At 50.9% G+C, this 70,596-nt stretch overlaps 2 protein-coding genes across 4 annotated transcripts; both read left to right on the top strand.

Annotated features, from left to right (window-relative positions):
* The first annotated feature begins 27,615 nt into the window (after window positions 1–27,615).
* Window positions 27,616–30,581, top strand: LOC112635382. Of its 2 annotated transcripts, XR_003121902.1 has the most exons (3): window positions 27,616–27,665; window positions 28,178–28,295; window positions 28,416–30,581. XR_003121902.1 is itself a non-coding variant. In XM_025403490.1 (2 exons), exons 1-2 carry the CDS (start codon window positions 28,276–28,278, stop codon window positions 28,909–28,911), a joined length of 516 nt encoding a protein of 171 aa, XP_025259275.1. In that variant the 5' UTR covers window positions 28,181–28,275; the 3' UTR covers window positions 28,912–29,023. The 2 variants fall into 2 exon arrangements, 1 of the variants encoding a protein (XP_025259275.1); XM_025403490.1 differs by lacking the exon at window positions 27,616–27,665 and having other exon boundaries at window positions 28,181–28,295; window positions 28,416–29,023.
* Window positions 30,582–35,237: 4,656 nt separating this feature from the next.
* FAIM2 (Fas apoptotic inhibitory molecule 2) lies at window positions 35,238–66,577 on the top strand. Of its 2 annotated transcripts, XM_025402792.1 has the most exons (13): window positions 35,238–35,277; window positions 35,471–35,671; window positions 38,103–38,295; window positions 41,307–41,410; window positions 41,812–41,876; window positions 42,322–42,375; window positions 48,277–48,327; window positions 48,656–48,695; window positions 49,225–49,262; window positions 49,816–49,903; window positions 50,234–50,329; window positions 51,982–52,035; window positions 66,323–66,577. In XM_025402792.1, the coding sequence occupies exons 2-13, from the start codon at window positions 35,657–35,659 to the stop codon at window positions 66,470–66,472; spliced, it is 948 nt and encodes a 315-aa protein (XP_025258577.1). In that variant the 5' UTR covers window positions 35,238–35,277; window positions 35,471–35,656; the 3' UTR covers window positions 66,473–66,577. The 2 variants fall into 2 exon arrangements, with proteins under 2 accessions (XP_025258577.1, XP_025258578.1); XM_025402793.1 differs by lacking the exons at window positions 35,238–35,277; window positions 35,471–35,671; window positions 38,103–38,295 and adding an exon at window positions 39,111–39,222.
* The last annotated feature ends 4,019 nt before the right edge of the window (window positions 66,578–70,596 follow it).

The following is a 70,596-nucleotide window of genomic DNA, read 5'->3' as shown; positions in this document are numbered from 1 at the left end:
GTAAGTGCCAAAAGAGTCCATACTATATGATTCCATTTGTATAAAGTACAAAACCAGAAGAAATTGATCTATGCTGTTACAAGCCAGGGCAGTGGTCACCCTTGGAGAAGGTGGCACCCAGGCCGGGCGCGGTGGCTCAAGCCTGTAATCCCAGCACTTTGGGAGGCCGAGACGGGTGGATCACGAGGTCAGGAGATCGAGACCATCCTGGCTAACACGGTGAAACCCCGTCTCTATTAAGAAATACAAAAAACTAGCCGGGCGAGGTGGCGGGCGCCTGTAGTCCCAGCTACTCGGGAGGCTGAGGCCGAAGAATGGCGTGAACCCGGGAGGCGGAGCTTGCAGTGAGCTGAGATCCGGCCACTGCACTCCAGCCTGGGTGACAGAGTGAGACTCCGTCTCAAAAAAAAAAAAAAAAAAAAGAGAAGGTGGCACCGGGACGGGGAAGGAGAGTGTGGGTGTTGGCCATGCTCTGTTTCTGGACCAGGGTTCTGGTTACACAGATGTGTTCAGTGGGTGGAAATGCATCAGGTTGCACACTAATGACATGTGCATTTTAAAGTACGTTTGTATACTGCAATTAAAATTTTTAAAAAGTTAAATTTAAATGATCAATAAATATTCATCTTAAATGATGGAAGACAGCAGCTTGGGCCTGTTTCTAAGCAATGTGTTGACTTTTGGACAGAATTACACCACCATCAGCTATCCGCAGTGCCGTGGAGGCCCTCCCTCCCCACAGCTGCAGCTTGGCTGGTCAGTCAAAGGCCCCAGCACAGGGAGGTGGAAAATTCTGCATCTTGCAATACCCAAGCCTTATCAGGACCAGTAATCTCTGGCCCAGTCACACGGAGCCTCCTGGGATTTGAGCCCCAGTTGCAGTGAGTAAGAACCCTGAGGGGAATGTCCAACCTGGTGACAGGGAGAAGGCCTGCACTGGTAGTAAGGCGGGCAAGAGACAGCAGATATTAAATGCCCTCCTGGGCAAAGGACAGCTGCAACCCAGGGCCTGGTGGACCTTGGAACTGTGAGCTGACTCAGGTGGACACAATGACATCTTTCAGACAGTTTCGTCCTGGCCCAGTTCTTGGGTGAAGAATGCAGCTGAGTGTATGAGTGTGTATTGGTATATGTGCCTGTGAACATGCCTTCATTCTAGCTGTTCCTTCTGCCTGGAACACTTTATCCAACTGCCTGAAACCCTCCAGCCTTGTCTCTACCTGGTCAAATCCTAGGCATGCTTCAAGGCTCAGTTCAAATGTGTGATGTGGCCTGAGGCCTGACACCTCCTTGCCTCCCAGGCAGAATGAATCCTTTACTCCTTCTCTGGACCCACCATATGACCTAGCACTCGCCCCACCAATCAGAATAGTAGGGTGTGCTGCCTCCAATTCTGGACTGTGCCGTCCCTGAGGACAGGGGTTATGACACTCCAGCTCTCTTGTCGGGTTTGTTTAAGGGAATATATAAGTGCATATATCTCTGGGAGCATATATTAGAATCAATTAGGACTATCCCTCTAAACAAAGAAAATCATTAGCAGATTAATTAAGAGTCCTGTTCAGAGTGCTAATTCAAAGGCTAAATATCTTTTAACTTAAGCAGGATCCAATGTTTGATAAGACCTGTTACTGGGTTACAGTATTGATTGAGGCTGAGCCTTGGCTGTGGAATGCCTGAGTATGCAATTCACACATAATTCCTCAAGTGATTTGGGCACATTTTTCTCTTATTGACGAGCATTATAATGACTATAATAAACCAAAGAAACCTCCGGTGAAACAACACATGACTATGCTTGTCAATAAAGGTGTAACCATTAGTTTAATGAATGCATTTCCCAAGTGCTTCTTTGTTAAGGATGTTTGCCTAGGTTCTGACCAGAATAGAAATGGTGTGAATGACGCAATAGCATTCATTTAGTTATCCACTCATTCATTCATTTACCAAATCCTCAGCCCCACCATAGTCCTAGGCTCCATGCCAGGGGCCATAGGAAATTCTTTCTCTCTCTTTCTTTCTTTCTTTCTTTCTCTCTCTCTCTCTCTCTCTCTTTCTTTCTTTCTTTCTTTCTTTCTTTCTTTCTTTCTTTCTTTCTTTCTTTCTTTCTTTCTTTCTTTCTCTTTCTTCTCCTCCCTCCCTCTCTTCCTTCCTTCCTTCCTTCCTTCCTTCCTTCCTTCCTTCCTTTCTTTGGTGGAGTTTCGCTCTTGTTGCTCAGGCTGTCCCCCAGAGTAGAGTGCAATGGTGTGATCTTGGCTCACTGCAACCTCCACCTCCCGGGTTCAGGTGATTCTCCTGCCTCAGCCTCCTGAGTAGCTGGGACTACAGGTATGCACCACCATGCCTGGCTAATTTTGTATTTTTAGTAGAGATGGGGTTTCACCATGTTGGCCAGGCTAGTCTCGAACCCCTGACCTCAGGTGATCCGCCCACTTCAGCCTCCCAAAGTGCTGGGGTTACAGGTGTGAGCCACCGCACCTGGCCTGGGGAATACTTTCAAGTGAACAAGACCCCTGCCCTCAACGAACTTACTTTCCAATAAGATTGGAGATCCCAGCAGCCTCATTTGAATACAAGACACTATAAGAGGAATACTAACAAAATGTCCAGAGGAAGGCATATTCCAAATGGTGAGCCTGGGGAAAGTTCCCTAGAGGACATAGCAATTGGCTTGGAATGACTTGAATATGCAGGATTTTGTTAATAGCAACATATTTTTTCCCTTCTATGAAAGGAATTCATGCTTTAGAATGGCCAAACCAATCTTGAAAAAGGAGAATGAAGTTGTAGGAATCACACTTTTTGATTTTAAAACTTTTTTTATAGCAGGGTCCTGGGGTCACACCTGGTTCTGCCACTTTCCAACTATGTGAATTTATTTTTATTTTTAATTTAATTTTTTTGAGACAGGGTCTTGCTATGTTGCTCAGGCTGGTCTCAAACTCCTGGGCTCAAGAGATCCTCCCACCTCAGCCTCCTAAGTAGCTGAGATTAGAGATGTGCACCACTACACTGGCTCCTGATTTTAAAACTTACTACAAAGCTACATTTGTACTCTGTATCAAGCATCAAGACTGTGTGTAACTGGCATAAGGATAGATATCATAGATCAATGGAATAGAATTGATAGTCTAGAAATAAACCCATATATTTATGGGCAATTGATTTTCAACAAAGGTGCCAGGGCAATGGGAGAAAAGAGAAATAGTAGTCTTTTCAACAAATGATCCTGGAAAACTGCATATCTACATGACAGTGAATCTGGACCCCTAAACAAAAATTAACTGAAAATGATCAAAGACCTAAATGTAAGAGGCAAAACTTAAAACTCTCTGAAAACACAGCCAAACTTGCTGACTCATGCCTGTAATCCCTACGCTTTGGGAGGCTGAGGCAGGAGGATCACTTGAGGCCAGGAGTTCAGGACCAACCTGGGCAACATAGTGAGACGCCATCTCTACAAAAATTAAATAAATAAAAATAATAAAACTCTCAGAAAACATAGAGGTAAGTCTATTTTACCTTTAATTAGGCAAATTAGGCAATTCAGACATCCAAAGCACAAGTTAAAAAAGATAAATTGGACTTCGTCAAAATTTAAAACTTTTGTGCTTCAGAAGATACCATCAAGAAAATGAAAAAACAACTGATAGAATGGGAGACAATATTAGCAAATCATATGTCTGATAAAGATCTAGTTTCCAAAATATCTAAGGAACTCATACAACTCAAAAATAAAAGGCAACTCAATTTAAAAATGGGCAAAAGATGTGAATAGACATTTTTCCAAAATATAGATACAAACAGCTAATAATAATAAGCATGTAAAAATATGTTCAACATCATTAGTCATTAGGAAAATGCAAATAAGAACCACAATAGGATACTACTTCACACCCACTATCATGGCTATAACAAAAACAGACACTAACAAATGTTGACAGGGATGTGAAGAAATCGCAACCCTCATATATTGCTGGTGGAGATGTAAAATTGTGCAGCTGCTGTGGAAAGCAATGTGGTATTTTCTCAAAAAGCTAAATATAGAATTGCTGTACTGCACTTCCAGTACTAGGGTACGCACCCCGAAGAACTGAAAACAGATGCCCAAGCAGATCACTGTATGCCAGTTTTCATAGCAGCACTATTCACAGTGGCCAAAAGGGAGAAACAACTCAAGTGTCCACCAACAGAAAAATGGATAAACACTGTGGTATGTCCATACAATGGAATATTATTTAGCTTTAAGAAGGAGGAAATTCTGACACATGTTATAACGTAGAAGAACCTTGAAGACATTATGCTAAGTGAAATAAGCCAATCACAAAAGGTCACATATTTCATGTTTCCGTTTATATGAAATATCCTGAGTAAGGCAAATACACAGAGATAGTAAGTAGAGTTATGGTTGCAGGGGCCAGGGAGAGGAACAACAGGAAATAATTGCTAATGGGTGTGGGGTTTGTTTTGGAGGTGATGAAAATATTCTGGAATTAGGTAGTGGTGATGGTTGCACAATTTTGTGAATATACTAAAGACCACTGAATTACATTTTAAAAGGGTACATTTGTGGTCGGGCGTGGCGGCTCATGCCTGTAATCCCAGCACTTTGGGAGACTGAGGTGGGTGGATCACCTGAGGTCAGGAGTTCGAGACCAGCCTGGCCAACACGGTGAAACCCCGTCCCTATCAAAAATACAAAAATTAGCCAGGCGTGGTGACACACACCTGTAAATCCCAGCTACTCAGGAGGCTAAGGCAGGAAAATCACTTGAACCCAGGAGGCGGAGGTTGCAGTGAGCCAAGATCGTGCCACTGCACTTCAGCCTGGGTGACAAGAGTAAGACTGTCTCAAAAAAAAAAAAAAAGAAAAAGGAGTAAATTTTACATTATATGAATCTTGTCCCAGTGCGATGGTTTGGATATTTGACCCTTCCAAATCTCATGCTGAAATTCGATCCCCTCTGGTCTGAAGAAAAGATACTAAAAAGAAAAAAAAAAATTTTTTTTTTAAAATAAATTTGATCTCCAGTGTTGGAGGTGAGGCCTAATGGGAGATGTTTGAGTCATGGTGGCAGATCCCTCATGAATGGCTTGGTGCGGTAAAGTGGGGAGTTCTTCCTCTATCAGTTCCTCGGAGAGCTGCTTGTTAAAAAGGGCCTGGTTCTCTCCTCTCAGTTGCTCTCTCCCCATGCGATCTCCAGATACACCAGCTCCCGTTTGCCTTCCCGCATGACTGGAAGCAGGCTGAGGCCCTCACCAGAAGTAGATGCTGGCGCCATGATTCTTGTTACACCTGCAGAACCATGAGCCAGATTAACCTCTTTTCTTTATAAATTACCCAGCCTCAGGTATTCGTTTATAGCAACACAAAATGGACTAAGACAGTCAATAAAAAAGTAATTCATGGTTACCATGGTAAATTTGGAAACAAATATTTTTAAAAAGAAGAGAAATTGGCTGGGCGCGGTGGCTCACACCTGTAATTGCAGCACTTTGGGAGGCTGAGGCAGCTGGTACACTCGAACTCAGGAGTTCAAGACCATCCTGGGCAACATGGCGAAAGCCCTGTCTCTACCAAACAAAAAAAAATTAGAAAAATTAGCTGGGCATGGTGGTGTGGGCCGATAGTCCCAGCTACTCAGGAGGCTGAGGCTGGAGGATCACTTGAGCTCGGGGGGCAGAAGTTGCAGGGAGCCAAGATAGTGCCACTGCACTCCAGCCTGGGCAACAGAGCAGGACTCTGTTTCAAAAAAAAAAAAAACGAAGTTGGGCAAGACAGTCCTTGCCCTTGCCATTGCCCTTGCCATGGCCAAGTTAGGAGGAGGTGATTTATAATAAATCTGTCTGTCCAAAAGTGAAGTTGCCTGCCTAGTAAGTAATAGTTATCATGTGTTAAATACTTTCTATCTGTCATGTGTTAGGTGCTTTAGGTAGATTACCTATTGCATCCTCCGAACAGTCTTAGGAGGTAGTTACCAACATTATTACTCCCTTATACATGTTAGCAACTTACCCAGGTTTCTAGATTTGGAAATGGTAGAGATTCTGACCCCAGAAGAAAAGACCTTCAAGCTCATACTACTAAGCTGCCAGCCTCCAAAGTGCACATAATGACTGCCTTTGTCAGCACGGCCATGAGGCACTTGCATACCTCCTCGACATCACTTAGTTGTGGGCCAGACGCTGGGCTGGGCGATGGGGACACAGTGGTGACTAAGGCAGGGCCCACCCTCAGGTCATGCACAGAACTGAGGTGGGAAATACACATGGATGCTGTTCTTTTCATTGCACAAAAGAGAAAACTGACACTTTGAGAGGTTGAGAGGCATTTCTGAATTTTACACGCAATGAAGCATGCAAAAGCTTAGCACAGTGCCTGACATGTAGTAAAGCTTGATAAATGTCAGCTGTTGTTATTATTTCCAAAGTCACACAGCTAGTCTGTACAAAGCTGTGGCTCAAATCCAGCTCTTCTGGTTCAAAACTCAATGTTCCTTCAAGAGAAGTGCCCGGCAAGGAAGAGCCTGGCTATGCAGAGGTGAGTTCTGGTTGTGTGGTTCCTGAAGCTTACACAACTTGTGGCAAGCTCTTTAAGAAAAATAAAAATTATAAAATATACAAAAATATATAGCCATATGAATGCATGGCTAGGGCCTGTTCCAAAGTCCTAGAAGAGCCCATACAAGCCGGGCCCTGAAGCTTAAGCTTTCTTACCTCCGTGGCAAGACCACTTCTGTGGAAGTGGAAGATTTGCTACCTGCGTGGCGGGCTGCTGGCTGGCCACCGAGGTCCCTTCGGAGACTGAGATTTTGTGATTCTGTGTCCTAAAGTCTATGCAGGAGCACTGCACTCAGAAGCAGGCCAGGGGGCTCCTGCTCTGGCCCAGTGCTTTAGAGGGTTCTGCCATATCACGTATATCCACAGCAGAGACATCTGAAGGACCAGTGACTCTCAGGACACAGCACTGCCTGGAACCCAAACATCCACTCTCATGACCGACACCAGTCAGGCCCCAGGGAAATGCTTCTTCACACCTTTTACCTCATGTTCTCGAAGCCAAAAGTTGTGGAACCCTAATGCTGGGGAGGTTTGTAGGTTGTACAACTGCCACATGGGAGACAACTCTGCTTTCAGGGCAGGGCACAGGAAGCATTCAGGATTAGCTCATCCAAGCTTTCTTCTCAAATCCAATGAATGTAATAGACTCCTACCTAACAAAGTATCCTTTCCCAGAAATGCTGAGTGTCCCTATTCTTGTATGTCTTCCTGTTCCAGTTCATGGTCCTGGACATACTCATGAGTTAGTTGCAGTATTCACAAAACTTACATGTGGCATTTGAGGAATGCTTTGTAAGACTGATTCTCATAACTCTTATATATTTGCACATTTATAGGTCTAGACATAACCTGTAGCAGCATGCTACCAATTCTTTCCATCACTCTATAGCAGCAGTGCTCAAAGTATGGTCTAAGGATTCCTGGGAGTTCTTGAGCTCTTCTAAGGAGTCTGTGGGGGTCAAAATCATTTTCCTAATACAGGTTGTGCAGCCCTCACCGGAGAATCCAAAATCTGAAATGCTCCAAATTCTGAAACTGTTTGAGACTCAACATGACCCTACAAGTAGAAAATTCTACACAGGACCCCCTGTGACAGGTCATAGTCACAATCCAGACAAAACTGTTTCATGCTCCAAATTATCAAAAATATTTTATAAAATTACCTTTGGGCCATGTGTATTAGGTGTATAAGAAGCCTAAGTGAATTCTGTGTTTAGACTTGGGTCCCATCCCAAGATATCTCGTGATATATATGCACATATTTTTTAAAAATCTGAAAACCAAAACATTTCTGGTCCCAAGCATTTTGGATAAGGGATACTTAATCTGTAATGCTAAGATATCATTTGCCCTTTTCAGGCTAATTCTTTCATGAGTATACAGTGGAGTTTTCCAGAAGCTACTCAGTGTGTGATGTCATCGTCACTCTGATGACTAATGGGATGTGTGCTTGTGTGCTGGGTTTTAAAAGTTATCAGTTTTAATTTCTAATTTGGCAAAAATTGATAATTATAATTTATATAAACAAAAGGGGTCCTCAACAGGGGTCTTTGGGGTCCTCAATTACTTTTAAGAGCATAAAGGAGTTCCAACCTCAGAAAACTCGAGACTTGCTTGATATTGCTTTAAGAAATTTTCCTGATGTACAGGATAGCACTTTATAAGATGAAATAAAAACGTTTTTGTAATTTTGTTGTGACAGTGATAATTTAACATACATCATCCCATTATTTAGTTTGTACGTGGCATATAAAATCCATGGTTTAGTTCTGTATCCAAGTATTGCTTTGAGAATTATATTGATAATTTCCAGCCTTAGAAGAGTGTAATTCACAATTTTTCCAGTGTGAAATTGATAAAAAACTAAAAACGATAATGACTCAAGAAAAGTTATCTAATTCAGTATGACTCTCAACAGAACACAAATTATATAAAATTGTGTTTATAACTGCATAATTGGTGGCTTTGCTATGACAAAGGCAAGAAAAATAAATTTTGTTAAATAAACATGTACAAATTTATGAAGAATGTATATATGTATTACTCAACCAAACATAGCCCGCCCATCATGTGCAAAATAACTAAATTTAGTCTTCTGATGTTTTGTCAATTTTCAGCTATATAAAAACCATAGCTTTATACATTTTTAAGTTTTGTCATTATGAAAGTATGTTGTCAAAGTACAGCCAGGGCATATTTTATTTAACACTTTATTAGCCCAGTGGATCATTTTTCAATATTTAGTCACATGGTATGACAACCTGCCTGGGTCCTATGACAGTTAAGGTGTGCCTACTACTATGGATCGGGTCATTTCTCCCAGAAGTGGGCAAGAGTTTCCAGAATGTTCAGATCCTGGATCAACCACTTCTTACTCTAGCTGGTAGTTCTGCCACTGAGAAAGAGACAAGAAGGTGTGAATCCACACTGATTAGCTTGAATCATGGTGCTTGCTGCCTTTTCTGTAGCTCTGGAATTCCCATCTATATACATGGAATCTCTTGAGTGTGCAGCGTAAGGCAAACATTTGGCATATGCAGAAGCCCAGATAGGGAGACCACACTGGGACCACGCCTCCTATCCAACAGTGTCCCCACATGGATTGCAAGCGTGAATGTGAAGTCCTGGATGAGAAGGAAGAGCAAGGCGAGTCACTTGGGCAGGATTGTCCTTCAGGGTGGCTGACCCAACACCTTCCAGAGGGCTGAAGTCTAGGGTTGTAACTGGCTCCGGGATGCTCCAAGCCTGAGGCACCCTGTGGCTTGGCAGGTTCGGCCAACAAAGCTCGACTTGCCCAGTCATGGTTTCTCAGCACAGGCTGCCTGTCAGGCCAGGATATCTGGTCCTTCTCCCTCCCACCATTCATCCCCTGCCCCAACTCCCCTGCCCAAGAAAACCTGTCAGCAGGCTTTGCCCAGACCTCAGCTGTCTTTCTAGAGGCTGCTCAGGTGAAGAGCAACCTAGAGAGCCGTGGGTAGAGGATGCAGGGTGGCAGCCAATAGGAAGGCGGCGCAGGGTTGCCTTTGCAGAAGGAGATGTGGCAGAGGAAGCCCGGTTCCCTGCACCTCATCTGTGTGGTGGAGCTTGACCTCCCTGTCTATGTCATATGCTTTTCTCTCCCAGCACAGAAGGAAGGATGGAAAACTGAGGGAAATGTGACCTGTCAACCTCTGCTTTCCCCTCTGCCCAACCAGGAGTATGGGACATACATCAGTTGAGGGTTATAAGGACAGAAAGAGCCCTGGCCATGGGTCCTCCTTTTCCGGTTCTTCCTCTCCAGTTCCCACTGATCAGCTCACACTGGGTGCTGCACAGGGTTAGAAAGGTGATGCCATTCTCCACTCTGCAGGCATCTCATGGCAGGATACCTCAAGGATATAGGTGCCTGCCGGTCTTCACCCGGGTGAAATCAGAAATATTTGGAAACTCGGCTGGGCACGGTGGCTCACACTTCTAATCCCAGCACTTTCAGAGGCCAAGGCGGGCAGATCATGAGGTCAGGAGATCGAGACCATCCTGGTTAACACGGTGAAACCCCCCTCTACTAAAAATACCAAAAAAATTAGCCGGGCGTGGTGGCGGGTGCCTGTAGTCCCAGCTACTCAGGAGGCTGAGGCAGGAGAATGGCGTGAACCCGGGAGGCGGAGCTTGCAGTGAGCCGAGATCGCGCCACTGTACTCCAGCCTGGGCGATAGAGCGAGACTCCGTCTCAAAAAAAAAAAAAAAAAAAAAGAAAAGGAAAGGAAAGAGAAATATTTGGAAACTCACTGGACAAGGCAAGAGGGCCAAGGTGGAATAGTGGAGGCAAAGGCAGAGGTAAGGGTGCAGGGCAGATGGGTTGCACAAGGCCCAGCCCTGAGAGTCCTGGGTGGTGGAGATACTAGGGTGTGGTGGGGTGAGGTCAGAGGCTCAGGCCATGCCCTGTTGTGAGTTCTCATGAGCACCTACTACGACCTTATTCCCTGCAAAAATGTCCCTTTCCTCACAGCACTTACAATTTTTTCAACCAATATATATGCATTGACAATTTGCCATGTACTTGGCTCAAAGCTGGCCACCAGAGTCTCAGAGATAAATATAATTCTAAGACACTTACCGTAAAGTGAGAGTCACGTGTGCACACAGATACGAACTGATTAACACTGGAATAAGTCATTTAACTTCCAAAGAACTTGAGTTTTCTCATCTATAAACTAAGGGAGTTCGACTATTTGTAACATATCCTATCTACTTCCAAAAGATTTTGAAATAGCTTCCAAAAACACACATTTATAATAATTTTGTTAAACTAGAATTAGAAAACTAAACAGCAAGTGGAAGAAGAGATACCAATGGAAGGGGAGAGGAGACAAAAGAAAAAAGCTAATATGAGGTCAGGTTGGGTTGAGAAGTCAGATGCCAACCGCCCTGGCTACGTTGTCACTATAGTGGATCATCAGATGTGATTTTTGAGCTTCTTGGCAGCCAAGGAGAAAAGAGAAACAGAGGGTTTATATGATTACCATTGTATGGCAAAATAAAACATCAGGTCTTCAGGAGAAAATAAATCTTTCCTAGTAGTAAACACTGAAGATAATTTACTGTGTGGGCCTTTCCTTATATATTTAATGTAGATTATAATGCTTTTAGTGGTGGTTTATCCAGGACAAAAAAATGCAGGTTTTCATGTGGTCATTTCTTCTGCCAACCATCAAGAGATGCCAAGCATATAACATTAAAATGAAACTTGGCTGAAGGCATTTTTCCTGGGCAGCTAAGCTAAGGTGGTTCTAATGTGTAGTTTTTTAGTGACATGAACTGTTACTAGGATAGAACTCAGAATCTACAGAGGAACAGTTATATAAGTAGTTTTTCTCACACCATCACCATCCCTGAGTATTGGCAAATGTTTTCATTTTTGCCAAGCAGAAAGGTGAAAAGTAATGTTTAATTTTAGTTTTATTTTGCATTTCTTGAATTATGAGTGGTATTAAACATCTTTCTATATGTTTATGGGCCATTGATATTTCTCTTTTTGTAAACTACTTGTATTGGCAAAAACACTTTTGCACCAACCTAATATATATTCTTTGACTTTTTTTTTTGAGGGGGGTGAAGTCTTGCTCTGTCACTCAGGCTGGAGTGCAGTGGTGCAATCGCAATCTTGGCTCACTGCAACCTATGCCTCCCAGGTTCAAGCGATTCTTCTGCCTCAGCCCCTCAAGTAGCTGGGATTACAGGTGTCCACAACCATGCCTGGCTAATTTTTGTATCTTTTTCCCCCCTGAGATGGAGTCTTGCTCTGTTGCTCAGGCTGGAGTGCAGTAGCATGCTCCTGACTCACTGCAACCTCCGCCTCTGGGTTCAAGCAATTCTCCTGCCTCAGCCTCCTGAGTAGTTGGGATTACAGGTGTGTGCCACCATGCCCAGCTAATTTTTGTATTTTTAGTAGGGATGGGGTTTTACCATGTTGGCCATGCTGGTCTTGAACTCTTGGCCTCAAGTGATCCTCCTGCCTTGGCCTCCCAAAGTTCTGGGACTACAGATGTACGCCACCGCGCCCGGCAGCTATTTTTTTAAAAACTGCTTAGGTGTCCTCATCTATAAAATGGAGATGGTAATAATAGCACCTACCTTATAGGGTTACCTACTGTAAGAATTAAATGAAATAATCCATATACTTAAAATAGTGTCTAGCACATAGTAAATGATCATTAAGTATTAGCAATTAAAACAATTTTTTTTGTATTCATTAGTATGAGTTTCTTTGTAAATTAAGGAAATATCCCCATGTCATACTTTTCTCAGTTATTGGAAAAACATTTCTATGGTGGTTTTCCATACAGAAGTTAAAAATTTTTTTATGTGGTTGAATGTATCAGTCTTTTCCTGTATGACTCTGGGTTTTCCATTCTGATTAGAAAAGCCTTCCCACTATGCTATGTGGGTGATGGGTTTGATAGTACCCCAAACCTCAGCATCCTGCAATATATCCTTATAACAAATCTGCACATATACCCCCCAAATCTAAAGTAAAAGTTGGGAAAAAAGAAAGGCTTTCCTATTCCAAAATGTAAATCAATTTACCCATACTTCCTTATAGAATTTACAAGGCTTTATGACACTTAAATCTTTGATCCAAATGGAATTGTTTTGGTTCCATTTTTATGATTCCTCTCCAACAATAATCCAGGCATCCCAACACCATCGATTGAATATTCTATTTTCTCCATTGAGTTGAATGGACATGTTTGAATCTTTCACTAAAGTTCCGGAGCACTTTCCCTAGCTTAAGGTTCCTTTTGGCTATAATGTGTCAGGATGGATGCCGACCCATGGGAAGAGACAGGCATGGATGTGGAGTAAGGGAAAGAGGTAGAGCAGGGAGCAGAGGCTCCAACCCTTCTGTACCATCAGCTTGATGAGTGATCTTAACACATCATTTCTGCTTCCTAGGCCTCTGTTTCTCTCTCTGTAGAATGAGGAGAGAAGACTGGTTGTTTTCTAAGGCCTCTTCCAGTTTGAATACTGTTTGATTCTAGAGATTGCAGAGAGCAAGTGTGCGGGAGTGAGAGAGCAGGAACTGAAAATCAAGGCATCCGTGGTATTTGTCGGTCTCTTCTTTGCCGGTCCTACCCTCTCCCACCATCCACCACCCCTCACCCCCCAGCTCCCCTGTCCAAGGCTCAGGGGCCTGGGAACCAACCAGACCTTAGCCCTGGCAGGGGAGGGCAAGACCTAAGAGAAGCTACTGATTGGGGGACAGCAGGCAGAGGACACAGGCCCCTGAAAAAGGCTGAGAAAGCCAGTGCTGTACCAGCACCACTAGGGTCTAACCACCTCCAAGGCCCTAGACCCATCCCAAGAGAGGAAGGGCTGGGTAGGACCAGAAAGCGCCACTCTCAAGGTGGGATGTGACTGTAGGAACATACACATGCATGCACACATGCACACACACACACGCATGCATACACACACATGCACGCATACACACACGCATGCATACACGCACATGCACACACATGCATGCATGCACACACATGCATGCATACATGCACACAAACACACACGGACACATGCATACACACACACACACACATATGCACACATCATCCCAGGATGCATACACACAAAGGGGGGCAAAATTAGTTAGGCTTTGTGGTGAGACAGACCTCAGTTCAAATCCCTGCTCCACCACTTAATCTGTGTGACCCTGGCAAGGTATTTAACTTCCAGAGCGTCCTTGCGAATGAACTTCGCAGGATTTTTGTGACAACTCAATGAATCCTAACAGTGCCTGGGACACAGTAGGAGGCCACTTCAGGATACCCCACGTCCACTTCTGCTCCCTCTTTCTATGTCTTAGATGCTTACGTCTTTGATCAGGCCATAGCATGGTCCAATAGAAAGATATCTTGGCTTTGGGGTCAGACCACCCTGCATTCGAATCCCACCCATGCAGCTTCATTAGCTCACATCCATAGAGCAATCGGGCCGGGCCCACAGTGGGCACACAATAAGTGGTGTAAATACTGCTGCTAGGTTCATTTTCAAATGATGAGGCCAGCATCCAGGCAGGATCAGGTAGGACAGGGTGTTCAGGCCTGGAGGGAGGAAGGCCTGAGTCTGAGGGATTCACTAACAAATAAAGGCTTAAGACGATCACGCAGTAATGATCCGACGGCCTCACTGGGAGCCTTGACACTGACTCATCCTCATGTTCAATTCAGTTCTAGGCAGCCTTCACAGAGCCATTTCCTGGCCTACACCCCTGTCATTCCCAGCCAGTCGATAAGCCGCCATCAATAAGGCCGCCAGATAAAATCTAGGACACACAGTTACATTTGAATTTCAGATAAATATCAAATGATTTTTTTAGTATAAAATGTGTCCCAAATATTGCATAGGGCATACTTATACTAAGAAATTCTTATCTGAAATTCAAATTTAACTGTGTGTCCTGTATTTTTATTTGCTAAAGATGGCACCCCAGCCACTCGATCATCCACTACTTATAATAGTAGCGACTTACATTTGTGAACACTTAAGCGACCATTACATCAGCTGCATGCCGCCCTTTGCAGTCAAGGTTACATTCACCAGCTGGTACATCCCTCCTTTGAAGAGGTGGCACATGACATTGTGGCCAGGGGACAGCAGGCGCTGCTGAGGAGGGCGGGGGGCAGCGGGCTCACTGGGAGTGGATGGGAGCTCTTACAGCAATATCATTATTACCTGCATTCAACAAGCAAAAAAACTGAAGTGCATTCATTTAACAAACATGTACTAAGACTGGTGCTTTTCAAGGTCTGAGAGGAGAGGTTAACTGATGTGCCCAGAGTCCCCTGGCTGGTGGATGGTGGCCAGCCCAACTCTGCAATCCTAGGGGGAGGCAGTCAAATGCTTCTCTGCCCTCTCCATCATGCCAATGCTGGAGAATCCCCAACAATACATTGCAGGTGTGTCTGAATCTTCTGTGTATGTGTTCGTCTCCCTCTGCAGTTGGCTCCACTCCTCTCACCTCACTCCAGGCTGGGAGCCCCAATGGCTAGAGACAGTCTTATTAACCTCTGGATTCCACTGAGGAGCTCAGAGTGGGTGCCCAGTAATCACAAGGAGTTACTGACGGGGGTCCCATCTTTACTAAGCCACTACTTCCTTGGGAACAGGGGCGTGACACTGGTTACATATTTTCCACAGCCCTGCTCTTCTTCCTTCAGGTCACAAATGCCAAGGGCCTCTGGAAGGAGTCAAGAAGGGAAGGGCAGATACTTGGGTGGGACAGAAGAGGAGAGGTTGAAGACAGGATTAAGGCGGTAAAATACAAAACGCATACCTACACAAATAACATGGTTTTGGCATCAGCAGTGCTGGCATTTACTGTGATGGGTGGATCCCTAAAATTAAAGTTGATTGGGGAAGGGGTCAGGGCAGGGACAGGTTCAGAGTCAAGATACTCAGGGCAGTACTGAATGAGTCTTAGAACACTAGCACGTAGGAGCAGCATTCCACAGCTGGCCCCTGTCCCTCACCCCACCCCAGCCCTTGGCCACTCCACTCCAGTCACACTGGCCACCTTGTCTGCGTGCTCCCCATCAGGGCCTTTGCTCTTGCCGTTAACTGCTTGGAACGCTCTTCCCCCAGATGTCGCTCAGTTGGCTCCCTTGCTCTTTCCAGTCCCCTTCTCAACAAAGCCAGTCCTGCTTTGTTGAGCCCTGTCTCAACAAAGACATCCTGCTGAGTCCTGGAACTGCCCCATCCCTGCCCTCCTCACCCCCTTGCCTAGCACTGCTTTCCCCTGTCCATAGCATCTCTAACTTCTAGAAGTTATTTGTTATTTTGCTCACTGATGTATCCTGACACTGCAGAATGGCACCTGGATGGTGGGTGCTCAGTAAACATGTGTTGTGTTAAATTTGTTGAACTGAATCTGGAAGGACCTTGATCATCTAGTTATTTCTAACCAGGTGTGCTTTCCGAGCTGCCGGTGGAACTTCTCAAAACACCCCAACCAGAGTTCCTACCCCAGACCTCCCAAGTCAGCTTGAGGAGCTCCCCAAGGTTTCAGATATTAAAGATCCCTTCTCTGGTGCAGTCTCCCCTCTTAGCAACTGGCTTGCCGAGGCTCCCAGAGGGCCCGTTCTCTCCAAGGCCACTGCGTAGTTGGGGGCTGAGCCAGCAATCCCACAGTTCTCTCCACTTGGAGCCCATTCCAGCTCTTCAGGCGGATTGGACAGCACCTCCTAGGCCAGTCTGGGGGACCCTCAGTCCAGAACACTCATTGTCAGAGACAGTGCCTGGTGCTATTGTTCTGTGTCTAGTTTTCTCCCAGCCCAGTGCCTAGCACATAGCTGCAGCTCCTGGAATGTTTGCTTTTATTGTTTTCTGTCTTACTCTTGGTGAGCAGATATGCTTGGGTCTCAGTCCAGTTGATCTTCATCTCACGTTCTCCAGTGAGCTGAGTAGGCACAGGGCTGGAGAAGTGAAGAATGGAAGGATGCCCCTGCCTCTCTCACTATGACCTGAGTTTCGAAGCAAGGTCCTGTGACAGTGAGAGAACTGGCTTGGGGCCAGTTGTCTATTGCTATGTGGCCTGAGCCGGTCTCATAACCATTCTGTTTCCCAGCCTGTAAAATGGGGCTGGCACCCGGGGTGGACATGAGGATCCCACCTGCTAAGGTATTGCTGGAGGCTCATCATACAAACCCAAGGTTGCACTCTTGGTCAATGCCTCCTGTGGCATCCCCACTCCCCACCCAAGGACAAAGTTCATTTCCTTGGCCTGGAACCTGAAGTTCTTTCACCTTGGCCCCAGTCCCCAGCCCCTTGCCTCATCTGCTGCCACTCCTCTCTACACACCCTTCACTCCGGCCACAGTTAGTCACCACCCTGAACAGGCCACACCGTATCACACCTCCACACCTTTACACAAACCGTTCCTTCTGCTGGGAATGTCCCCTCCCTTTGCTACCCAGAGAATCACAGCATCACCAACCTCTGCAACACCTTCTTCCTGGTCTGTCTGTATCTGATGTGGAGGCCCGCAGCCTGGGTTACACCCCTGGCTCCACCACCTACCTGCTGAGTGACCTCAGGCAAAGTTCTCTACCCTCTTAGCCTCAGTTTCCTCAACTGCAAAATGGAGAAGATAACAAGACCATCCTTCAGGACGTTGTGAGGATGAACTGAGATCATGTGGGACCTGGCCCCTTCCTGGCACACACAAGGTGTAAATGATAACTGTTAGTGCTGCCCTGTTCCTATCAGTACCTCACTCTGCCCAGCTGCACTCAGGATCTCTGCCCTCTAAGATGACCCAAAGACCACCCAGGCTAGCTGATTCTGCAGAAGCATGGGGATGGGGAGCTTTCCTGCAGTCAGCCCTTTCTCTCTCTCTTTCGCTCCCTCCCTCCCTCCTTTCTTTCTTTCTTTCCTTCCTTCCTTCCTTCCTTCCTTCCTTCCTTCCTTCCTTCCTTCCTTCCTTCCTTCCTTCCTTCCTTCCTTCCTTCCTTCCTTCCTTCCTTCCTTCCTTCCTTCTCTCTCTCTTTCCCTGCATCCTGCCCCCACGCCCCCACCCCCAACCACAACAGGATTTTGCTCTGTCACCCAGGCTGGAGTGCAGTGGTGTGAATACAGCTCACTGCAGCTCTGACCTCCTGGGCTCAAACAATCCTCCCACCTCAGCATCCTGGGTAGCTGGGACCATAGGCACGTGCCACCATGCCCAGCTAATTGTATTTATTTAATTTTTTGTAGAGGCGGCGAGAGGAGTGAGGTGTCTCACTATGTTGCCCAGGCTGAACTCCTGGCCTCAAGCGATCCTCCCACCTTGGCCTCCCAGCATCAATCAGCCCTTTCTGATTAATGAAACAATTAGGAGGAGAACCATAATGGCAACGGAAACAGAACTCACCAAGAACAGCTGTGTTCTTATGCAAGGGTGTGGGTCACAGCAGGTGAGGGGGGAGTCTGGGGAAGGGGAGAGACTGCAGCTGCAGTAGGGGTTGCACCCTCCACACGCGAGGCTTGACTGTACTCCATTCCTGAGAGGAGGTGCCAGCGAGGGCCCTGCTCGCCTTCTGGCATGGTCTTCCCATCTGTCAGGGCCTGCAGGAGGGCATCATCATCACCCTCTCTCTTCTCCACAACAACCGCTAGAGGACAGTGGGCTGCGGAGTCAGACGCCCCTGGTTCAGGTCCCTGCCGCGCCCCTTTCTAGGTGTGTGACCTTGGACAAATTGCTCAACCGCCTGTGCTTCAGTTTCTTCCTCATCTCTAAAGTGGGGACAATAGTAACAACTCCCGCTTCACTGAACTGATAGGAGGATTAAATTGCCATCATGTCTTTAAGACGCTGAGCACAATGCCTGGAAGATAATAAGCACTCAGGAAATGTTAGCTATTATTAATCATTTCCCTATTTGGGGGGTGGGGAAATAGAAGGAAACAGAAGTTAAGTAACTTGACCAAAGCCATCCAGCTTGTAAGTGGTGGAGCCAGGATTCCACCCACGGCTTGTTTGCCTCCAAAGTCAGAGTTCTGTCCATTTTTCTATGTTGTCCCTTGAAATCACCCTCACTCCCTAAATTTAAGCTGGAAAAGCAATTTTTAAAAAATGCCCTAACTGGCTGGGCGCAGTGGCTCACACCTGTAATCCCAGCACTCCAGGAGGCCGAGGCGGACAGATTATGAGGTCAGGAGTTCGAGACTAGCCTGGGCAACATGGTGAAACCCCGTCTTTACTAAAAATACAAAAAGTTAGCCGGGCGTGGTGGCAGGCGCCTGTAGTCTCAGCTACTCAGGAGGCTGAGGCAGGAGAATCGCTTGAACCCAGGAGGCGGAGGTTGCAGTGAGCCAAGATCACACCATCGCCATCCAGCCTGGATGACAGAGCAAGACACCATCTAGAGAAAAAAGAAAAACAAAATACCCTAACTATAATGGCAATGGGTTGAAACATTTCAAATATATGTAAATCCATGAGTTCATGATAAAAATTAATGATCACTTTCAGAGATGCTAGGGAACTCGCTCATTATTTTGAAAACTACAGGATTTTCAAGCCTCTAGATCTAGGGATGCAATCAAACTCCAGACTGTGGGAAATTCTACAGCAGAAATGACCTGGTTTCCTCAACAAATAAATTGTAAGGATGGAAAAAGAGAAAAAGGGAGACTTAAGGCCATGCGTGGTGGCTCACGCCTGTGATCCCAGCACTTTGGGAGCCTGAGGCAGGCAGATCACATGATGTCAGGAGTTTGAGACCAACCTGGCAAACATGATGAAACCCCGTCTCTACTAAATATACAAAAATTAGCTGGACTTGGTGGTGCGCATCCGTGATCCCAGCTACTCAGGAGGCTGAGGCGCAAGAATTGCTTGAACCTGGGAGGCAGAGGTTGCAGTGAGCCAAGATTACGCCACTGCACTCCAGCCTAGGTGACAGAGTGAGATCCTATCTCAAAAATAAATAAATAAATAAATAAATAAATAAATAAATAAATAAATATGACTTAAGGCACAGTGGCTCGTGCCTGTAATCCCAGTGCTTTGGGAGGCCAAGGTGGGAGGATCGCTTGAGGCCAGGGGTTTGAGACCAGCCTGGGCAACATAGCAAGACCTCGTCTCTATAAAAAATTAAAAAATTTAGCTAGGCATGAAAAGAAATAAAAGAGAGAGAGAGACACTGAAGAAACATTAATCATTTGCAATACAGTGTATGGACTTTATCTGGATCCTAATTTGAACAATTTTTTAAATGAGAAAACTGGACAATTGGAACAGTGACTAAGTATTTAATATTAAATTATTGTTAGTTTTTTAGGCATAATAATAGTAGTGTAGCTATTTGTTAAAGTCCTCTTCTCTTAGAGACACATCTGAAATAGTTACAGATGAGATGGTGCGATGTCTGAGATTTTCTTCAAAAGAACCCGGGGGTATGGCTGGGCTAGAGATGAAGCTCAACTGGCCGTGAGTTGGTAATCATTGAAGTGGGGTGATGAGCGCATGGGGTTATTATATTACTCTCTCCACTTTTGTATATGTTGGAAAACTTCCATAATAAAAAGTTAAAGAAAAATCTGAATGATGTAAAGCCGTTTTGTCTTTATAACTGCTTCTAGGAATTGATCCTCTTAGAGCCTCGTTTCCCCAACTGCAAAGGGAACTAAACTGTCTCATGGTGATCGCCAATGCCCAATGCTCACTGGGTGCCAGGCACTGTTTCAAGAACTTGATTTGCTTTCAGTCAATCTCTGAACCACACTATGGGCAGGGGACTTGTATTGTGCCCATTTTTGAGGAAACCAAGGTCTAAAGAAGTTAGTGGCGGGCTGGGTGTGGTGGCTCACACCTGTAATCCTAGCACTTTGGGAGGCCCAGGTGGGAAGATCCCTTGAACCCATGAGTTTGAGACCAGCCTGGCCCATGTAGAGAGACCTGCTCTTTACAAAAAATTAAAATAAAAATAACTAGCTAGGTGTAGTGGTGCATACTGTGGTCCCAGCTACTTGGGAAGCTGAGGTGGGAGGATTGTTTGAGGCCGGTTGGTCAAGACTGCAGTGAGTCATGATCATGCCACTGCATTCCAGCCTGGGCAACAAAGCAAGACCCCATCTCTTAAAAAAAAAAAAGAAGCTGATTAACTTGCCCAGGGTCACACATAGCAGGTGGAGGAACTCCAGAGCCCTGGTGCTTATGTTGTACAATAGGCTGCCTCTTGGAGTGCAGAGCTAACCGTGCATCCATATGAGCCACTGTGGTGTCTTTTTTGCATTCACAGGTCCTCTCCCTCCTGCCACATCCCTACCTTGCCCACTGCTGGGCCAGAAGAGGCTTGCTAAGGGTGAGGACTGTGGGAGCTTGCTTGTAGTACCTCACCTTGAGTCAACGTGTGTGAGGAAGGTTTCCTGAGAGTTGCTGACCCATGACTTAGGCAAGGGTAGGGCCCCAGCTTGACGTGCGGGCAGAACCAGGCCAGGTGGAGGCAGCTGCATGTTTTACCTCCTTCCCGGGGCTGCCTGGGCAGCCTTTACCATCCTGGCCCGAGTATGGAGAGACCCACTGAACTTTCTCCTCGGGGGTGTGTGTGTGTGCTGGGGAAGGAGCAGGCTGAAGCTCCAAGGCTGTTTGTAGGAGGGAGAAGAATCTACTCCTTTGAAGGGGCTCAGAGGGGCAGGAGCCTGGATGTGATGACCCCAGGTGTCCTCACTGCCTCTTCCCAGCTGTCTCTAGCTACTGGGAAGTGCACATGTGGGTAAAGAGTGTGGCCACCCTGCTCTCTGGGAGATTATAGCCTAAAGGATTTAAGGATTAAAATCTCCAGCCGGGCGTGGTGGTTTATGCCTGTAATCCCAGCACTTTGGGAGGCCAAGGCGGGCAGATCACAGGTCAGGAGATCGAGACCATCCTGGCTAACACGGTGAAACCCCATCTCTACTAAAAAAAAAAAAAAAATACAAAAAATTAGCCGAGTATGGTGGCAGGCGCCTGTAGTCCCAGCTACTTGGGAGGCTGAGGCACGAGAATGGGAGGTGGAGCTTGCAGTGAGCCGAGATCGTGCCACTGCACTCCAGCCTGGGCGACAGAGCCAGACTCTGTCTCAACAACAGCAACAAAAAGTCTCCAAACCCCCTGCGCCCTGGAACCATCCAGGCAGGCCTGGCACCATCTCAGCAGTTCTTTGCTGTCTGGATTCTGTCCCCTTTATATCCCTCACTCACTCATTAATTCAGTGCATGTTCGCAAGCACTCGCTCTGTGGCAGGCCCTGCGCTTGGCCCTGAGGGCGTGGCAATGAATAAAGCACAGTCTCATTTCCCTTACGTTGCTCACAGTGGATTAACAGGGAAATATGAGGGTGAAGGAGAAAATATCTGCTTCACGCGCCCCTCTTCCCAGGAGCCTGGTCAGGCTTAGTTGTGCAGCCCCCTCACATTCCTTCTGTCTGCAGCCTGGTCTGGATCGATCCTTCTCCCACATGTCACAATCTCTCCCCATCTGAGTCTCCCCATAACATCTTCCTGTGGGTTTGCCCTCTGGAGAGTGGGGAATGGTTCAGTCTAGATCAGCATAGTTCAACAGAAAGAAAAATAACATGAGACATAAATGTGAGTTACACACATAATTTAAATTGTTCTGGGCTGCGTGTGGTGGCTGAGGCCTGTAATCCTAGTAATTTGGGAGGCTGAGGTGGGCAGGTCACTTGAGCCCAGGAGTTCGAGACCAGCCTGGGCAACATGGAGAGATCCTGCTTCTACAAAAAATACAAAAAAAAAAAAAAAAAAAATTAGCTGGACATGGTGGCATATGCCTGTAGTCCCAACTACTCACTCGGGAGACTGTAGTAGGAGGATCACTGGAGCCAGAGAGGTCAAGGCTGCAGTGAGCCGTGACCATGCCAGTGCACTCCAGCGTAGGTGACAGAGCAAGGCCATCTCCATAAATAAATAAATAAATAAATAATTTTAATTGTCACATAAGAAAATACATAAAGAACAGGTAAAGTTAATTTTAATAACATTTTATTTAACCCGATATACCTAAAATGTGATCACTTCAACATGTAATCAATATAAAAATTATAAATAAGATATTTCGTGTCTGCTTTTCATACTGTCTTTGAAATCCAGTGTGCATTTCACATTGATGGCACATCTCAACTTGGACTAGCTGAATATTAAGTGCTAACTAACCACACCTGGCTAGTGGCTACCGCATTGGACAGAACAGATCTGGATTATCAATTCTGGGATCTGGTCCTCTTTACCTAGTTTCGGAGCTGGAAACGCAACTCCATTATCCAAGCAACAGGCTCCACCTCCCTGGGAGAATTTGCCAGGAGGAAGGGAGGCTGCGGCTTTGTGTCCCTGCCCATAACTCCAGCCTGGGGTGCTAGGCAGGAAAATGGGCTGAGGCTGGGCCAAGGGTGTGGCCCATTTACCAATCAGAGAGCTAAGAGGTGGGGGGTCTGGGAAACTCAAGGGTCCCACCTGAGCTTCGTCCAGAAGTGAGTTCCGTCACTTCTGATTTGGGTGCATAAAGAGCTTGCAGACCCCACACCCTTGCTCTGCTGTCTCCTCCATTCTGAATGCCTTTCCTCCCCTTTCTTCAACTGCATCTGCCAAAATGTTATCCTTCAAAATGCTTAAGCTACAAAATTTAGTGAACAAAGAAAGAAGTGTAACACAGAGAAAGCCGGGCGCGGTGGCTCAAGCCTGTAATCCCAGCACTTTGGGAGGCCGAGACGGGCGGATCACGAGGTCAGGAGATCGAGACCATCCTGGCTAACAGGGTGAAACCCCATCTCTACTAAAAAATACAAAAAACTAGCCGGGTGAGTTGGCGCGCGCCTGTAGTCCCAGCTACTCGGGAGGCTGAGGCAGGAGAATGGCGTAAATCCGGGAGGCGGAGCTTGCAGTGAGCCGAGATTCGGCCACTGCACTCCAGCCCCGGCGACAGAGCGAGACTCCGTCTCAAAACAAAACAAAACAAAAAAACAAAACAAAACAAAACAAAACAAAAACACAGAGAAAAGACCGGAAGAAAACACCTACGTTTTCGCCATGGTTTTCTCCGGGTTTTGGAACTAGATAACTATTTTCTTTTTACTTTTTCTTTTCCTTCCTTCCTTCTTTCTTTTCTTTTCTTTTTCTTTTCTTTCTTTCTTTTTTTTTTTGGAGAAAGGATCTCCCTCTGTCACCCAGGCTGGAGTGCAGTGGCACAATAATAGCTCACTGCTGCCTCGACCTCCTGGGCTCAAGCAATCTTCCCACCTCAGCCTCCTGAGTAACTAGGACTACAGGCGTGTACCACCACACCTAGCTAATTTTTTGTTTTATTTTTTGTACAGACAGGGATCTATCTGTGTTGTCTAGGCTGGTCTCAAACTCCTGGGCTCCAGTGATCCTCCTGTCCTGGCCTCCCAAAGTGCTGGGATTACAGGCTTAAGCCACTGTACCCAGTCCCTCTTCTTTTTACTTTTCTACATTTTCTTAAAAAAAAAATGTTTTTTTGAGACAGAGTCTTGTTCTGTTGCCCAGGCTGGAGTGCAGTGGTGTGATCTTGGCTCATCACAACCTCTGCCTCCTGGGTTCAAATGATTCTCCTGCCTCAGCCTCCCAAGTAGCTGGGATTACAGGTGCATGCCACCACACCCAGCTAATTTTTGTATTTTTAGTAGAGATGGGGTTTCACTATGTTGACCAGGCTGGTCTCGAACTCCTGACCTCGTGATCTGCCCACCTCAGCCTCCCAAAGTGCTGGGATTACAGGCTTGAGCCACCGCGCCCGGCCAGCTTAAGCATTTTGAAGGATAACATTTTGGCAGATGCAGTTGAAGAAAGGGGAGGAAAGGCATTCAGAATGGAGGAGACAGCAGAGCAAGGGTGTGGTGTCTACAAGCTCTTTACCAACCCAAATCAGAAGTGACGGAACTCACTTCTGGACGAAGCTCAGGCGGGACCCTTGAGCTTCCCAGACCCCCCACCTCTTAGCTCTCTGATTGGTTAATGGGCCACACCCTTGGCCCAGCCTCAGCCCATATATAATTGGAAAAATTAATTTGTTTAATACATATTTTTAAAAGCCTTACGTGGTCTTCAAAGACCAGTTAAAATGCCAACTCCCCTGAGGGTTTCTGGGACCTCGGTCTGCATTGCTTTACTCTGCTGTGGTCCTTCTTTACTCCACAGCCTGCCTGGTACTGAGTTTAACCTGGGCCTGTCCTATCTCTTCTCCAGTGTCTTGAGGGTGGGGCCCGGCACAGTGTCAGCAACCCAGTAGGGGCTCTCTCTGTGTTGTGGACTGAATGACTGAGGCCAGCTACAGCCAAAAGGCTCCAACTGGGCCCCTGGGCCGGCTCATGCTCTGGCCTCTCTCCAGAAAAAGTCTGCAAATCTCTCTCACCCCAGAGACTGTCAGCTGCTCAGGGAAAGATCTTTTTGAAAATGCAACTGATCAAACACTTGCAACAGGCGCTGAGACATCTCCCAGATCTCGCTGTCACAAGTGCTGCAGAGGACAGGCTTCACAGCCTCGACTACACAGACACCGCTGAAATATTTACGAGGCTGCTGGCTTGTGAAACAGCTTTGGCTGGGGAGAAAGGGAAGCAATGTGGCGCTTGTTAAGTACCTGGACGTGTCACACCTCACACCGTGCAGGGAGACTCCCGGCTCAGTGAAGGAGCTGCCATTAACCTCATCTAACCTCACTGGCAGGCTGAGACCCCAAGTCCCTGAAGCCGGACGGCATAGAGGCTGAGAGCTGGGCTCTGGGGGCTGACTGCAGGGCTGGGCAGCTGGCCCTATCACCTGCCAGTTGTGGGCAACCTTGGGCAAGTTACTTAACCTCTCTAAGTCCCAGTTTCCTGTCTATAAAATGGAGATGAGAAAGAGAACCTGCCACTGTTGGGAGGATTAAACAAAACAATCCATGTAGCATTCTTAGCTTGGGACCTAGCACATGTTAAATGCTCCATAAATGTCAGCAATTCTTATCATTATCAGCCCAGTCAAACAAGAGTGAGAGGGCTTGGGAAGGAGCCAAGGCCACTCACTAGCAGTGGCAACCCTCCAGGAATGGGCTGGACCCTCCTCTGTCTTCCTCATGTCCACTCAAGCTGGAAACCTCTTCCTCTCTCTCACCTTCTACCGCCACACAGCCCTTCACCAGATCCCCCCTTAAATAGCCCCTGAATCTGTGAATTTTCTCCACCTTCACTGCCCAGCGTAAGCCCAGGCCACCGTCACCTCTCCCACAATGGCAGCGATAGCTTCCTCATGTCTCTTCTCTGTCCTGCAGCCAGGGGGGATTCTAAAATGGCCAATCTGGGCTGGACATGGTGGCTCACACCTGTAATCTCAGCACTTTGGGAGGCTGAGGCAGGTGGATCACTTAAGGTCAGGAGTTCAACACCAGCCTGGGCAACATGGTGAAACTCTGTCTTTACTAAAAATACAAAAATTAGCTGGGCATGGTGGTGAATGCCTGTAATCCTAGGTACTCAGGAGCAGGAGGCACAAGAATCGCTTGAACCCAGGAGGCAGAGATTGCACGGAGCTGAGATCGTACCACTGCACTCCAGCTCCAGCATGGGTGACAGAGTGAGGCTGTCTCAAAATAAATAAATAAAAATAAATAAATAAATTAATTAAATGGCCAATCGGAGTGGGTGCCCACCCTTTCAACCTCCCTTATTCTGTGACTTCCCAAAGCTCTCCCCTGTCCACAAGGCTGGCATGATCTGCCTGATGCTCCAGGTACTTCCCCATCTCACAGCCTTTGCACAGGGGTTCCCTCTGTTTAGAACACTCATCCCCTCACCAACCCCACCTCATCATTCAGGGCTCCTGGAGGCCTCCCCCGGACGTGCTTCTCCACCCATCTACATTACTGCTCTGTTATTCTTCCACAAGGCAGCTTAAGCTTTTGCTTTGAGGGACTCACCATGTGGGATTCTGCATTCCAGCATGTGGCTATTTACTTAAGACCTGCTTCCCCCTCTAGAACGTGAGCTCCTGGAGGGTGGGGAGGGGATCTCTTGCTTGCTTCTGCTCTCCTAGCTCACTGCATGACTCTCAGGCTGGGCTGGAAACACTTTGTTGAATAAATGCATTCTGGTCCCCACCCAAGCACACAAAGAGTGACCCACACTGCTGCTGGGCCAAACTGCACTGAAAAATGGCATTGCTCTGTGGACGTGGCCCTGCCCACCTCCAACAGGCACAGCAGGAAGGGCTGAGGAGCCCTGGCCAGGCAAGGCGAGTTCATGGACACAGCACCGACACCTGCCCACCCCTTCCCAGTGACCCAGTCCTGCCTCCCACAGCCGAGCAGTGCTCCGTCAGTATGGATAGCCTGGACAGCTGGGGTCAAGCAAGAGGCCTGGCATGTCAAGGGCTCTGGCCCCTGGCCCCGCCTGGCTCTCCACTGTTCCCAAGTGTCTTTTCCCCATCACTCCCTTCTTGGGCCAGACCCATCCTTTCATGTTATTCCTCTGGGGATGGTCTGTATCCTACCAGAGGCTTACCCAAGGAAATGAATTTTTAGTGGTGGAATATTGAGCCTGTTATAGTCTCGGCCAAGGGTAGACAGCTGGGAAGGGGGTCCCTCAAACCTCACCTCTTGGGCAGTTGCCTCCTGTCCCTGTGAATACAGCTGCTTTGCCTAGATCAGCCTCCAACCTCCCTCTGGGCTAGGCCACCTTCCTCCTAGGATTCAACTCCAAGTTGGCACCTCATGTTTTTCTTCCTCCATGCCTTCATTTGCATGCCGTTCTGGTCCCCTGTAGGGCCTCCTTCTCCTCCCCCAACACCACTGTCTCTTGTCTGTCGAAGGCTACCCTTTTCTTTAAGATGCAGTTCAAAAGCCACCTCTCCTTTAGGCCAATCCTTTTGGATCTCCCAATCAGATATAACTTCTCCTTCTTCTGAATCCTCTGAAAGCACAGTGCTGATAACCATCAATCATGTATGGCTTTGTCTGAAGGATATTGGGGGACAAAAGCTGTCTCTGTTGTACCTGACATGCTAGAATGTTATGGTTCTTTGTTGCATGTAATACAAGTTGGTGCTGGTTATAAGCTTCTGAACAATGATAAGGATGGTGCCATTTGACATTCAGTAGGTGCATTCGACTGTAAGTTCCTCGAGGGTGTGGAGGAGAGTTCCCACATCTTTGTCTCCCTAGCACCTAGCATGGTGCCGGCACACGGGAAATTCTCAGCAAATGATTCTCTGGTTCAGAATGGATGTTCACAATAATGGCTTTAACTTGTCACGCCTGTCGTATGCCAGACACTGTGCCGAGCCCTGTCCAAATGCCATCTCACTGAGTTTTCACAGTCACTCTCTGGGTCAGGCACCAATAGTCTCCACTAAGAAGTAACCCCACAGGGCCGGGATTTGTATCTGTTGTGATCAGTGTTGTACACATATCAGTGCTTGACATGGAGCTGGCCCTCATAAATATTGTGTGAATAAGTAAATCAGTTAATGAGTATCCATTGTATAGATGAGGAAACTGAGGCTCAGATTTACCTAAGGTGTATCATCTAGTAACCGGGAGAGTCAGAATTGGCACCCAGATTGATCTGACCCCAAACCCTGTATTCTTCAATACTGAACTCTACCAGGTCAAGAGATGGAGTAGGAAGGCCTGAGAGACACAATCCATATATTTAAGGCACTTTCCATCTGGTAGAGAAACGGAAATGTACGCACACAGCGGCACATGCGATGGCAACAGAACCTGTGAGACCCTGGGGAAAGAAATGATTTTTCAAGGGCCTGCTGCAAGAGAGGGGCTAAGTCTGGCCTAGAACACTAGTTTCCTGAAAACTTGATTTTTTTGTGTGTTATTCTAATGTGCAGAGGGCCTGTACTAGGCCTACTGAGGAGTGAGCTGATGTGGCTGAGAGTTTTGGAATGTGATGCTGGGATGACAAGCCTGGAGCCTGGCTCTTTTGCGCTCAGTGAGGATTGCTCCAGCCTCAGCCCCAACTCTCAGCAAAGCCCAGGTATGGGGAGCAGGGGAGGCGAGACAGAGACGAGGAGGGACAGAAATGTGGTTTCACACCTGGCCCAGCAATTCCTGCCGCTGGAAAGCACGGTGACTCAGGATGTCAATGCCTGCCAGAGGCTTGGGCTTCATGTCCTGCATTTTGGAGACTGTATCTGGAGAGGCACAGTGCGAGGGGCATCGGGAGGCAGGAGTGGGACCGAAGCAGAGAGGGGTTTTGCAACCAGCCTCTGGCTGGTCAGCAGGAGTGTCAGGTTCTTTGCTGTGGGGCTGCTGGGGATGAGACAGGCAGGAAGAACCCCTGCGAAGAACAGTGAGAAGGGTAGGAGCCAGGGGCCTGCAGGGTGATGGCAGGCTTTGAAGTGTGTGGAGGGCTGACGCAGCTGAGGCCCAGCTATACCCAGAAGGGAGCAAGCAGCCTGATGCCTGAGCTGGCCTGGCCTATTCGCCTCTTGTAGCCCACCCTGAGAACCTTCTTGCTGTGGGTGAGCTGGGCCCTGTTTAGCCCCTGCCTCTGCACCCCCATCACTGGCCTCAAAAGCACAGGTTCTCTCTTTACCTACACTCTGGGGAGGCAGACAGTGGTGCAGCCTGGGTGTGTGGGTCTGTGTGTCAGGGGGTATTGGTGAGGATCTGGGGAGAGGTGCCTGGATAGCTCTGATTCTACCCACCTAAGAGATCTGAGGCCCTCCCAGCTCCTCCCCAACTTCCACCCTCAGTGTTGTCGCTGAAACCCTCGAGCTGATCGTGCCTACACGGGGTCAAATGCATTCTTCTCACCGGCGTTGGTCCCAACGTGTCATGTAACCTTGTGTTAGTCACTCAACCTCTTTGGCCTTGTGCTTCCACGTCTGTAAAATGAGAAGTCGCCTCCGTCCACACATTTGCCCCTTCCCGCCGCCAACCCACACTTGCCCCAGACAGAGCTGGCAACAAGAGCAGAGTGTGGAGTGGGAGGGCCTGCCATAGCATGGGCCTGGAAGGAGGAGAGAGGCAAAGCCTGCAGCCAGATCTTCGCTCTCCGCCGGAGCAGCCCTGAAAGTATTCCCGGCTGGTCTTTGCCTCTCCACGCTCACAGCAGCCTCGTGATGACGATGGCAGGGGGATTCTACAGGGAGGACAGAACTTTCTTCCATCTTCTCCCGCCCCAGCTGCTGCCTGGGATCCACTCATCCCCTTCTTCTCTCCTTGGCCTCACTCTGCAGTGGGGGGCTCACTCACTCCAGGGTTCAGCCACTGTCCACCTGCTAATGAGCTAAGGAGTCCCAAACCTCCACCACCAGCCCAGCGTTCAACTCCATGGGCCCCAGGGCTGGGCACCAGGGTGGGAAGGGATGTGGTCCTCCCTCTAAACACAGCACATGGTGCCTCCTGGGGCTGCACAGGGAGGAGGCCTTGCTCAGACCTCTCTCCTGGGCATCAGGAACCTCTGGCCGACTGCCTACAGGACATCTCCACCTGGATGTCCTACAGGCCCTCAAACCCAACCTGACCCCCGAGCACCTCAGCTCCTTTCCCTTTTCATAATGGGACCATTCTCCCAGGGACTCAGTCTTCACACCTTTGCCCTTTCTGATGTCCCTTCTGCCTTTCTCTCACCTCTACTCTCTTCTCAATTTCCGTCGGTCCTGTCCCATGCTGTCCCTTTTCTCCATCTTTTCTGCCCCTGGATCACTTGTCTTATTTTCTAGTGATCAAACATGCATAGAGCATGAGTTAGATGGCTGGCTCTGTTCCTAGTGCCTTATAAATCCTAGCTCTCCTCATTCTCGCAACCTTCAGTTTACAGATGAGGAAACTGAGGCACAGAGAAGTCAAGCATCTTGTGCAGGGCCAGGATTGGGACCCAAGCAGCCTGCTCTAGAGCTGGGCTCTGACCCTCCACAAAAGCCATCATTGAAGTTCCACTTACCCCTGCACCTTCAGTCTCTTCCTCTCTCCATCCCTCCCACATGTTCACAGATGAAATCTTCTTCTTTTCTGATTTAAGAAAACAATATAATGACCAGCATGGCAAACAAGGCAAAACCTTGTGTCTATTAACAATAGAAAAATCAGACCGGGTGTGGTGGCTCACGCCTGTAATCCCAGCACTTTGGGAGGCCGAGGCAGGTGGATCACCTGAGGTCAGGAGTTCGAGACCAGCCTGGCAAACATGGTGAAACCCCGACTCTACTAAAAATACAAAAATTAGCTGGGCGTGGTGGTGGGTGCCTGTAATCTCAGCAACTTGGGAGGCTGAGACAGGAGAACCGCTTGAACCCAGGAGACAGAGATTGCAGTCAGCGGAGATCGTACCACTGCACTCCAGTCTGGGTGACAGAGTGAGAGTTCACCTCAAAAAAAAAAAGAAAGAAAAGAAAGAAAAGAAAAAATAGAAAACAATATAATAGCAAAAATTAGTACAGAGGTTGGTTTTTCTTTTTTTTTTTTTGAGACTGAGTTTCCCTCTTGTTGCCCAGGCTGGAGTGCTGTGGCTCAATCTTGGCTCACTGCAACCTCTGCCTCCCAGGTTCAAGTGATTCTCCTGCCTCAGCCTCCCAAATAGCTGGGATTACAGGCATGTGCTACCACATCCAGCTAATTTTTTTTTTAATTTTTAGTAGAAACGGGGTTTCACCATGTTGATCAGGCTGGTCTCAAACTCCTGACCTTAGGTGATCCATCCACCTCGGCTTCCCAAAATGCTGGGATTACAAGCATGAGCCACTACGCCTGGCCTGGTTGGTCTTTCTGAATCATGACTTTAAATATGTCATTTCCTTGTTCAATAAAACCTTGAGGCCAGGCACAGTGGCTTACTCCTATAATCCCAGCCATTGGGAGGGCGAGGTAAAAGGATCAGTTGAGCCCAGGAGTTCGAGACCAGCCTGGGCAACATAGTGAGATCCTGTCTCTACCAAAAATAAAATTAACCAGGCATGGTGGTGCAGGCCTGTAGTCCCAGCTACTTGGGAGGGTGAGATGGGAGGATTGCTTGAGCCTGGGAGGTTGAGGCTGAAGTGAGCCATGATCATGCCACTGAATTCCAGCCTGGGCGATAGAGTGAGATTCTGTGTCAAAAATTAAATAAATAATAAAATAAAATAAAGCTTGAAACTCCCCATTACTACCCCGCCTTGTACAAACAGAATAAAGCCTATCATAGGGCTGGAGATTTGAGGATGTTACCCCAATAAGTCCCCCAGCTCCCCTGGGGAGCCCCTTACTGTTTCTGATTCCCCTGAGGCACTCTTCCCCCAGCCCTCAGCCACCCCAGAACTGCCCGTCCCCTCTTGCCCTGGGGTGAGTCTGAAGGGACCTCATCCTTGAAGAATGGCTTCTACCAAATGTGTCAACAGGGACAGAGATGACAGACATGACACATGAATGAACAAATGAGTAACTGTGGAACTGAGCTGCCTTATGTGGTGGAAATTACTTCATTAAACAATACTTGTGGAACACTTAAGGCTAACACTAATAGCTAACACCAAGAGCTTACTGTGTGCTTATGGTCATCAAACATGCATAGAGTATGTGTTAGATGCCTGGCTCTGTTCTAAGTGCCTTGAAAATCCTACCTCTCGTCATTCTCACCACTCTCACAACTCATCTCTCACAATCTCTCATACAGCTTTTAGATAGAGGAGCTGGGATCTGGAGCACAGCGGCTTGACTCTGTAGCCTGGGCTTTCAACTACCACACCTAACCATTACCAGATCCCAGAGGAATGTTACACGAATGTTTAATATTTGAGTAATGTTGGCTGGGCACGGTGACTCAGGCCTATAATCCCAGCACTTTGGGAGGCTGAGGCGGGCAGATCACCTGAGTTCAGGAGTTCAAGACCAGACTGGCCAACGTGGTGAAACTCTGTCTCTACCAAAAATACAAAAAGTAGCCAGGAGTGGTGGCGTGCGCCTGTAGTCCCAGCTACTCAGGAAGCTGAGGCAGGAGAATCGCTTGAACCTGGGAGGCAGAGGTTGCAGTGAGCTGAGGTTGTGCCACTGCACTCCAGCCAGGGCAACAAGAGCAAAACTACACCTCAAAACAAAATTTTTTTTTTTAGTAATGTCCAAAGACCACCTCATGGGAACATATACCCTAGTTACTTGGGAGGCTGAGGCAGGAAGACGCTGGAGCCCAGAAATTCAGACTGTAATAAATCATGATCATACCACTGCACTCCAGCTTAGGCAACAGAGAGAGACCCTGTCTCCAAAAAAAAAGTTGGGGGGACATATAAGCAATGTCAAGGTAATGGAGTCCAACATCTGAGAAACATCATAGCACTGACAATGTCAACATGTCTGAGGAATATAAGGATTTTGTATAATGCTGTACTTTACTCAACCAAATACTTATCAACCCACTACATCCATGGCAGGCACTATTTTAACCCACAGGTGTAGGGCAATGACACAACACCCCAAAACTCCTCCTCTTCTGTAGCTGACATTCTCGTGGGAGAGAGAGAGAGAACTAAACAAACAAACCAACAAACAAACAACATGTCAGAGGTGACAATTGACACAGAAAATATAAAGCTCAATCAGAAAAAAGGGACTGTCCAATGTACTGGATGGGGGTACGTGGGTGGCATTCCTACTTTGTTAAAGATCAGGAAGACCACCCCTGAGACAATGTCTGAGCAGAGTAGTGAAGTTAGTGAGGGAGGGAACCATGCAGTGATCTGCAGAATTTCCAAACAAGACACAGCCAGTGCAAAGGCCCTCAGCTAAGGGCATGCTTAGCCCCGTCTAAGGAATGGCCGAGAGGCCTGTGTGGCTGGAGCAGAGTGAATGCGAGAGAAGGAATAGAAGGGATTCACAAACATGAAAGTGCTGAGGCTGATGAAAGTCAGGCTCTGCGTAGTGCCACGTCTGGGAAATATTAATAACTACAACTGATGGAGTGCATTCCACACACCTGGCACTGTATTCAGTCCAACTCACACCAAAACTGCTACAGGAGCTTAGAGTGTAACAGGGAGTCAGTCAAAGAAACTTCACAGCGCCACGTGACAGGCTAGGGAACTAAGAAGAGGAGCATCTAACTCCAACACGGGGAAGGAGGCTTCCTGGAGGAGGTGGCATTCAAGCTGTCAAGCAGGAGAAGGAAAACACTTCCAGGATGCAGATGCAGAGAGGGAGGGAAGGCCAGAACCTGGACCAGCTGGAGCCAGAGCTCCAGGAGCAGTGCTGGGGACCAGGGCATAGCTTGCTGGAAGAAGAGCTCAGGTTTGCAGAGTTGAGAGAGCCTCTGGACACGGAGGCCCAGGCTTAAGTGTGTTTGTACAAAATTGGTGGTTATGGAGTGGGGGACAAAGGGCAAAAAGGGATGGGATAAAGACTTTGATAATTAGGCCAGGCGTAGTAGTTCATGTCTGTAATCCCAGCCCTTTGGGAGGCTGAGGTGGGCGGATCACTTGAGGTCAGGAGTTGGAGACCAGCCTGGTCCAGTGCATTTCACATGGTAAAACCCTGTCTCTACTAAAAATACAAAAATTAGCCGGGCGTGGTGGTGCATACCTGTAATCCCAGCTACGGAGGCTGAGGCAGGAGAATCACTTGAACCCGGAAGACAGAGGTTGTAGTGAGCCAAGATTGTGCCACTGCACTCCAGCCTGAGCAACAGAGCAAGACTCTGTCTCAAAAAAAAAAAAAAAAAAAAAAAAAGGCTTATAATTTGTCTGCCCACCGGGCCCTGCTTTCTCAAAGTCTTTAGGTGGGTCCCTGGGCAGTGAGAGGGAAGCAGAAGGTAAGTGGCCACCCCCACCTGTCCCAGGTCTTAGTTCCTCATCCCATCATAGCAGGTTCAGATCCTTCTTTTAGGCAGATCTGTGGGTGCTCGCTCTGGGGCAACCCAAGACATTCTGGCAGGAGACTCCTCAGTTAATAATACCTCATATACTTCCAGCACTTCGTGGTCTTTTATGTGCTTTTACTGCCATAACCTGTGCGTCTGACAGTCAGTCTAGGATGGACAGAGCTATTCTAAGCCTTTTTCAGGAGATGCTGCAGCTCAGAGAGGTTAAGGGCCTTGCCAAGGCCACGTGGCCAGTGGGTGACTAAACTGGGACTTGATCCCAGCTCTTGAGATTGCAAACCCCACAGTGACACTGCGGCAGCTACAGAAAACGGGGCCTAATGATGGCTGGGTCACAAGGACACGTCTGGGGAAGCGAGGAGAATGAGCTCTGGCATGAGAGGAATGGAACGTGGGGAAGATGGAGACGGGGTGATGGAAGCTAAGCGTGGAGGCAGGAAGAGAGCTCTGGCAGGGGTTGTAGAGGCTTTGAGACAGAACTAGCGGTGTCTCCAGAAAGACCCCATGAAATGTCCCAGCAGGGTTGAAGGAAACAGAAAAGGTGTCCTCCCACCCCATGTTTCTGTGAACCAAGGCAGGGAGGGACCTACTGTGTGCATTTCACAGGCGAGAAAAAGGAGCAAGGAGAGGTGGCTATTGGCTTGCCCCAGACCCACAGAAGCGCAGGGCCCAGGGGCCCTGTTAGCAGCGGGTAGCACAAGCGAGACTTCCAGACCTTCCCCTCCACCGCGGATGATGAAATAGATGATGAGAGGAGAGGTGGAGATGGAGACAGAAATCAGGGCCGCATCCAAAGAGGGAGGGGGAAAAGGCAGAGGCGCAGCTGGAGCTGCAGAGAGGTGCAGATACGGTGGAGAGATGAGGCCCTGACGCCTGGCTCTGGTTTCACGCGGGCAGTGTCAGCTGGTCGGTGTCACGGAGTTCCCGCGTCCCCCGCCCGCTCAGCCCCCGCGGATCCATCCACTGAGGTTGCTCCGCAGCGCGACGCTCTCTTATCCCGGGGGAGGGCTAAGGGCGGCGGTGGGGGGCGCAGTGGGGAGAGCGGCGGGAGGGGGCGGTGCACGATCGCCGCCTCCAGGGCTCGCAAATCCGCAGCGTCCTCCGCAGCATCTTCCCAGGCCCGGCCCCCTCCTCCCCCCGCGCCGATGGTACGCGCCGGCCCGGCCCGGCTGCAGTGGATGTTGCTAGAACCCACGCGGAGGAAGGAAGAGACGCAGGCAGGCTGCGGCTACCCAAGCGGCCGCCCCGGCCTCAGAGACCCCTTCCCCGAGAGACGGCACCATGACCCAGGGAAAGGTACCGTCATCTCCCCCGCCTGCACCATCCTCCATCCTCCGGCTCCCGGATCCCTGTCATCCTCAGCAAACCCTCTGGACCACGAAAGCGTCCTCCCCTGGCCCTAGGTTGAAGGTCCTCAGTGGTCCTTGCTGAAGTCAGAGGACCGAAAGGCCGGTGTCAAGGAATGGACCGGGCCTCTTCCAGCCCGCAGGCGCGCCTCTCCTCCCCTGTCTCCCTCCCACCCCTGCTTTGGCATCACAAGGCTCCTCCCGGATACCCAGGCCCCCTGTGAGGAGTCAGCCCGGGCGTCCGGTGTGACTGTATGTGTGTACATGGGTATGTGTGTGCCAGGGTGAGTCCTGAGGGGCAGTGCCTATAGGGCAACCCCCTCTGGCCCAGCCCTCCAATCCCAGACCCAACCACTTTATGCTTATCTTTTCCACCCTCCACAGAAACAACCCCCACCCCGCTCCCTGCCATTATTCCACATCTGGGCATCTTGGCTCCATCCCTATGCTTGGGGCTTGCTATGACAACCCTGCATCGGGATGCTGTAATTGTTTTGGTTCTGGCCAGGCATGGATGGGTCTGGATGAAGCATCTCTTCTTCTCCAGTTTTAGGCCTGAATTGTAGGGGAGGGGCTGGGGCAGAGACTTGGCTGGCCTAGTAGGCTTATGTAACATCAATAGCCTGCGGAATTATACAACCACTAGGGCCTGGGGCTAAGGGGGAGGGTCCTCTGGCCCTCTGTTTGGGTTGCTAAGGATTGGGCAGAGAAAACAGGGCAAGGACCTACCCTACACTCCCCCTTCTTCTCTTTGAGAGGAGCTTCAGAGCCAATGGCATCCTTCCCTGGACCCTCAGACCCTCCTCTCCCTGTGTGCAAGCTCTTTGGGCCTCAAATGATGTCATTGGATGATACCACCTCCTGCCATTGATCACACCTCACTTGGGAGTGCCGTATGTGTGTAGGGGGCGCTGGGCATTAGGGTTCAGGAGGCTCTGAGGGGCGGAGTGGCAGGGTGGGGGCTGAACTCGATTTTGGTGGGCATGATCCTTCAGATCCGGGTGATGACGGGGGCTGGGGAGTGGGAGGGAGTGGGAGGCCTGGGGAGTGTTCAGTTTGGTAAACATGGAGAACCCACCCCTTCTGCTGAATCTCCTTCCACCCCTACCCCCCCTCCACCAGGCCCTTTAGTGGCGCTGTTCCCTTCCTGGCGTGAGGGGGACCTCTGCCTCCTCTGCCCCTTGTCCCCAGCTCACTCACAGGCTTGCTGGGTGACGGAGGAGACCGCTCCAGGTCCGTGGTCCTTGGGCCTGGATGGAACCAGAAGTCTTGTGGCGTGCCCATCACCAGGCTGCCTCAGCCAGACGCCCCCGCAAAGAAGGAAGTCCGCAGTCTTCCTCAGTGGCCCTTTGGGTCTAACACAATCTTCTGGGAACCACACCTAAATCCCATTTTCTGAGAACCGGACCTTTTGTTGCTGTTTCAATTTCACACCACCCCCTCCACCCCAATCTTCTCTGGCTGCCTCATTCACTTCCCAGCTCAAATCCTCCCACCAAAGCTAAACATGTCCACGGGTGGGGGGGCAGGGGACACATCTGAGTGTAAATGGACTCGCGTTTCCAAACTGCCATGGGGACATTTCCCTTTGAGCCTCAGTTTCCTCATCTGTTCAGTGAAGGAAGAGACTCAACTGGATGTCTTCTGAGGCCCCTTCCACTGGGTCACTCTGTGAGTCTGTTCTGGTTTAGGGGAGAGGCTGAGATTCCTACAGGATGAGGCCAGAACAGACCTTTAGCCAGGATCCTCTTGCCCTTCTTTCATCCTGAAGGCCCTTCCTCTTTTCTGTTTTCTCCCTCTCCTCTTCCCTTTCTGTTGCCCTTCTCTCCCTAATCTCCATCCTCCTTGCATCACTTCCAGCCCAACAGAAGGAGACCAATCCCAGTGGTTGCTGCCTAGGCCCTGCCTCTCAGTGGGCCCACATGCAGCTCTGTGACCTTGGATGAATCGCTCTTCCTCTCTGATCCTCATTCTCATTTTAAAGCAGGGGTCAAAATACAACTAGCAAGTCTCAGGAAGATTAAATGACAGGACCTTTTATTTGTAACAGTCTACTACGTGCCAGGCCCTTTTCTGGAACCATAGAGGCCCTGCCCCTACCCCAGGGACAGTGACAGTGACAACCAGTGGTGGGCACTCCTAAGAATTTTCTTTTTCCTCTGTTCCTACCCCAGCTCCACCGTGTGCCCCAGCTAGCTCTGACCCCTCTGGAGCTTAGTTCTCTTGTCTATAAAATAGAGACATTCTTGCCTGCACTCCTGGCTTCCGAGTGCAGATAAGGAAGGACCCATGAAAGTTTCAGGAATTGAGGAGTTGGTGAGGAGGATTTGGAAGGCTCCCTTTCCCTGGCGACTGTCTCTCCCTCTGCCTCTACTCCACAGCTCTCCGTGGCTAACAAGGCCCCTGGGACTGAGGGGCAGCAGCAGGTGCACGAGAAGAAGGAGACTCCAGCAGTGCCCTCAGCCCCACCCTCCTATGAGGAAGCCACATCTGGGGAGGGGATGAAGGCAGGGGTCTTCTCCCCAGCCCCCACGGCGGTGCCTCTCCACCCAAGCTGGGCTTATGTGGACCCCAGTAAGTCTTTCAGCTCCTGGAAACTGGAGCATCATGGGGTGGGGGTCGACCCGGAGGGAAAACCTGAGTAGGAGGAAGTTGTCCAGAAAGAGGTACACTGTGTGGTTGTATGAAGCTATCTTGTTAGATGCTTAGGATTTGGAGAACTGTTCTGAGGGGAGGTCAGAGACAACTCCATGAAAACGGAAAGAGACACAATGTCTGCATCAGGGTGCTCTCAATAGGGAAGAGGGCGTTTTTTTTTTCAAGTCACCATGCTAGAGTAAATGGAGGGGACAGATGAGGGAGAAAAACTAAGGGCTAGTGAAGAAAGACCTCCTAGAAGAAAGAGATACAGAGAAGGAGGGGGCGTATGAAACTGCCACTGGCCACAGCCTTCACTGGGCCTGGCTCAGTGGGGACAGGTCCCCATGGAGGCCCAGAGCTGTTGGGGGATAGGGGTCTGGGAATCCACCTCACCAATCACTCTCCTCATCTGTGTTCCCTTCCCCAGGCCCGTGCTGGGGCAGGGGGACATGACACGGCGAGGGAGTGTGGTTGCCAGCGTCAGTGTCCCCCACAGCCAGGCACACTCACCCAGGTGGATGCCAGATTCCTGCAGACCGAGAATCTCAGTGGGTAGGAGCTGCTCTGTTGGGTCGAGCAGCCTGTGGGAGCTTTACCTTGGGGCCAGGAACGTACAGCTTCCCAAAAGCTCTGAGGAAATCCTCCTCAGCCCCTTCGGCTGCCCTCAGCAGCCCCTCCCCCTCCCCCACTTTATCACCCCACCCCCAGCAGGATTCTAGAAGAGATCCCAGAGACAATGCCCCAGACAGAGCCTCTGCTCACAGGGAGTAGCCACCATGGTCTACACCTCCCACTACAAACCCCCTGGGCGCAGACCCCTGAAGACTCACCCCACCGTGACCTACTGGAGGGTCAATGAAGGTCTGGTGTTTGTGGGCGTCCTCCTCCCCTCCCTACACACCCACTGGCCCACTTTCCCTCTCTTTTTCCCTTCTCTCTGTGGCCTGGCCACGTGGGCTTTGGCAGAGGATGTAGACAGGACAGGAGGGAGAAGTGAAGGTCAAGAGGGCAAGGGTCTCCATCCTTAGGTTTGCAGTGGGTCTACCTCTCTCCCCCTTCCTCATTTCCCATATCCTGGCTGCTAGGACTGCTGCTTTAAGGTATGTTTTCTAAGGAACTGTCGAGGCAGGAAGGCAGCTGTGACAGACATTTACTAAGTGTGTGCCAGGGCACAGGGTCTGCGTCTGGGTTTTTTTCGGAGGATGCACTGATTTGCAAGACCTGCTGGGATCTCTGTCCTCGGAGAGCTGACTGTATAGACAAGTGATTGGACAACTACCACACAGTGACACAAACACAGTGACAGGCGCCTGGGCACCTTACCTAACCCACCTGACAGTCAGGGAAGGCTTCCTGGAAGGAGGGGTATCCACACTGAGTCCCAAACGATAGGCATGAGTTAGCCTGGTGAAAAGGCAAGAAAATGAGTGTTTAAGGCTGAAAGAATAGAATGTGCAGGGGCCCACAGGCAAGAGAATACGTGGTGGAAAATATATACTCAGGTTGAGAACAGGGTCGGGGGGAGGAATGTGTAGTGGAGCTGGAGGGCGCTGCTCAGGGAGGCCGTGGAGGCTTTCTTAAGAAACTTGAACTTGAGTGAAGGGCAGTGGGGAGCCATTGAAGAGCTCAAAGCAGGGCAATGCCGTGGTCAACTTTGAAAGACCAAGTCAGAGGCTACTGCTGGGGGCAAAGGAGATCATGGACACCTAGTGGTGGCAGTGGAGGGACAGAATGAACACATTGGAGGACTTGGAAATGGCCATGATGAGGGACACAAGGAGGGGGGCAGTGTAGTTCCCACCAGAGAGCAAAGGCTTTCATTTCACAGACCTGGAGGTTTTCATGTTTATCTCATTTGGACCCCAGGAGGTGGGTATCACTAACCAGTATCAGAAGAGGCTCAGGGAAGGCCAGTAACTTTATCAGGGTCACACATCTAGTACGTTCTAGGCGAGGGATCCACCCCTGGGTCTGTTTGACTGTGGAGTCCACGCTCTTCCGAAAGCCTCAGTTCTGGGACTAGGCCTGGAAAGGTCATCCTCACTCCCACTTCTTGCCCGTGTCCTGGCTTTATTTCCCCTCCATCCCCTCACCCCGCTGAAGCCCTGATTTCCAGCTGGAGCACCAGCAGTCCACCACAGCCAACCAGTCCCCAGCTCCCAGCCCAAGGGCCTCAGCACAAGCCAGAGTCAGAGCTGGGCACGGTGGCTCATACCTGTAATCCCAGCACTTTTGGAGGCCGAGGCAGGTGGATTGCTTGAGCCCAGGAGTTCGAGACCAGCCTGGGCAACATAGTGAAACCCCATCCCTACTAAAAATACAAAAAATTAGCCAAGCATGGTGGTGTGCACCTGTAGTCCCAGCTACTCGGGAGGCTGAGGTGGGAGGATTGCCTGAGCCAGGGGAAGTCTAGGCTGCAGTGAGCCGTTTCATGCCACTGCACTCTAGCCTGAGTGACAGGCGTGAGACCCAATCTTAAAAAAACAAAACAAAACAAAACAGAAACAAAAAGAATGAGCCAGGGTCAGGATCTTTGCTGCTGGGTGGCCCAGAGAGAGTGGCTGGCCCTCTGTGATCCTTGACTGCAAGGGAGCCAGAATGTCCAAGGAGGAGGGTGGGGTGAAGAAGATGGGAGGTTCACATTCGTATGGCATAGCTTGGTCCCTGGGGAGCCCCAGCCGGGGTGGAGGGAGAAGTAGGGGATGACAGTTTCTTCCCAGGACTCAGAGCAGGAAAAGGGAGAATTGACCAGGGAGAGAGATCTGGGGGTTGGGGTGGGGCTGGGCTGGGCCAAGGCTGGGTGTTTGATAATGGGGATGCAGAGAAAGACTTCAGGGTCCAGAGAGCCAGGCTGACAAAGAGGCAGCTTTGAGATGGGGGCTGTTGGGGACAGTAATTCCATGTAGGGGGAACCCTCATGTCCTCCTCCTCCACATGCCACACAGGCAGCAGCTCCAGCTATGACAGCGGTTTCCCCACCGGAGACCATGAGCTCTTCACCACTTTCAGCTGGGACGACCAGAAAGTTCGTCGAGTCTTCATCAGAAAGGTAATGCCCCTCTCTAGCCCTCTGGGACTGGGAAGCTCAGTGGGGGAGCCCCTGTAGAGGCCCCTGGCCCAACCCTCTGCCTGCAGAAGCCATCCCTACCCACTTCTCTTGTGATCCCAGCTGACAGCACCCACTAGGAATTGCTTCCTTAGGTGTCACTCCAGTGCCCCCTGCTACACCTTAACACACTGTCGCCTCTTTTCTCCCAATGCTAGGGGGTGCGCTTGGCTCTACAGCATCTTTGCTTTCCTTTCACCTTGTCCTGGGTTCACTCCAATGACCCCCAAGAAGGAGGGTGGAGTGCACAGGATGGGGACCTGGAGAGGTGAACGAGTCGCTGAGGGGCTGACAGGTCCCTAACAGGGCTCCCCAAGCTGAATAGAACCTCCTCCCACCCCCAGGTCTACACCATCCTGCTGATTCAGCTGCTGGTGACCTTGGCTGTCGTGGCTCTCTTTACTTTCTGGTGAGTTGGCAGCATGGACCAGCACCTTCCACGGGTGACTATGGCCAGGCCTGGAGCTGGGGAACCCATGATCAGACTCCTGCTGGAATGCTGCCTGGAGAGATGCCTGTGGGGCAGTGGGCCTCCTCCTGCTGGGACAGAGCCTTAGAGAGTGCACCAGGGGTCTCTAAGGCGAGGGGTCGTCTGTCCAGCGTGGGGTGGACCCGGGGTGCCTTCTGGGTGTCTGTGTGGCAGTCCTTCTGATCCGAACCACTAACTGCATGCCCAGGCACTTGCAGGTCCCAGCTAGGGACTATGGGCTGGGACTCCCCGAGCCTCCAGGGGCTGCATTCCTTCGGCTTCCTTTCAAGTCCTGTGAACTGTGTGGGACAGATGCAGATGTTGAACCAGAAATGGAGACCTAGGGTACATTCTGACTCTCTCTCCCCCTCTCTCTTCTCTGCAGTGACCCTGTCAAAGACTATGTCCAGGCCAACCCAGCCTGGTACTGGGCATCCTAGTGAGTATATCCCAGTCCCCTTCCAGAGAAGGCTTAGTGGCCAGAAGAGGGAATCTCTGTGTCTTTCTTGACCTAATCTGAGCCCATAGCTTCCCCCAGCTCCATAGGGACTGTTCTCACAGATCCCTTCCAGCCCTGCCCCATTCTGCCGGCTTCAGAGCATGGCCAGAAGGACCTATCTGGGGTGTTAAATCTGGTGGAGCACAAAGGAGATGGGGGTAGGTTCTGCTGCCTGCACAAATTGGGAAGGGTTGGGCCAGGGCTGTAGCTGGAGAGACCCAGACCTCGGTCCTAAGAGGCAGTGAGGCTGGAACACTTTGGCCCACACTAATGATAATGTTGCTACTCTTATTAATGTTGTTAGTAATGCTTATGAAATATTAATCATAATTGCTACCACTTAAAGAGTGCTTAATAAGGGCTGGGCATTGTTCTGTGTGCTTGATGTACAGTATTGCATTCGGTCCTCACATCTACTGGGTATGACTACTTCAGAAAATTAAGGTTCAGAGAAATGAGGAATTTGCCCAAGGTCACACAGCTAGTCAGTGGTAGAACTGGGATTCAAACCCAGAATTCCGGTTGAGGCTTGTGCTCTTAATCGGTCTACTTGGCAGGCTCCCTGCAGCCCTCGAGCCACTTGGCTCCTGCTTGTCCTATATTCTTTGAGGAAACCAGCCGGTAACTTGGGAGAGGAGGTTTGAAGGTGTAGATGATTCTGATCCTCCTTTCTGGGTAATTAAGGAGTCATCCTGGATATCTCCACACCAGAACCATCCTGGGGCTCAGAGCAGAACTGCTCTTGCACTCACTGTGAGCCCAGCCCTGTACAGGGGCTGCAGGAGAGGAGGCCTCTGCAGGGAAAGTTATTGGTGGCCCAAAGTAGCATGAACGGATGCAGCATTCGGAGAGGGGAGGAGGGAAGGAGTGAGCCTGTACACCAGCGCATGCAGCCCACATCAGGGGCGCCCCCCAAAGGATGGGCCATGAAGACTGGAGACAGCGTTCCCAGGAGAGAAGTGGCTTAAGCAAAAGCATCGGGCGAGAATGCACGTGGTGCATTTTCTAAACTGGGACTTCTCTGGCAGAGAGGTGGAAGGCTCCATGCAGGGGGATTCCGGGCATCTTGGAGAGCAGTGGGGCCTTGTGGGGTCAAGGCTCTGACTGCCTGGCCAAGGAGCCTACACACTGTGGCTGTCCCAAGTCTGTTCCTGGATAGGGCTCTGGTGGGGAGGTGAGCTCAGCCCAGAGCCCCGTGGACCACGTCGAGCCCACAGTAGCCTCAGAGATGGGCCTAGAGTTCACAGAGGCCCACCAGAGGCTGACGGTAAGGACCCTAGCCTGGCCTCTGGGGGTTCCAGAGTCTTTCCTAGAGCAGAGGGCAGAGGGCCTGTCTGCAGGCCGGTGGGGAGGCATGTGTCTTGGGGGCCTGGGAGGCACTGTACAGTAAAACTAATGAGGCCCCAGAGTCTACCACCTGGGCCAGCCCATGTGGCAGGTTGGCATGGCTTCTGGCACGTCAGCATGTCCTGGCAGCTTTGGGCCCCTGAGAACTTGGGAAGAGATTCTTAGGCCCCTCTCTGAGCCTTCTGGGGGAGGGTCTGTGGGATTCCATGCTCTGAGCAGGTGGTGGCAGGGAGACAGCCCAGGAGTGAGTAGGCCCAGGAAGTGGGGGCAGAGTCCACTCCATTGGGTGGGATGGGGGGATTGGGAGGGTGGAGTATGAGAATCTGACCTCTGAATGGTGAGATTTGGAGTCCCTCCTCCTCAGCGTCTCTGGGCAGAAAACAGAGATGCTTTCTCTGGCTTCTACCAGGGTGGGTGCTGGCGAAAGTGGGAGGTGAGGTGGGCGTGAACTGGGCGCTTTTCATAGGGTGTCCCAAAGTGTGAAAGGTGCTTGGAAGTTTCACCACTGGGATGCTGCCCTTTTCCTCCAGAAACCCTGCCTGGGGTCCTGCCCTGCCCTGCCCCCTCACACCTCTCAACTCTCTCCATCCTGCCCCCTAAGTCGGCCTCGTGTCTGAGTCCTGGTGGGTCTCACCTCCTGCAACACATCCTGTGCTCCCTGAGGACTCCATCCGGGTCTCTTCCTTTTAGAATAACAATAGGAGCACTGAGAAGCAGAGAGCTCTTTTTCTGTATGGAGGGCACCGTGCTAAGCACTTTACATGTATTTTTCACTTGATCTTTCAATAGCCCTGCCAGGCAGACACTACTATTATCCTCATTTTACAGATGAGGAAAATGAGGCTGAGAGTAACATAACCAGGGTAGAAATCCAGGTCTTTCTGATGGTGAAACCCATGTACTTGCCCTCTGTGCTCTGCTTCCTCCTTTGTCTTAGAGCAGGACAAGCTGGGGGAAGGCATTGGGTTTGGATGCTGGCCTGCACCTGAGCCTTACTTCCCTGTCCTGACATTCTGTAAACAGACTGTGGTTCCTGCCCAGGCCCTGGGGCTGGGGCTCTGATACATAAATCATTGGCTCTCTCTCTCTGACTTCTTAAGTGACTCATTCCCTGCCCCCTGGGCTGCCAGCCTCCCCCTCCCCGACCCACAGCCCAGCTTTCTCAAGGCCCTTGTTGCCTCCCTCCATCGGTTCTCACCTCACTGTCTGATTGCGCCCACTGAGCCACCGTGTCTGCGGTGGTGGAAAGCTGGTGGGCCAGGAGAAATCCAGGCAGAGGAGGAAAAGTGTGAGACCAGAGCTGGGTGGAGGTGGGTCAGAGCCTTTCCAGGAAGCTGTCCATCAGCCAGCTTCTAATTATCATAACTCTAGTGGGGAGTCCCACCCCTGTGCCAGGCCCACACGAAGCGCTTGAACTGTGTTGTCTCATCAGTCCTCCCAACAGTCCAGTGAGTTGGTACCAGTATTTCTGTTTTGCTAAAGTGGAAACTGGGTCTTGGCTATCGTCCAAGGTCACACAACAGTAGTGGCAGAGCTGGGATGTGAATTCAGGGTGTCAGGCTCCCAAGCTGTACCACAATCCCAGGGTCTTTGGCCCCTCTGCCCTTCCTCTGGACCCCTTGTCTTGAAAGTTAGAGAGCTATGAACCAGAGAGAAAAGGAGACTGGGCTCTTGCCCTCAGGAAGCTTCCACTCTGGCTGGGGAGATAGAACCCACACCCACATGGACAAGGGTATTATTATTAGCATTATTGCTGAGGTGGCTGACCAATGACTCAAGTGAGACTGAAAGAGGGCAGGTTCCGAGTGTTTCCTAAGTTGGGCAGGATAGCTCTGCCATTCTGCACGGAGCAGGATGTTCAGCAACCCCTGGCACCAACTACCAGAAGAGCCCTCCAGTCACTGTGACAACAATTCCTCCTTATTTGAAAACCACTGAAGACCAGGAAAGGGTTAAATTGAAGGGGTCCTACTCACCAAATCCAATATGCTTGTCTCAACTCCTGCATCTCTTGTTTTTTGAGTTTTTTGTTTTGTTTTGTTTTGTTTTGTTTTGCATTTCATCCAGAAATATTTGAAGAGCATCTACCAGGCACCAAGCTCTGGGTCAGATGGTGGGAATAGAACATTGATAAGTTGCAGGCTGGCCCCCAGATGCTATACCTGGGTGAGAAGTCACAGGAGCTGGCCCGAAGGGTGCGGCGGCTCAGGCTTTGGTTGAGGTATGCCTGTGGTGCACAGAAGATGCCCCCCTAACCAAGGCCTCAGGTGTCCTTGCCAGTCAGTCCCTTCCAGCAGAGTAGAGTGTGGCAGGCACGTTTCCAGGCAGCAGAGCAGGTTGTGATGAGAGGGGTGTAGTGGAGGGGCGGAGTGCAGTGAGAGAAGGGCTGGAGGGGTGGGTGGGAATGCATTGCCTGATTGCTCAGACAGGGCATTGCCAGGTCTTTGGGAATTTTACACAGGGAAGTCACATGATTGGATCTGCCTGCAGCATGGAGGGTGGAAGGCAGGGGGGCTCCTGCAATACTCCAAGCCAGAGAGAGAGAGAGGTGCCCTGACCACAAAGGGTGGTAGTGGGTGGAGGGAAGAGGGCAGCTTTGATAACTGCCTGGGTAGAAAAATCAACAAGTCCAGGTGGTTAATTGGGCGTAGCAGAGTGAGAGTTAAGGATGAGGCTGAGGTCTCCGATTGGGTGACTTAGAGGATGCATGACATTCTCTGCAGGAGGGAATGCAGGAGACGAAGAAGGGGAGACAGGGAGTTCCCCTCTAACCTGTTGAGCATTACTTGTGTCTGAATAGTCGTGTCTGCCCAGTTGGTAGTTGAAAATTAGAGACTAGGGTTGAAAAGGAAAATATAGATCAGAAATATGGGTGAGCAAGTCATGTGGTTGAGTGAGCCCACCTAGGGAGAGCATGGGGGAAGAGCTGGAGAGGACCCCACATCGAGGGAACCACGCAGACTGAGAGAGACCCTGGAGGAACTGAGGAGTGTGAGGGAGGTAGGAGGGACCCAGGGGTCATGAGGAACTAGGGAAACAATGATAGTGACCAGATGTTGAGAAGTCAGGCAAGATAAAGACTGACAAGTATCCATTGCACTCAATAAGGTCCTAGTGATGTGGCAAAGCCAGCTCCTGTTGAGTAGTGCTGAAACTGTGTTTGTTGGGTTGGGAAGATGGAGGAGGGGGCATGGTGAGTGGAGACCACTTTTTCAAGAAGCCTGGCTGCAAGAGAGGGATGAAGTGGCAGTAGCTGGAGCCAGGGAAGGTGTTGGTTAAAGATGGAAAACAGCTGAGGAGGCTTGTGTGGGAGGAGAGGTACCAGTGGAAAGATTTAAGTAATGGAGATCCCCAGGCAATTAAAGGGATGGGAGGATTGGCCTGGGATGGGAGGAGAGACAGGAGGGACAGGAGGGCAAGTAGCACCACATGATATTTGCAGGTGGCAGGCAGGGAGCCAAGGGAGCTCACCTCATTTCCAGTCTTTCTGGAACACCAGAGGCAGACTGTGCAGGAAGAGTGAAGGGGCCTGGGAGGTTTGTGTATGGAGGAGGAAGCTTGAAATTGTGGGTGAGAGAACTGAGGAAGGATATGGGGAAAGGATGGCAGTGCCATGTTCAAGGCCCATTGGGGGTTGGAAACTACGCATTGGTGGCACCGCTAACCTAGGTAGGCAGGGGAAAGCTCCACCCTTGGGTCCCCAGCCATCATCTCCCACCTCCTGGACTGGCCTCTGCCTCCACTACTCAGAAAATCTCAGTCCTCCATCCCCATCTCTGGATTGCCCTCAAGCTGCCTGCCAGCCTCTCACTGGACGTGGCCACTTGATATAAAAATTCATCCGACAGGTGCCACTTCCTGATTGGACCAGGTGCTGGCAGGACAGACGAGGGCCTTACCCTTGCTGAGTTTACAATTTAATAGGCTAGACCAACAGTAAAATAACTAACAAGATCTCTCCAGGTAATGATAAGGGCTGAGAAGGGCCTATGTGGGGCAGTGGTTATGAGCAGGGACTCTGGAGCCAGAGTGCCTGGGTTCTCATCTTGCTTCTGCAGCATGGTAGCTGGATGGCCTTGGACAAGTTGCCTGACCTCCCCGTGCCTCAGCTGTAAAGTAAAGATGTGAGGATTACATTCATTGATACTCATAAAACACTTTAAACTGCCTAGCACGTGGAAAATGCTGTATATGGGCTTTTAAAATAACAAGAGTGTCTGAGGAGGCCACTTTGGATTGAGTGGTCAGGAACAGCTGTCTCATGTGACCCAAGATTCCCTGTTTCTAGAAGCAGGCTTGTCCCATCCTTTTGCTCTCTTTTGGAACTGGACCACCACCCTGCCCACTGTTAGGTTCTAGGATGACCGTGGCCTCCCCATCCCATCCCGCCTGGCTGCCCTGTGGGTGAGGGTGGCAGAGAGTGGCATAAACAAGGGGTCTCGGGGAGAGCCCAAGAGAGGCTGGCTGATTCACCCATCTGTCTGTCTCTCACAGTGCTGTGTTCTTTGCAACCTACCTGACCCTGGCTTGCTGTTCTGGACCCAGGTATGCTAATGGCTTGAGGAAGAATTTGTGGGAATATGAGCAGGATCATGAAAGTTCTGGCCCCAGCCCTGCCTGCCACCAGTGAGCTGTGCACCCCTGAGAGGGCCTCATCCCTCTCTGGGCCTCTGTCGAGCAGGCAGCCCCTCCCTCCTTTACTTCGTGCCTCTGAGGTAGGGAGAAGGGGGATGGAGAAGGGAGCAAATGGGGATGTGGCTGAAGGAAGAGGCTCTGAGGAGTGTGGAGGGGGTTGGTCAGAGACCCCCTCACTGCAGCAGTGACACAGCCCCCACCCCCCACTCTCCCCTGAACTCTGTGGCTTGCCTTGCAGGAGGCATTTCCCCTGGAACCTGATTCTCCTGACCGTCTTTGTAAGTGATCTGGGGTGTGCTGAGGACAGATGCTGAGTGGAGATGGAGAAAGAAGGGAAGCAGGGTAGACTGAGGACCAGGAAGACTGGGCTGGGGATGTCCAATGTGAGGTCCCTGGCATGGGGCAGGGGTGTTTTCACCCCACTTCTTCCACAAACACATTCCATCTTCTCTTTCCAAATGGGCTTAATCTCGCCCCACTCCCCATCCACTGTCTTTTTTCATTGTGAATTTTTTTAAGGGGTTTGCCTGAGGCATTCTAGAGCTATGGTAATGAAGAAGAGTGGAGGGTCTTAGAAGCAGGGAGCAGGGCTGCAGAAGAAAGGCACAGCTGGCACAGAGCCTGAAGCTGGCAGTGGGGACACTCCTTAGCCAGGCCTGACTCCTGAAAGTCAGTATGTGTGGAGGTGACAGAGACAAAGAGTTGAGGGGTACCTGCAAGGGACGGGGACCTGGGCTGGACCTTGAGGGTGCCTGGGCCCCCGCAGTCTGAGTTTGGAGCATTCCTTTACCTTGCTTCTCATTTCAGACCCTGTCCATGGCCTACCTCACTGGGATGTTGTCCAGGTAAAGGGAGCAGGTGGAAGGAGAGGAGGACCGTAGGCCAGGCTTGGAGCCAGGCACTGGCTACACCCAAGGGGCGCTGCCCCACACGCCATACTTCCTGGGAGCATGTAGATGGGGCTGGGGCTCAGGAATGCAGGAGGCTTTGGCCTAGGGTCCTCTCCTTGAGCACTCAGCTGGACAGCAACCCCAAGACCTGGCCTGGTGGATAGGGGGAGGGGAGCAAGGTGGCTCCTCCCAAACTAGCTTACAAGCCCCCAGACTCATGACCTGCAGTTACTTGTAAACCACCTCTGGGTCCGGCACAAACCCCTCCCCACTCCCACTCCCACCTCCTCAAGATCCTTCTAATTTGATTTTGAGTCTAAGCCTGTTGGGAGGGGCAGGGCCCAGCAGAAAGGCTGGGGAGGCAGACAGAGGGATCTGGGGAAAGGGCACCAGATTAGGGCCAGGGATCCCAAGACCAGGTCCTGGCAGAAGAGGGGGCCCTGCTAGGAGGGTGGGGGAGACCAGACGCCCTGCCTGGGAGCTGACCCCTCGGCTTGACGGTCCTCAGCTACTACAACACCACCTCCGTGCTGCTGTGCCTGGGCATCACAGCCCTTGTCTGCCTCTCAGTCACCGTCTTCAGCTTCCAGACCAAGGTCAGCTTTGGGGCTTGCAGGCAGGGACCCCCGGCCTGAGGCTGAGCAGGGGAAGGCAGATAGGGTGGGGGAGCTCAGAGCTGGGACCCAGGGCTGGGGAGAGAAGTAAAGGGGTGAGTTGGGTCTGGGGAGAGGGAGACAACCTGGTGAGGGCGAGGAGGGGAAGGAATGCCAGGTTCTTGGAGTGAGCACAAGACTGTGGCCTGCTGTATGCTTGTATGCCTGTATGCCTGTATGCCCATACAGGCTTGGCCCATACAGGCTTGGCTGTGGTTGGGGTCCCAGGAAGGTCAGGCCGCTCTGGCAGCTGACCCCATCCTGTCCCCGCAGTTCGACTTCACCTCCTGCCAGGGCGTGCTCTTCGTGCTTCTCATGACTCTTTTCTTCAGCGGACTCATCCTGGCCATCCTCCTACCCTTCCAATATGTGAGTCTCTGGGTCCCCCGGCAGGACCCACAGGGAGGGAGGGGCCCCACTGGCCCAAGGTGCTGTTCCCTCCCCTGCCCACCAGGGAAGTCCAGGAGCCAAGGCCCCACAGCCTGCCATCCTGTGCGGCCCCTCCTGGCACCTGTCACAGGCGTGCTGGCAGTGTAAGCAAACAAGGAGGCTTTTCTTGTCAGGCCTGGGTAGCTGCCGGGCTCCACAAGCCACATCCGGCTTCACTTTTCCCATCCTCCTCTGTGGTGTGGAGGTGAGATTGAGGGTAGGGTGTGGAGCATTTAAACCCTGGGCAGGGAAGGGAGTACTGGGGCTCCATGAGGCCCACCAGACCCAGAGGGGCCTGATGAAGGGTCTTCTGGGGGCTCCTGTGGGATCAGCCAAGTCCAAAGAGGTAGAATCTAGCTGGCCAGGCAGGCGGGAGGTGGGGCAGTGGGGCATACCCACATCCTTAGAGCATCCACCAGCTGGTGGCCAAATCTCGGCTCTTTTAGAGGTGTCCAGCCTGCCCTGGGGAATTAAACTGAGACTCTGCAGGCACCCGGGCCCCTGCATGTGGAGAAGGGGCAGATTGGGGGCATCGCAGAAAGGCCCTGAGATCTGAATCCTGGGAACCCAAGAGATGAGCTGTTGGACTGCTGCTAGGGGCCCAGTGCTTATACCCCTCACCCCTATAGCCACACATGGTGCATGGTCCCCCACTGCCCTTTTCTAGCAGGGCTGTGAGCAGTAGTCCTCACTTCCCCCTCCCCACCTCCATCCTGCCCAACCCCAGCCTCTGGGCACTTGGCGTCCATTCCAGGATGTCAGGATTGGTGCTGGCATTTCCTTGGCTCTTCCCAGGATCCTGTTGACGAAGGGAGGGGCCAGAGCTGGCCTGGGGGCCCTCTGTGTGTCTAGGATGGGGAGGAGTGTTACAGGAAGGGGCCACAGAACTTCAAAGAACCCTTTATTGATCCTGGTCTGGTTGATGGGATGCCTTTGTTTCCGAGTCTTCTGGAGGAGGGCCCCATGGAGGGCCCTAGTGTGGTGCCTCCAGCAGAGTTTTCCCCACAGTTGGCTGCTCCAGACCTGGAGGGAGACTCAGGGGGCAGAGGGTAGGGAGGTGCTGTTCCAGCCTGTGCAGGCAAGCCCACCATCACAGCTGGCAGAGACTCCAGATGCCCCCCCCACACACCTCTGAGGTCAAGTCTTTGTCCCCTTCTTCCTGAGTTCTTTGCCTCCAAGGCACAGCCCAGGAGCGCCCTGACACAAGAACAGACAGATCCTATGCTGGACAGGGATGAACGCACCCTGGGAGGTGGGAGCAGCCTCAAGCAGTCCCAGGCCAGAGGGAGGACAGGGCCCACCGAAAGTCATCTTCATCAGCCCTGAGCCGGGGGCTGTGTGCTGCGGGAAGAAGGACCAGGCTGGCGGGGACTTCTCCCACCGTTCCCACCAGGATCACTCTTATCCCATGCCGCACTTCACCCACCCTGGGCACCCAGAGAATCAGGGTCCACTGTCAGTCCTGGGGCTCCTGAGGGAGCGCTGGGCGGGGCTACCCCATGGCCTCCATTCTCTAGACTGAGCCCTCCTCCCTGCCCCTCTGACTGCTGCCCCTTCTTGTCATCCCTAAGTCCGTTTTTCCTCTGCCGCAGGTGCCCTGGCTCCACGCAGTCTATGCAGCACTGGGAGCGGGTGTGTTTACATTGGTGAGTGTGGTCTGGCTCCTTGGCAGCCGCCTTCCCAGCATCCTGACCATCACCCCAGTCCCCTTCTGCTCCCATCTTCCCCACGGCCCTCCTCCCTGGATCCTTGGGAGCACCTGTGGGTAGGGCTAGGTCCAGCGCTGCGTTTGTTTGTTTGTTCGGGGAATTCAACCTAGTTTCCAGGACAGACCAGCTGACCTGGGCAGGAGGGAAGATTGTAACAGCAGGTTGGAAGCTGTAGACAAAGGCAGAACTGGGAAGAGGCACCCCTTCCTTCAGGGGAGGGGCAGCAGTGCTTGCGGGGGTGGGAGAGTGGGTGCATCCTGGCCATGTGGACCAAGTTAGTAGTTACCCTCCTAGGGGCAACTGGGGAAGACTTCTTGGAGCTAGGGGGATTCTAAGCACCCTGAGAGAGAGACACTGTTAGATTGAGCATGTTCTTTGCTCTTCTCACGAAACTGAAAATGTTGATGATGATGATTCTGGTTGGGATAACAGTAACAGCTAATATTTATTGAACACTTGCTTCCCCCCAGCCAGCTCTCCATATGCATTTAATCGTCGTCTTAAGTCTATAAGATAGGTTCTACTGTTAATAAATTAAGATGGGGAGGCTGGTCATGGTGGCTCACGCCTGTAATCCCTGCACTTTGGGAGGCTGAGGAGGGTGGATCACAAGGTCAGGAGATCGAGACCATCCTGGCTAACACAGTGAAACCCCGTCTCTACTAAAAATACAAAAAAAGTAACCAGGCATGGTGGCGGGTGCCTGTAGTCCCAGCTACTCAGGAGGCTGGGGCAGGAGAATGGCGTGAACCCAGGAGGCAGAGCTTGCAGTGAGCTGAGATCGCACCACTGCACTCCAGCCTGGGTGAGAGAGCAAGACTCCGTCTCAAAATAAATAAATAAATAAATTAGTTAAGATGGGGAAACTGAAGCTCAGAGATATCAAATAACATGCCCAAGGTCTCACAGCATCCTAGGAAGTGACGGGGCCAATCTGGGAACCTGGACAGTCTGGTGTGAGTCCCCCTTGGGGTCTGAGGCTAAGTGGGGAGTGGCTGGAAGCAGATGCCCAGGAGATGAGATGACCAGGGACAGACGCCTGCCTGGAGCTGCCCAACACTTGCCTTCTGCTCAGGTGGGCTCCACGCACCCGAATGTGATCGTGTTCCAGGACCCACCCAGGTGGGCAAGCTTGTACTGGTGACATCCTCTTGGGAAGGCATTCAAGGTCAACATTTATTTACAATGGAAGCAGTGACCAGACTCTCCCCTCCCTAGCTGGAACGTTCAGCTCAATACAAGTGGCCAGAGTTGCAGCTTAGTCCAGATTCCGGAGGCTTGTGGGTGACAGGCTGGGGGCGCTGAAATGGGGGACGGGATGGGGAGAGAGCAGTGAGCAGGGGTTTTGGGGGATTTGGATAGGGATCAAGCCTGAGTGTGGGTGTGTGGCAGGTTCATTCATGTGTCCTTTCCACAGGTCTTTATAGAGCACATACTGTGTGTGATGTGCAGCGTGGCTGCCCAGATGCCTGGTTAGCAGGGAGAGTGCAGTGCATGGTGCAGAGTAGCACTCAGCCAGTATTGTAGAATGAATAAATGACCTCCAGGCTTGGAACTGAAGGGCTGGGGTCTAGTGAAACTCCCAGCCCTCTTCTTACAGATGAGAAAACTGAACTCCAGAGAAATGGAATTATTTGTCCGTGGTTTCCCGGCAAGATAATGGGTCGATGTGGCCTTGATCAAGACTAAAGTGTCAGCTTATTCCAGGCTACCTAGGACTTCCCCAGTTTCAGCACTGAAAGCCCCACTTCTTGAGGAGCCCTTAAATCCTGGGCAAACTGGGAGCCTGGTCACCTGAAGAGACTAACTTTTCTCAGACCCCGCACCATGCTCTTCCCTCCAGGCAATACTTCCTAAAGAAAGATTTCAAAGGATGTGGTGGGGAATTGGATTAGGAGAGAAAGAGGAGGGCCACATTCGGGAGAGCTAGTCTGGGCAACAGCACCTGGAGGCCCTAGAGGGAGGCATTTGCAGGGGACAGAAGAGGGGTCAAGCCAGGGCAGACAGGCTGGTGATGTTGGAGGCAGGGAGCACCCATGGGGGCCGGCCAGGGAGTTTACTTGGCTTCCCGTGGATCAGGTCACAGTGAGTGTGTGAACCACCCGAGGGAGCCATGCATGCAAGTAAGGCTGGGTGAATAGTAATCCCTTAAATTTGTTTGATAAGCCCTAGTGCTATTAAAATAATAGCAATAGTCCCCACCCTCTGCTCTACCCTTTATGTTTTACAAAGCACTTTCACACCTGTTACCTCCCTGCATCTCCACCACAGTCTGGCCAGGGAGTTGGGGCAGGCAGCCCTGGTGCTGTAAGACTCACTTTCCACATCTGAAGCCCTAGGTGTTAAGGGGCTGGCACAGAGTCTTTTTTTTTTTTTTTTTTTTTTAACGGAGTCTTGCTCTGTCGCCCAGGCTGGAGTGCAGCGGCGTGATCTCAGCTCACTGCAAGCTCTACCTCCCGGGTTCATGCTATTCTCCTGCCTCAGCCTCCCGAGTAACTGGGACTACAGGCACCCACCACCACGCCCAGCTAATTTTTTGTATTTTTAGTAGAGACGGGGTTTCACCGTGTTAGCCAGGATGGTCTTGATCTCCTGACCTCGTGATCCACTGTCCTCAGCCTCCCAAAGTGCTGGGATAACAGGCGTGAACCACGGTGCCCGACCATTCTCTCTTGATCCTCTTAAACACACTCTCATCCAGGTTTCAGGGACCTCCGTGTAGCTAAATCCAGGGACCCAAACTCAGTCCTAATATTGATGGACTCCCAGAAATATTGGATACAACCGTTCCTTCCCTCCACCACCCTCCCCAAAGCATCTTCGTCCCTTGGTGTCCAGGCCACCAACCGCCCAGGCTTTTCTACAGCCCTCTTGATCCTGCAAAGGGCCAACTCTTCTCTTTCTACCCTGCTCCCTTAGGGCCTCAGGCAGCCTCAAAGCTTTGAATGCGATATTTTATGATGATTACTCTAACATTTACATCTCTAGCCTGGATCTCTCTCTCTTGAATTCCAGACTAGAATTTCCGGTTGCCTAATGAGGGTCTGCATGAGGAAGGCTCATAGGCACCTCGGACTTCACATGTATAAAACCAAGCTCCTGCCCCTTCCCCGGGATGCCTGCTTTTCCCAAAGCCTTCCCCATCTTTCTGTAACTCAGAACAAATGCTTTGGTGACACCTTCCACTCCTCCCCTCTCCTCATCCCCCACATCACACCCCAGATCAATGCTGTGGCCCCTACGCCTATCCAGAATCTGACAACTTATCTCTACCCTCATGGCTACTCCCTGTCCCAGCCCCCGTAGCCTCCAGCCTGGGTTGATTGTTGCCATGGCCTCCTGCAGGCTGCCGCTATGCCCTGTGTCTATGCGGGGCACAGCAGCTGGAGTGTTAGGTACCCTTGTTCCTCTGTTGAGCATCCCGCAATCGCTTCCCACAGCCTGCAGGCCCTCTCTGACCTCCCCACTCTCCTCTGCTGTAGCCACACTGGCTTCGTGCTGCGTGATCATGGCAGGCTCTCTCCAAACCCAGGGCCTCTGCACCTGCCTCTGTCTGTTCTTAGGGACTGCTCATAGTCCTCTCTCCCATCCTTCAAGTGTGTGCAGCTCTGTCCCTCCCTCTTCCTCCCTACTCTATTTCCCTCTCTCTGTAGTGCATCTCATTCTGACACACTGTCTGTTTTTCTTGATGTATTGCTCATTGTCTGTCTCCCTCCAGCAGAATCTAAGTTCCTTAAGGGCAGGGATTGTAGTCTGGCCTGTTCATCACTGCAGCCCCCATGCCCAGAACAGGGACTGGTACATAGTACGTGCCCAGGAGATGTTTGTGGCATGAACGGATCCCCAAGAGGTGTGGCAGGGGCCAGGGCCAGGCCCACAGAGGTACAATCAGAGCAAGGCAGAGAACCCACAGGCTGTGTGGTTGAATTCAGCACTGCCCATCAGTCTTCTGTGAGTCACAGGAGAGGGGGAACTGCAGTGCCAATTATCTTATTAGGAGATCAACACTTCAAAGGTCCCTGGTCGGGATCATCCTGCAGGTTATAGAAACAACAATGGAGAGCACAGGGCCAGTTCCCCTGGCTCCATCCCCTGCCCATGTTCATCTGCAGCTCCCCTGGGGCCCATGGGGCAGGGGAATGTTGATGAGAGGGGCTTTGAGACTCATTCCCTTTCCCTCCTCTCAGTTTCAGGTAGATGAAGGCCCTCAGAGGCCCAGCCCCATAACTAAATCCCTTTACCCTCCCATTAACTCGAACTCAGGAACATGCTGACCTCGTCCTGACCCTCAGGCCTGCAGACTCTGTGGTCCCCTAGCTCCAGTGTGTCCCATAACCAGCACCCAGCACCCCCTAGTCTCTCATCTGCCCATCCTGCCATCTCCCACCATACCCTTTGGGGAATTCTCAGCACAGTGGGGGCCACTCCCAGCCCTATAGCCGAGCAGAGCTGCACACTACACACTGCATGCAGGCGTCCCTGCCACGTGTGCCGCCTTGAGGAGACTGTGCGAGAGTGGGGTGAAAAGAAGTGGAGGAGGAGGCCCCAGACCCCGAGGGAGACCCGCCCCTCAACTACCACCAACCTGAGCTTTGGAAGTGCTGTGAGAATCCAGCTTCGAGAATCCAGTTTCTCTCCCAGAAACATCAGCACCTCCCTTGAGATTCTGCCATCTTTGAGGGCAGGGCCGCCCAGTGGAGGGGGCAGCACCTGAGGGGATGGGAGGCAAGGTTTCTCAGGGCTCTGGTCCAGCTTTGAGGAACAGGACCCTCCTAGGCCTCACCCATGTCAGCCTTAGTACATTCTCAGGGAGCCTTGGGTTTTTGGCCTCACCCCTACCCCAGACCCCTTACTGGATGCCAGAACCCAAATATGCCAGTAGAAGTGGGTGAGCCAGCTGAACAGCCCTGAACTCAGAGTGGCCGAATCCTCCCATTCCCCCTAGTGCCCTCTCTTTGGGTGCTTTTCTGTAGAAACTCATGGAAAGTCACACAGGGAGCATGAGGGTCAGGCCGGGCTGGCGTGATGGGGCAGGGAATGAGGTGGGGTCACATGCCTACAGCTGGCTTCTAGCCACAGCTGAGACTCCAGGGCCCACGGGACTTGAGACAGGTTGCCGCATCTCAGAGTTGGTCCTTCCTTGGGGAAGCTAAGGTCTCTGAGCCCCCTAAATCGAGAGCCCAAGTCCCAGAGTCCTCGGGAAGGTTGAGGCATAGGACATTAGAAATTAGGTGATGGGCCCAGTGGGAATAGACCTCTTCACTCCCTGCCCAGCCTGGCCGATTTGAGGACCTTGGGAACCACTGACAGTTGCTAAGAAACATCACAGTTGTCGTGCTTTAAGGAAGATTAGTGAGAAGCTGAGTGGACAGACCAGAGGCTGGGAGACCATTTAGGAGGTCACTGCAGTGTCCCAGAGCTGGGGTGGGTGGGGGCAAGGAGACTGTGCATGGTCAGTACTGGATGCTGCAAGCCTAATGGCATTTGGATGAACAGAGCTGGGATAGGAAGATGCTCAGTAGGGGTGCTGGACCTCCAGTTCTGATGTTGACCACTATGGAGAGACATAGAGCTATCTGTCCTCAGTCTCTGGAAGGAAAGCAGGGCTGAGACCTCAGAGCTGACAGGGAACTGCCTGAGGCACCTGCTGCTGAAGCTGAGCATGCGCTGAAGCCAAGACAGCACTTCCAGAGAGAGACACACACACTCACATTCACGCATATACACACATGGACATACACATTCTCACATAAACTCACATATACACACGCACATACCCACATGCACACATACATACACACTCATATACACACATCTACCCACATGCACATACACAGTCACATGGATACTTATACACACATACACATATACGCACATGCACATACACACATACACATGCACATATACATACATGCACATACACATGCACACACACATGCACTCACAGGCAAACAGACATACACATGCACATATACACACGCACATGTGCTCACTGGCACACAGACACGCATGCATGCACATACACTCACATGCACACATAGACACACATACACATGCACATATACACATTCACATATATGCACACATACACACACATTCGCATATACACATAGTCACATGCACACATATGCACACATGCACATACACACATGCACAGACACACTTGCACACATGCACATACATACACACATGCACACATATACACATACACATATACACATGCACTCATGCACACACATATGCACATACACACACATTCACACACATGTGCACAGACACATGCACGTACACACATACACTCACATGCACACATATACATACATACACTCATGCACACATATACACACATGCACATACACTCATACACACACTTGCACACATATACACGCGCATATACGCACATGCAAACATGTACATACACACGCGTACATACATGCACACATGCGCACACATACATATACACATATACACATGCACATACACACATATACACACATACATATACACATACACATGCACTCATGCACACAGACATACACATATACATGCACACACATGCACACAAATACACGCACCTATACACACATGCACATACACTCACCTATACACACACATGCACACACATACACTCACATGCACACATACATACATGCACATATACACACACATGCACATACACATATACACACATACACTCACCTGCACACATATACACATGCACACTCATGCACACATATACACACAAACACGCATACATACAAACATGCACACACACATTCGTATGTACACATATGCACACATACGCACATATATACGCATGCACATACACTCGTACACACTCACATGCACACATATACACAAGCATACACATATACACACATGCACACATATGCACTCACATGCACACATACACACATACACATGCACACATACACATGCGCACATATGCACTCACATGCACACATACACACATATGCACATATGCACATATATACACATGAACATACATACACATATACACACTCATGCACACATATACATATACACATGCACACACGTGCTCACATGCACACACACACATATACACACATGCACATACACTCATACACATGCACACATGCACATATACACATGCACACACATTCACTCACATGCACGTAGATATACACATATACACATACACACATGCACATACACATATACACACATGCACACATACACATATACACACACACACATACACACATGCACATGCATACACTCACATGCACACATACACACACACATATACCCACATACACTTATATATATATATACACTCACACACATGCACACATGTACACACACACACGTGCACACTCACACTCACACACATATATATACACATACGCACACATATACATACATACACACACAAGTATATACACAGGCACACACATACCCACACGCGTGTGCACACATACACACACCATGACCAGTCTGGGCCAGACCCACAGTGTCCAAGGAATTTAAGAAAAATACGCCCGTCTACCCCAACTCCTCACCCTGCTTTTCTAGTGGGACGGCAATATATGCTCTACCTTCCTCACAATTAGGAAAACACTTCGAAAAGTTAAAATGGCCACACAAATCCAAGGCTGAGGCATGACTTTTAGACTTATCTTCGTTCCATTCAGAGCCTAGAGGCTCTTTTCCCTCAATGCATTACGTGAAGCTGAAGGAGCCAGTGAGAACCTTCTCTGTTAGGTCACCCACCCTCTGCCGCTGAAACAGTCCCAATGCCTACCCTGAGGCCTCCTCGCACCCCCTCCCCACGCCTCACCCAGACAACCTGGAAGTGGCGTGGGTTCCTCCTGAGGTGGGCGGACTGATCAGTGATTGCTCCTTCAGGGGAGAATGTGCAGGCCCCTCCTGAGGCCTGCCTGTCTCACTCCTGAGGCACTCATCCCCCAGCCCACACTCTGCTCAAACCTGACAGGAGGAGGTGGAGAAGCCCTGGGGTGGCGGACTGAGGGAGGGGAGGCAGAGGCAGCTCCACACCTGCCTGGGGGCAGAAAGGAACTTCTGCTTCCGTATCCAGGACCTGGTTCTTCAGAGCAGAGCCAGGAAGAGGCACTGGCAGGGCCAGTAGGTGTGTGGAGTGAGGAGGGGGCTCTGCAGCTGGCCAGTGCCCCCCACCAAGTCACATTCAAGGCCTCGCTGCTCCTCTTACCATTCTGTGACCTTGGGCAAAACGACTTGACCGCTCTGCCTCACCGGCCTCGTCTTTAAAATAGGGCTCACCCGCCTGTCTCAGCAGACTGTTGTAATGGATGAATAGGGTAACAAATGAAGGGAAAACAGCCTCCTCACACTTGGAACATGGCAATTCTCAATCGATGACAGCTTTTACTCTTATGGTAAGTGATAACCTTTTCATTTAGATCACCAGATTTAGCCTGGCTTCAAAATCTGGTGATCTAAATGACAAGGTTATCATTCACTATAAGTCTCAAAGCCCTTCTCCGCCACATTCTAGCTGTGTGGACTCACCAAGTTACATAATGTCTTTGTACCTCAGTTTCTTTAGCTGTAAAATGGGAACAAGAACAGTAACTCCCTCATAGGTGGCTGTGACTTGGATGCATTCATATATGTAAAGCACTTAGTGCCTGGTGTGTGGTCAGTGATCAGTAACTCTTACCTGTTAGTAAGTTACCTAAGGTCTGAGCCAAGATTTGAACCCAGGTTTGTGGGACTCCTCAGCCTATGATCTTAAGCACTGTATTATACTGGACGCATGCCCTTTCTCGTATGACCACATATGGTTCTTTCATGCAAAATATTTTATTCCACTTACTGCGACAGGCTATTGAAGCCTACCTTGTCTCCCGGTTCCTTTCTGTCTTTTTTTTTTTTTTTTTTGAGACGGAGTCTCACTCTGTTGCCCAGGCTGGAGTGCAGTGGCATGATCTTGGCTCACTGCAACCTCCACCTCCCCGAGTTCAAGCGATTCTCCTCCCTCAGCCTCCCAAGTAGCTGGGATTACGGGTGCCCACCACCACACCCAGCTAATTTTTGTATTTTTAGTAGAGACGGGGTTTCCTCATGTTGGCCAGGCTAGTCTCGAACTCCTGCCCACAGGCGATCTGCCCACCTTGGTCTCCCAGAGTGCTGGGATTACTGGCGTGAACCGCTGCACCTGGCCTACTTTCTAAAAAGTTGATAGATAATCGTGTGTCATTAATGCACTTTCATACACTACCCACCTTTCACCCTGGGCCTGGCTTTCTGATTCGAATGCCTGCCAGACCCTGTTCTTTTGGTGGCCCTCCTGGGGGTGCAAATGTTGTCTATGCCATCTAAATGTTTGACACCCAGGTCAATGGAGAGAAATATCTTCTATTGGTATCAGGCAAGAAGTGGGCCCCAGATCTCCACTCAATGGTCTCTCTTCCCTCCCTCACCCCCTCACACTCCCCTGCAGCCCAGCCGGTGCACCTGGACATATGGCTGGTAGTCTCTTCTCCAAAGACTCCCCAAAGCCCAAGCTCACCCTCTAGCTGTCACTGGGCTGTGTGACATGGGCAAGTCACTTACACTGTCTCTGCCTCAGTGTCCTCAGCAAATGATGGAGCTGATAGTGAGACACCTGCTGCAGAGGCTTATGGTGAGAATTGAGTGAAAGAGTTCATGAACTCTTCTTTTGTGCTATTTTAACCCTTCTATTTTAAACTTCTAATTATATAATATGTGAATACATTTATTCACATATTTCACTTTTGGAAAATCTTAAATATAGAAAAAAGCAAATGTCATTTTGATCGTGTCCCTCACTTCTTTCCCCAGCAGGAACCATGAATTATCTCTCCTTCCAGACCTTTCTTTGTGCATTTCATAGATATTTGCTATGTTGGCTCCTCTGACATGTATAGTTTTATGGGATCATACGATATGGATTTTTCGCAACTTGCTTTTTTCTCACAGTAGCGTCTGTCACAGATGTTTCCACCTCAGCACTGCTGCCCAGAGTTTATTTAACCACCCCCGTGTTGGTAGAGTTTGGGTTGTTTCAGCATCTCACTGTTAGAACCAATGCTGCAAACAACAGCCTGGGGGTTGCCTCCACGCGCCGTCACACTGGCATTTCTGCAGGACAGACACAGTCCACGTGTCACTGTTTAAGCTGATTCAACACATTGCAACCCCAGCTTTTTGTATTCAGTGCCTGCCTGCGGGTGGCTCTGAGCTGGCCTTTCCATGGCATGCACTGCCCAGAGCCCCTCAGTGTCACCTCTGGGGCCACATTCAGGGAGGACAACAGACATAAGCCTGGGCCCCAGATACGGCAGGGTCAGGCCAAATGTGTGGCTGGGGGCCCCGGCGAGGTTTAGCGCTGGCCGGTAAGGTGAGGCAGGGAAGTTTGCCCTCTGCACATGCTCCCTCCCTCCCTGCAAGCCCACTCCTCCCCCATCTCCACCAGTGTAGGAGACGACACTTGAGAAGCAGCCATCAGCAAAACACTCAGCTCTCAGAGTCCTTTCCTCATGTGTAAGACCATGAGGACGTCCACCTCCCAGGGCAAATGGGGAGAGGGAGATGAGAGATCAAGTGTTGGTCTAGGGAAAGACTCTTCAGATGTAAATTAATAGCATCCTTGTCCCTGGGGGCCTCCTGCCCCATCCCAAGTGCTCCTCCTGCAGAGTCTCCTGTTCAGCTGGCCACTAACTCAAGTACCTGCCCTCCTTTTAGGGGTTTGCAGTCAACTCGGTTGCTAGCTCTCAGCCAAGATCCTAGCTACCCACTAAGATGTTAACTATAACCAAGATAACTGCTCTCAACCAAGACATTAGTTAACAATGCTTTCCATCTCCAAGGAGATAGCAGCAGATGACTTCCCCTGTAAATGAATGCACTGCCATGCAGAATCTCTCTGATCATGTCTTTTGCCCTCGTTAGACTGTCAGTTCTATGAGGGCAAGTTCTCTGGAACATAGTAGGTGCTCAGCAAATATTGTTGGGAATAAATGAATGAAAAGACTTTGGTTGACTCTCAGGCATGAGGTGGCAGTGATGGGTCATACTGGGCAGTGGGGTTGAAATTTGAAGCAGGCCATCCCAGAGAACGCCACATAGATAAGCATCTGTGTGCATGGACCAAGGGCTGGGGCAGAAATCATTTCATTCCTCCTCTCTCCAAGAGAAAAGCCAGCTGGCTGCTTTAGGGGGTCTCCTGCATGAGTGCTTCTCAGAAGGACCACCCCCAGAGCTGGACAGATCCAAGCCTTCCAAGTTAAGAGACTTAATTTCATTAGCTCACCCAGGAGTGACCAGGCTCTGAGAAATCAACCAAGCAAGCTACTGATGGATCAGCCAGGTCAGCAGTTTATGAACTGATGCTGGCAGCTGTGACCGCCAAGTGGCCAAAGCCTTTGCACTGGGCCTTCTGCCTGCTCATTCTCTCTGCAGAAGGAAAATGTGCTTGGGAATCCAAATCAAACACAGAAGGAGCAGAGCGGAATGGAGAGAAATCATACTCAAAAATACAAATAGTGGATGCCACATACACTGTCATAAATCTACCCTCAAAACCACACCGTGGTGTGGGCATTGCTACTATCCCATTTTGTAGACGAGGACACTGAGGTCAAGTGGATGACTTGGCTACTGAGCAATGGAGCCGGGTCTCAAACCCAGGCATTTCAACTCCTGTTCCTGTCTGGAGTGCCCTTTCCTCAGTGCCACTGAGCTCAGGAGCCTGACACATCCTGCACAGGGCTCCTCTCAGCTCTGGCCATGGCTCCCCATTTTCGCTCTGTTAAGGCCACTGACCTCTCCAAGGAACAGTGCTGCCTCCCTGATGAGACGCAAGAGACACCTGAGTCTCATCAGCAGTGTGTGCACGTCCTCAAGAGGGCACCTCTCCTTCTGCAGATAATAACAACAAAACCACATTAATATAATAGCAAGCATTCATTAAGTGCTTACCATGTGTCAGGCACCGTGCCAGGCCCCTTGCATGCATTATCTCATTCTCACAACAACCTCAGGAGGCAGGCACGCTCATCTCCTTTTTACACATAGGGACTCACAGGCCCAAAGAGATTAAATGCTCTGCCCAGCCAGGTCCTACAGCTAATGAGTGGTAGAGCAGAGCCTGCAGTCCAAGTGGATCTGACTTTCAAGCCTGTGCTCATAATTGCCCCCACTTCCCCAACTTTGAGAGTGGCCCTGCCTCAATGTCCTGTATGCTGGAATTGCTCCCTGTTGGAGCCCTGGCCTCTTGGGCATGGGGGCGCATTGCACCGGAGCTGGGATTCAACTAAGATTCTACAGGGCTGCATCTATAGCAACTCTAAAGTCTGGGTCTTAGGAGTCAAGGAGTCCATGGCGGGTGAAGGAAAGGGAACTGGGCATGACCCCTGCCTACCGAGCAGAATGCAAGCTGCAAGGGCAGGCCCCAACCCCTTCCTCCTCTGTCTACTTCTCCCATAGTTCCTGCCTGGCCCAGTTCTCCACTCTTCACACAACACCAGTCAGGCCTCCCAGGCTTCCCTAGGCCTTCCTAGCTAGCAAACTCCTACTTAAGCCTCAGGTGAAATGCCACCTCTCCTGGGTCACCTTCCTCTGGCCCAATCAGTAGCTCCTTCCTTCACAGCCCTAATTGTGCATTTCGTGGATTTTCTTGTAATGACCTGTAAGTGTCCCCCATGACGCTGTGAGCTTCCCCAAGGCAGGCATGGCTTTGTGTTTCTTGTCTCTTCCACTCTCAGCAAGTCCCTGTCATGCAGCTGTCGCCCCATACATATTTATTGTATAATGAATGAGTTTCAGAGGACCCAGGGAACATGCCTTTCATACACAAGTGACCGAAGAGCCCACTTAACAAGAATGTGAATCAATGTAAAAGAATTCCAATCCCGGGCCGGGCATGGTGGCTCACGCCTGTAATCCCAGCACTTTGGGAGGCCGAGGCGGGCAGATTACCTGAGGTCGGGAGTTCGGGACCAGCCTGGCCAACATGGAGAAACCCCGTCTCTACTAAAAATACAAAATTAGCTGGGTGTGGTGGTGCATGCCGGCAATCCTAGCTCCTCGGGAGGCTGAGGCAGGAGAGTCGCTTGAACCCAGGAGGCGGAGGTTGCAGTGAGCCAAGATCTCACCATTGCACTCCAGCCTGGGCAACAAGAGTGAAACTCTGTCTCAAAAAACAAAACAAAACAAAACAAACAAACAAACAAAAACCCAATTCCAATCCTACGTGGATCAGTGCTTCATCACCTTTGAGATTCTGGTGGACATTTTGGCCTCTTTCTCCAGAAAAGCGCACCACGCCTGCCAAATTTCATATTCTACTTCTCAAGGGTTCTGCTCCCTAGGCTTGGAGCCCAGAGGAAAGCTACGTGGGGAGGGGTAGGAGCCACTGTATATAGTGGGCAGACCTGGCAGGGGCAGCAGGGTGGCACAGTGCTGTCTCAAAGGGAATCTGGTCCTAGTCCATTAGGCCAAGCAGGTCCCCAGGGGAAGAGCCTGCTTCCTGGGAGGAAAGGCATTAACCCCAGGTGCTGTTAGTAGCAGGGCAGAATGGTTACACCTGGGGTTCTGGAGCTGGACTGCTCGGGTTCAAATCTTGGCTTTGCCACCTTCCAGCTGTGTAACCTTTGGCTAATATTTAAGGTCTCTGGGCCTCACTTCCTGTAGGAAGAATCTGATTCTTACTGGATGGGGATGTCGGTATAGCACTGATGGGCTGATGTCAGTACAGCACAAGTGCTTGGGCCCTGCTTGTACCTAAAGCATTCGCCTTCCTCTGAGAGCAGGGTCCTGAGGGAATGGCCAAGAAGTCTAGGCCTCAGCTTGAAGGTCCCCTCCCCCAGGAAGCCTTCCCTAACTCCCTGACACACTCACATAGGTGAGGCTCCTTGTTATCAGCCCCACCGCTGCCTGGAACCTTGTTATACTCATCATCCTAACAATTCCTCTAGACTCGAAGCTCTGTGAGGACAGGGACCCTGGCTGTCTTGTTCTCTGCTGTATCCCTGTGCCTGGCACATAGCAGAGGCTCAGTAAATAGCTGCTGAACAGAATTAGGGATAGAAGGTGTCTCAGGAGGGCCACTGGGCAGCCAGGCAGCAGGTGAGGGTAATAAAATTGGGGGTGGGGCTGAGGGGGGCACCAGGGCTGCCATAGTCAGTGTCACACTGCCTGGGCCTCTGACCCCTCTCTCTCTCCTCACTTCTCCCAGTTCCTGGCACTTGACACCCAGTTGCTGATGGGTAACCGACGCCACTCGCTGAGCCCTGAGGAGTATATTTTTGGAGCCCTCAACATTTACCTAGACATCATCTATATCTTCACCTTCTTCCTGCAGCTTTTTGGCACTAACCGGGAATGAGGAGCCCTCCCCACCCCTCCGTCCTCCAGGGAATGCACCCCTCTTGGTTCCCTGTCCCTCCCCTGCGCCCCTACAAGACCAGATATAAAACTAGCTGCCAACCCAGGCTGTGGCCAGGCCACTGTCTACCCCAGCCCAGCCCAGCCCTCTGCCGCTTGTACATACGCCATGGGGACCCTGAGGAACCGAGGCCATGTCAATCCCTGTGCCGCCCTGTTCCCCCCGTTACATCTTCCAAACTGGGACGGTCAAGGCTGAAGGCTCCTCTGGGTTTGAGGGCCTAAGGGACAGCGGGGAGAAGCCTAGCAGGATTTCAAATGCGGGAGTGAGACCCAGGAAGCCCAGCGGAGCCCTGACCCCCCACCACAATTCCTCCTAGGGCTGCACAACCATGTGGCCTTGGGTCCTGCGTCCAGTCTGTGTCCTCCTGTCTTTCTCGTGCAGGACAGGCATTGACACTTTGTAAGAAAGGGGGTGGGGGACGTAGCTGGGCAGGTGGAGTGAGTGGGCAGGATGGCTGTCCCAGGCTGCCCATCTTCTCTTGGCTCTGGGACCAGCAGGTTGTTCTAGGGGTTTGAAGCCTGTGCTGTCTGCTGCTCGCTGTGAACGGCCCTCCCAGGTCATGACAGAGCACTGTTGGGGCAGGAGGTGAGAGCAGGGGGCCCTGCTCCTCAGTGAGGGCCTGTCCTGGGGCTCCCAGGGAAGTGGGAGCCGGGGAGCCAATCCACCCAGACCTGCGTCCACCTGGGAGGCATTTGGGGTTGCAGAACCGAGATCCACATCCTCTCACTCGCTTCTCTCCACCCACCAGGCTACTGCCACAGGCCTGAGGCTGAGTGAGGTGCGCTTGGGCCCTCCGGCTGGATGTTCTGGGGGAGGAGGCAATCATTCTAGCTGCCAGGCCAGCCCCATCTGGAAGGAGTCCCTGCTCTGTCCCAGCCCTAACCCGAGGCTGTGTGGGAGTCCCTTCTGCACCTCTTATTTCCTAAACCCTTCCTGTCAGCTGCTGTTTGCTGGCTTGTCCCCAGCCAGGCCTCCTGAGGCCTTCGTAGTTGGCAGAGTCCACATCTCTTCTAGCTTCACTGGCCGCTCACTCAGCCCAGAGTCCCTACGTGCCCCCCTCACCCCCCCACTTATCTCTGCATCTCTCCAATTTGGAAGCCATCCAGCTGATGCTAACAGCCAGGGCCAGTCCCTCCAGCTGGTCCCATGTAATGAGGCCAGGGCTGCTTATCAGCTTCCAGGCGGCTGGGATCTCAGGCAGGGTGTGCGTCAGCCTTCCAACCCCCAGGGGGGCGCCTGTGGGGAGGGAACCAGGAGGCCACACTGGGGGAGCGTGCAGCCAGCATGTGCAGTGGCCAGCTCGAGGCCAGTGGAAAGTTACTGTGTGGAGACAGGAAAGCTCTGAGTGGATAGCAGAACCCCCCCTTGGCTTCGCCCTCCTCCTCTTCTCTCTCCCCTGTGCTGGGAGCTCCGTCTGCCCTGGGAAGGGTGACGAGGTGTGCTGTTCCTTCCCAACCCCATCCCTCCCCACCCTTCCTACTCCCAGCTTTCAAGAAATATTGCAGAAGCATTTGAAGTTTTGTTCCATCTTGGATATTTGAAGAGAAAAGGAGCCAAGAACTGGCGGGTGGTGTGTGTGCAGCAAAGGCATTGGGGGCACGGGTGAGATGCCCACTGTGTGCTGGTCTAAATTAATCCATCGCAGTGATCCTCCAGAGACAGCACTCCGCTAATGTCCGTCACAGAGGGAAAAGCCGAGGTGCTCAGAAAGGCTCAGTAATGAGTCCCAGGTCATATGGGTAGCGAGTGGTGGGCCTGGGGTTCAGACCCACAGCTGCCTCACGCAAACAGGGTATCACTCTTGCCCATGGGCCTGGATGGGGTCTGGAATGAGACCACATGAGAACACAGAGAGGTGGGTGGTCAGGCCCTGATGTCCTGGGGATTTCTTGTCCTCAGTGCCACCCGGCCTCCCGTCTCTCCTGAAACCCCTCGCCAGGTTTTGTGCTCTGAGGTTTCTATCCTCCGGACATGAACTGGGAGGCAAGATTTCTGGTTTCTGGTTCTAACCTCACCGCCAGCGGGCTCCTGGTGTTAGGGGAGGGTTTCTTGCTGTCTGGGATTCAGTTTTTCTATCTGCCACGTGGAAGTTCATAGCCAGGATAGGGTGGGAGAGGCACCAGAACACTTCTCTCCACTGACTTCCTCACCTGGTTCCCACCCTCCTCCACCTCCTCTCCTCCAAGCCACTCAGTTTCCTCTCCTCATCTCTGGCCTCAGTTCCAGAGGGGTTAGTCCCAGCACCCCACTCTCCTGCCACTGTCAGACAGCCTTGGTCATGCTTCCTAGAATCTACTTGTCCAAGTTCTCCTCTCCCTGGGATAAGTTATTGCAGAAAAACTGGGGATTTAAAAGCTTATTCAGGGCTGAGTGCCAAAAGCTTGGGGGAGGAGGGACAGGTCCTCAGCTATAAACAACATCACACACGCATCACAGCCATTTGAGAAATGGCTTCTTTGCAGAGCTGGGGAGGCCAGGCAGAAGATGCTGCAGCCTCCTACTCTGGGTCCTGAGCGGGGCGTCCCGGGTACCACAGTGTCGGCAGCAGCGTCAGGGCCAAAGACTATGTGTTCCATCTCCAATCCAGGCAGTGAGGATCCCTGAAACACCAGGAGAGGCGTCAGAAGGAGGAAGGGTGGGGGAACAGGAATGCGGGATTAAGGAAACCGCAGCTGAGCAGGTGTTGCAAGCTGTAAAGGAGGAAGGGAGCCTGAAGGCCACTCACATTTTTGGACTGGGTGGGGCTGGGCCCAGGAAAGGGTGGGCTGGATTTTGTAAAGCTGGAGGCAGCCAGGAATCTGATCGTCTGGAATACGAGGTGAAGGGTCTCCCCTTGAAGTCCTCTCCTGGAAGCTACAGATGGGGGCCAGGGAGGCACGTGCGAGTCTGGGACTCATTCCTGGGCACATGCATGGCTCCTTCTGTTATCACCTGGGGAAGCTCCGGAATCTTAGTTCTTCCATTCCCTACTCTTCCTTCCGAGGGAGTCAGGATGGGACAGACACCCATTTTCCAACAGGCTCCGTGCCTCCCTCCCTGGCCCGCCTGAGGCCAAGTCCCAGGTGTCCTGGCTACTCTCCTGGGCGGATTGGAATTTTGCATAAGCACTTTGCTGCCCTCCGGTGGCTGCTTGAGGAAACACAGAGCCTGGTTTGGGAGAGTCACCGAGGGCCCATGTGGCTGGAGGTTGGGGGCAGGATCTGGCCCCCAGCTCTCCTCAGACCTCCCCAGACCTATCTGCTCATCAGCCGCCACTGTTCACTTTTGCCGAACGATGGTTGCATCTCTTGGACACAGTGTACCCCCTCCCGAGCCCTCCCTGAGCCGTTCTCCTGAGTCCCTGACGGCAGACAGCTCCAGGGACACAGCCCGGCTGCCATACCCCAGACACTCCTGTTGTCCACTGGCCTCGGCTCCTGCAAGTTCCCCAGTGTCCGTGCCTGTTCCCTTCCCTGGCCTCACCTTCCTGGGGTCTGTGACTGACTGGAGATAAAAATAAAAGCAATTCTGACACCTGAATCGTTTCCTTCGTCTGCTGTATGCTAGTTGCCTTAGAGGGTCATGGAGTCTGTGTGGGTCTAACCTGGACCTGTGTGAGAGCCTTCTCACCAGAGCTGCTGAGTTTGAAGTAAATCTCCACCTTTTTTTTAATGGGAACAGAGTTAAATTGGTTCTCCTGCTCAATAAACCCTTTACGGAGGATCTCAGGATCCCAGAGTTGGAAGCAATCCCAGAGACTCCTCCGGACCAGGGGCTCACCCCTTTCTGTGGAAGCCTGTCCGTTTGTGGGCCTTTCTGGTAGAAGGGTCTTTCTTATTCTGAGCCAAAATCTGCTTCCTAAAGGGTACACAGAAGGAAGGAATGCCTGCGTTGCACCTGGACAGATTCTCCAAAGTGGCAGCTTTAAAACTTCAGAACCTTGGCTGGGCACAGTGGCTCACGCCTGTAATCCCAGCACTTTAGGAGGCTGAGGTGGGTGGATCACCTGAGGTCAGGAGTTCGAGACCAGCCTGGCCAACATGGTGAAACCCCGTCTCTACTAAAAACACAAAAATTAGCCG

Source organism: Theropithecus gelada, chromosome 11, assembly GCF_003255815.1.
Source record: "Theropithecus gelada isolate Dixy chromosome 11, Tgel_1.0, whole genome shotgun sequence".
Taxonomy (NCBI): domain Eukaryota; kingdom Metazoa; phylum Chordata; class Mammalia; order Primates; family Cercopithecidae; genus Theropithecus; species Theropithecus gelada.
This window is presented reverse-complemented; position numbering and strand designations above follow the sequence as displayed.

Bases quoted from the DNA above. Each gene is read 5' to 3' on its own strand.
- FAIM2 (XM_025402792.1), top strand. The intron at 38,296-41,306 runs GTAAGTCTTTCA...CATGCCACACAG, and splicing joins CTGGGCTTATGTGGACCCCA to GCAGCAGCTCCAGCTATGAC. The intron at 50,330-51,981 runs GTGAGTCTCTGG...CCTCTGCCGCAG, and splicing joins TCCTCCTACCCTTCCAATAT to GTGCCCTGGCTCCACGCAGT.
- LOC112635382 (XM_025403490.1), top strand. From the start codon at position 28,276: ATGCGATGGCAACAGAACCT. The intron at 28,296-28,415 runs GTGAGACCCTGG...TCTAATGTGCAG, and splicing joins ATGCGATGGCAACAGAACCT to AGGGCCTGTACTAGGCCTAC.